Below are 72,089 nucleotides of genomic sequence, written 5' to 3'. Positions count from 1 at the left end.
TATTACCCGGGGCACTTTCTGATAGCAATTCTATACGTTCTCCATCCCCTCGTCTTGATCCCAATCGAACTGTGTTTGTAGGTGGACTTCATGGTCTGATCAATGCTGGTATGGTTATTAGTTAGATTAATAGTTGCTATGGTAATTGTATATGAATAAATAATGAGGTGCACCTGGGGTTTCTAGGAAATCCAGTTGGCTATGATAGGGTGGTTAGGTGTTGGTTTGTTGTTTCCTTTTAATAGACTCCTTGGGCACACATAATGGACGATCTGTTTGGGAGGCGTGGTCTATGCTGGCATAGACACAGACAAGTATAAATATCCTATTGGGATGGGCGTGTCACCTTTGGACATTTTCATGGGTTTTTATGAAGGCTGTTAAAGCTGGATTTGTTGAGATTAAGACACCAAACTTTTCCAAGAAAGTGAGCTACTGATTATCACATGAACTGATATAAATCATTCACATGATCAATTATACTTTTTCTTGTGACCAGTCCAAATTGATCCTTATCTTGAAGACAATCTTTGTTCAGTTTTGTGGGCGGGTCGTTGGTCCTTATTTTCTGCCGAGAATTTTCAAGTCTTCAAATATTTTTTGCCGGCGGTTGGCAATGGCAGCACAACAATGAAGGCTTCCTGTGGGTCACCGCCCACTCACTCGTACGAGCAAATCAATGCCTCGTCCACTGTGCAACCTTCTGTATTTGTCAAATCACTCAATCTACCTATTTGTTTGTTGTGTCCACACAAAAGAAAAATTTTTAGAGATGATCTGTCTAGTTTTTTGGTTTTTTTTGCTGCATGTAACGCTTGAGTTGAGACTTAAATATTTATTACAAGTTATTTTGGCATTTTTTCACCACAATCCTACGGTGTCTGTAAGTATTGGCCAACACCTTTAGGCCCCCTGGTCTTGTACATTAATCTTACACATATATGTCATGTACTATAGAGAGCTCATTATTTTGTCTCACATATTAACATAGTTATTACAGGGGTATCCTCTTTTTTTAAGGGATTATTGTTATTGGACATTGTATATTAACATTGGCACAGGTGCCATGTACGTGTAGATACTTCATTCATATTCCTCTCATAAGTGATTTTTAATAATATTATCATTTAAATATTCCTTTGCAATTTTTTTCTTAGTGTATTAATCAAGTTTTGTATCACTCTATATAGTTCTATTAACTTAATCATGTTGTTCTCAAGATAATTTTTAAAACTTATCATTAATGTTTTGGAGTTGATTCAAGCTTTTTTTCAGAACACATATACTCAATTTTTTGCACTCTATTTCATGATTTTTTTGACCAAAAATAATTCCAAAACTATGAAATGAGACACGTTAAAAATACTAACACACACATTGTAGCTAATCAATGATTCAGGCTATACAAATGATACTTGAAAACGTTATGGAGAATAGTTTTCAACATAAGCAGCGCAGGAAACATACCAATCTTTTCCCTCAAACTTCCCCACACCACCACACTGTGTCTCTTCTTGCCAATAACAGTGACAATCTCACCTTCCTTCAATGATAATTCCTAAAACAAAACGACCACACCTCTTTAAGCTCCACCCACTCACCTGCTCTCCTTGTGCATACATATCATAGACTGCTATCACAGATCAGATCCATGTGGAACACTGTAGTGAGATTCTTGCGGCATTGGTAATGTTGGAATTGTAACAGAGTAGGTACCTAAATAAGTAGTGATGTACTATTATTAATGATAATACATATTCATACTGTCAGCTTCAGGTTGTAATGGTTCATCTTCTACTGTAAAGGAGGCAATTCTTTACGGGGGGGGTGCTCCAAGTGTGGGGACACCAGGAATGGTACGGGTATTACGAGGATTATAAAAGTTTTTCGTATGGTATTGGAGCTAAGAATATATGTCCTCAAGTTATAGACTTAATGATATCTTTGTACCTGGTCTTTCTGAGCCTGTTGCTCTTTCCCTAATAACCAATCAATGTCTTCATCTACATTACAATTTTCTAGTAATTGCGAATATTTTCATTTGCCTATCAACAAAGACACAATTTAATTCAATTTTTGATGTTCTTAACCCTGTATCATTTTATATCAATTTAGTATCACACATATTACCTCATCATCATCAACATAAGTCTGAGAACAGAAATTAGTTAATGTCCACATTGTTGACGTATTAAAAGCTATACGTGTTGCCTCTAACTCTTGAATTTTTGACACAAATACTCCCATTTCTCTCTCCCAAAGAACTCGACCTTCTCCAATGTCTTGACAGCTTCTTGATACGTATATCATCGCATTGTTAGATGCTGCTTTAGTAGCACCTTCAACCTTCTTGTGTGACAAACAGGAAAGAAATTTAAGAGATCCGATGTATCTTCTTACTGCTTGTAGATCTTTTGCTTTTGTTAAAGGATTAGTCTCTAATTTATGCATTTGCTCTTGTGCCTCTGTCTGACTCTCGACATTTTGCTTATATGTTGAACGTAACTAAATGGGTTGTGGTCAGTGCTATGGTTACAATATACATACGCTGTTGTTTTTCTCAAAGCAGTTTCTCTTATGAACTTGAGCTCTTGTTTACAGTATCCTCACTCTGTATATTAATGTGATAACGTTGCTATGACAACAGCAAAGTACACTTTACTTCTTCCTAACTTCCTTTTGATTGTTCCTGAACTCTTTCACAGATTTTAAAATGTCTCCTGTAGTCTTAATGAAAGTTGCATGTGAAAGTCGACCCGTTTGGGTTTCAGTCTCTGTCTTCAAACTGTCCCAGAGCGTCTTAAAGTTCTAAAATGTTATTAGTAAACATTCAATATTAGAATATAACATAACCCTATTTCATCTTTACCAGCAGCAGTCTTGACCCAACCTAACTAAAATCCTCAGCATATTGCCTTTCAATTTTTGCCCTAGATTGAGGCATTAAGTTTTGTAGATACTCATGAGAACAAGTAAACAGTTATAAAGACAAGTTCTTTCGTTACAAAAAATTGTATACACACACACAATCTACAATACATTAAGTTAATTAGATACATAAAGTTATGATACATTAAGTTATCATAAACACAGGATAAGCGAAAGTTATGCTTTGCATAAAATGTTGCTAACAGCGGTACCTCTTTTCTAAGTATTCTTCAAAATCCATTGTCATCTGTTTTTCTTCTTTAAATCTTTTTTAACTAAACAATCAAATCCAGCAGTATTACAAAAAATCTGGCCCCTTTATAAAAGAGATATATAGTAAGGATATAAAGTAGATCACTCTCATTCTAAATAAAGGCCACTTCAAGTAGTACTGCTGTTGTGGTTAATAGAAATTGTCACAACAACCCAAAGTTTCTGGCGGAATTTCTCCAGAGTCATTTTGATGCTCAGCTCGTCAAGATACAATTCACAGTCACCGACTAAAACTCAAACGCTCAAAGTTATGATCATCACGTGATGCTACTATGACAATGAATATCATTAAAGAATTACAGTAAAACATATAAAAGTTGGATGTTAAAAAAAAAACTCTTAATCATTATGATCATTAGGTAATCTTTGGTACTTCTTGTGCCTTTACTACGTACATGCATAGGGAGAATTGTTTCATCATTTTCAGCTGAAGAAAAAACACTTGACTTGTTTCTTCCTTTGATAAAATCCAAGTAGTATCTAAAGACAAGTCCATCATTAACAAAACACAATATTATAAGTTTATATACCTGATAGCGATATTGATAAGCCACAAAAGTAATAGTCCCGTATTATTAAATAGCAAAGACAGATATCACAACTCCAAGTAATGTGTTTGCTAGACTGAGATGTCGGTGCTGTTGTGGGATCAGCATTTCTTGTGTTGAGTTCAGGTTGTGTATAGTAGTAGCATTTGTGGGATCAGTATCTGTTGTGTTGTTGGATGTAGATGGAGTTTGGAAGGTAAAGGTGTTGATATCACTGAGTTAGTACTTGCTAACTTTAACAAATTGTTATGTAAATGGGTGTGGTCATATTAGGTAGGCAAAAATTGTGCTTGTGATTAACTTTCTCCCACAAATGTTCGATTTGTATTTTCAAAAGAAAAGTAGCATTTGCAATTTTGTCTATTGATAGCATCTTCTATACCTTGAACCTTCAAATCAATGACATGTGTTAAATTGGCCACTTCTTGTTCAAGACTTGTTTAATTTAGCTCTGAGATCCATATCTGCTCTTCACAAAAATTTTCATTTCCATTACCACTTCCATTACACTTCCATTAACTCCACGGTTAGGTATTGAGTCTGTTGAACCTACTGGAACAGAATGATTCATTGTAAAAATAATAGAAAACAGAGACAATAACAACTTGATAATTTCAGCCATTTTGAAGAAAGTGTTCGGTTGAGATGAGCCACACCTACAAACCTAACTTAGCCACACCTATCTTCTGTTAGGAAAACTGCTGTTACGCTTCTCCAATCATAAATCAGTGAGTAGTGAATAAAATGTGTTTTTTTCATAAAAAATATATAATTTGCTTGTATAATCATATAAATTTCTATTGTATCATTAAATAATGATAATTGGTACAATCCATTATTAACCCTGTAATCTTATAATAATAGCTCCATAAGTATTATTGATGAAGGAGATAAACAATTACAATACCAATAATTGCAAACAACTGATTTCAAGGGGTTTACTCGTATATTATTATTGATACTTATATCCCAAATAAGGCACCAGTACCAATCCAAGTTGTTATTTTACAAATTGAACAAGGGAGAATGATTTGGGCACACAGTTGCACAAGTAGTGATGATGGTCTACGCCCATCTTTTATTACTACCTATACCCTGTGTACTCAACCCATTGTCTTCCTAGTTGAACCACTTAATCTACAACTAAATATTGTAAATGGTGTACATAAGTGGCCCGAGTGTACTACTAAGTAATGTACAAATTAAATGAAGCCCGTGTCATTTGATATACTCCTCCATCATATTTGACATATTGTTCAGAGTTAACTGCTCCACAGTGACACCAGGGCTGCTAGCTCTCCACAATGACCTATATAAAGTACACACATGGTTATTTTTTCTCCTGGTAATACAAGACAATGTTACTACATGACCAGCAATCTTCATATCTTCACGTTGAATTTTAGTCATATATAAATTTAGAGATATTTCAGCTCGGCTTTAGTCAGCTCACTGTCGGAGAGATACCTCAGTTTGTCTATACTTAAATAAATCACAGGGGACTGTATACACGACAACAGATGGTAGATATCTTTCAGGTTTGTGCTCGCAAGGTGTCCTAACACTAGTACTGTCTGAGTGTACTAATGATCAAGTCTTTACTCCAATATTATTATTATAGTCAGTTTTTTATTAGTAATAAAAAGCCAACTTGCCAAATTTAGACAATAAATGTTTTGAAAATATTACAAATTCTAATTGGGGGCGTACCTTGAACGTTCAGTGGCCGTAATCCTTCGTTTATATAACAACTATTCCTTTGTCGTACAGGCGCTCAGAATCGCAACATCTCCATTAAGCGAACGATCGATGGCTCGAGCTAAAAAAAGACCACGTCCTACGCATCTTGCAAAATAGTTGCGGTTAGCCCTGTTAGTTCGTCTTAAGTAGTAGCGGTAATGAATTACACATTCCTCACCATAGTCTGGTATGCTACCCTCTTTGCTAACAAGCACGCTATTGATTTGTTAATTTAAACTAGTCATAACTGTGTCTTTGTTTAGGTTGTTATGGCAGCCAACTCTTCTATTAAATAAAGAAACTTGTAATGTCCTTTCATCTGAAACATTATCAGTATTTGACTGACGGATTTCTCAATGTCTTCAACCAGAAGCTATTAGAGTTTTAAAAAGTTACAATAATTACCGTCAGTACCCTATAATTATCTATTTATTTATTTCCTGTCTTTCTATTTTTAGCGCTAATCAAGAGAAATGTTATCATCATACAAAAATAAGGATCTCATTTTGAAGATACCACTCGATCGGATAAATATTAATGAGTTGGTCAGTCGGATACAAACTAGTTGTGTGGTATTGTCACTGATGTAATTAGATTTGTATGTTACACCAGTGGAGTTTTCCTACAAGTCAAATGTCCATGGTCATTGAATATAACTGAATACATTCACAACCAATAAGAGATACTTCAAAACTTGTGGTATCTCATATCCGACCACAAAAAACATTATAATTATAGCAAATTACATCATCATAAAATTTCTTCTTTTTTATAGCTTTCAAGAAAAAGAAATCCAGTTTATAAACAGAAGTTGATTTCTATTCAAAAAATATTATTACTATAGAATAAAAAAAATGAAACGTCTTCATGTAAATTACTATATATTACAATAATGTTTGTTAGTCTCAATACACAGGCAAGATTAATAAACTGAAGGAGTTAAGGATATACCCGTGATCGCTTCAACCAAAAAGGAACTCTGAAAAAAGAATCAGAGTCAAGAACAATGTATTAGAGCTAAACCATCAAAATAATAAATTGATAATTTCGTGTTTCGAAGTGGTTTTTAAAATAAAACTTTTTTGGCTTACATAGCCCATACATCTTGGTGATATCTGATCATTAAATATTGGTATAAGATCAGTCTGTATGTCTCCTCTCTTGTAAAAACAGTAACCAATCCAGTAATATGAGAGATTCTAGTTGTTTGTTGACTGCATACTTGTATCCCCTGGATCCTGTATTAAAACTATTAATGTATAATTACACTCCACCGTAAAGGGTTCCAATAAGAGGAAAACAAAGGGTTAAACTTATCATGTGTCTTTAACAGCCAAAACTACGAAATGCTCTGTTTCTAAATCTATCAGAAATAAATACATACAATTATTAAAGTGCTATACCTGGTAATAATTGTGAATATATCTTTGATAAAGTCACTGCAAAATCCATCAAATGTATCAAATTTACTTTACGTAAAGATCTCCCAAATTATTGGCACAGGATGGATTGAGTTATATGAACAAACAAATGACTCAAAAATGACTATGAACACTAAATAGACACTGACCTTCCTGTAAACCACTTCAGCTATAGCTCTGTATATAAACATTCTTTGATGACGATAGGATCAGATGCACTTTGTGATACAACCTCTCTACGATATGTGATAATATCAAGAATTTGACTCATAGTATTGATACTTTTTATAAGAGTCTTGAGGCTGCTAGTCTTAATCCATATATGTAATATAGGACAACATTCCATTGGTGTGTAATATTGTCGGAGTGAGTCACTGAGAGGGAGGTTTGGTTTAAGATAGTTTATGATAACAACAAGGTACAAGGACAAGAGATTGAAAGAGTTGAGAGGAGAAGAGAAAAGATGAAGTAATGATGGAGTTAGATCTCCAAGAAATGTAGGCTGTGGACACAAATAGCCCCTAATTAATTAAGTAGTATAATTACTAGTCCTGTTTAGTCGATTAAACCTGGTAAAAGTAGTTATTAAGTTTGTCATAGATTTGCAATACATTCTGCCTGAAGTATTCTACTTTAAAAAATAAATGATTTAGGTGCTAAAGAAACATCATGAAGTTTATGAGCTCGAGTTGGGCTGTGGCCACTCTGTCCATTTTCCTTCTCATCCAACTATGGTGTAATCCATTGCTGTGTGTTAAACAGTTACCCCAAATAACCCTATATTAGTCTCCTATATGATATCTTCCTTAAAATTAGTTTACATAATTGATCCATAAAGGAGTACCCTCACCAACCTGACCCAATATCTACACCGAATGGCATTGTGATTGCATAACCAAACCTTTAAACCAGTCCAGACAATCTAAGACCTACGCATATAAACATAATAGACCACTCAAAAAAAAGAGTACTTCATGTTTCTTCTTCCTTGCTTCATTCCTCGAGCATATCTCCCAAATATCATGTCCTCAATTTTGATCCTGATACAAAATAGGACAATGATAACTCTTGACATTGACGTACAAAATGTTTTAAATGTTTGTGGCCATTGGGCCTGTCAAAAAAGGAGTACAATATTAAGTGTTTAATATGAAATGCTTACATTGACCATGATTGGAAGTTGCTGTAATGCTCAATTGTCATGGTCTTCATGTTCTCTTCCACTAGATTATGTTAACATATGTTTGTGGTATGGTCATTTACCTCTGAAGGGATATTAAAAATGAATTCTAATAAAAAGAATATATCTCCATTTTAACATCCCATATCCATTTGTATTTATCAAGAAATTGTAGCAAATTTAATATATAGTTTTATTTATGTCTATTATTCTGATGTTTGAACATATTAAGTTGCCATTCTAGTATAGAAATGATTCATTGTTTTAAAGGTGCACTCAAATAAACTTACTTCTACTTGTACAATAACATATCCTGACATCATATTCTCCGTATAGGACGCAATAAAAAAAACGAATAATAATATTCCCTGGATTTTAATAATATTCATGTGCAAAAGTTAATAATAAATAATTGTCCTTTTAGAGCATAATAAATTGTTTGTCCTCTTTAAAAAAGGCAAAGATCCATTAATTCACATATACCAAGTTGATTATTACAAAGTAACCCAATATTATAATTATAATTTAATAAAACAAGCAATAATATACAATATCACTTAATAAATTAACTTCATAAAATACTTGAAATAATTTTACTTGTCATATTGGACCCTTTTTGACCCAACCAGTGAACTATAGTTCATGTTTTTTATTAAATTTGAGATTTGGATCTGTGATATCAAATAGTTTGAAATTTTGTGGTGAAGTTAGAGTTGTAGGTCATGATAATCCCTACCTAATGCAGGCACTGTTGGCATAATAGCTATTCCTACTTAACGTGCCCATCAGTCACCATAGAAATGGTTTATATGGTTGCCCAATGGTGTTTTAAAACAAACTCCATTGGGCCCACCATAAAATTGTTTATATGGTACCTAAATGGTGTTTGAAGAAACATTTATTGGCATTTGTTACTAAGGTCATATTGCTATGGTAACCATTACCATGGTAATTTTCCTTCATGAAAGTTTTGTTGCATGGCAAATATATGCTATTATTAATGTCACATAACAAGAGACTATTATACCAGCCATTAAAGCATTCTAATGGACATCTTCAGTATCACTCTCTTCTTCTCCGTCCACCCACACTAACTCTCGTGAGCCACCATACAGTACTTTGCAATTTTGTTGCCTGCTATTTCGTCATCAGAATTATATTCAAAGTACTATAGGAGATAACAATTAATAATATTTTTTGTTATCTCCTATAGCTACTTTGAATATAATTCTGATACGAAATAGAGGCAACAAATTGGCAAAGTACTGTGAATGTGGCTCACCAAGAGAGTAGTGTGGGTGACGGAGAAGAAGAGATGTGATACTGAAGATGTCCATTAGATACCTTTATGGCTGGTATAGAGGTTATATCTTTTTATAAATTATCAATTATTAAAGGGACTATAACTATTACCGCTCATGGTATTCACAGTTCTTATTACTGACAAACACGTGGTTTGATTAGTTTACATGACATGAACGGAAACCTTATCAAATTTCCTCCTCTAAACATGGCCTCTAAATCCAAATTTGCTGGGTTTCATTAGGTAAAAGGAAAGAAGAACTAGAGCCATAGCTAAGACCAGTCTATGAAGAAAAGAGCTTTTAGAGAAGAATAGTAAGCCATTATATTACCATATTATAATTGTTTATCTCCTATAGCTACTTTGAAAATGATTCTGATGAAGAATAGAGACAAAACTGAGCCTGCTTCAGCAGTTTGTTGAAACTGCAAAGCAACTTATTGCAAAGTATCGTAATGTGGCTAACCAAGAGAAGTAGTGTTGGGTGAGGGAGAAAAAGATATGATACCGAAATGATCCATTAGATGCTTTATATGGCTGGTATAGAGGTTACAGTATCTATTTATGAAAGAGCTGGATTCTCTTGTTTAGACTGAAGTAAAAAGACAGAGCACTACAGAACCTCCTTCTGTTTAAACCGACCAAGTAAATAAGTTCATCTGTTTTTCCTCATGTGTCCCGTCATACTTATTTGTTAGTTAGGGCTAATCAGAGAATATATTGAAGATGAGGATTACCGGTTTTATAAGTTTATCCCTATCCTTTTAGCTTATACTGGACATACTCTCCTCTCTCCTCTTTCCCTTGTTTCTAGGAGGAGCTATTTCCAAGGAGGCAGTAGCTAGTTGGTCCAATTATAATATACCAGGAAGAAGCGTGATATTGAAATTGATTATGATAGTGATGGAAATCACTATTATTCCTGATTCAGCAAAAGTAAACTTTATTCTAAATTCATTTTTTAGATATGTTATCTATCAAAATTTAGGTGATTGAGTCAGTGCCTCCTGTTGACTCATTCAGCTTTGAGATAATGATGATGCAGTCCTTTTCTTTGACGTCCACCCACTTCCTTAGATTGATTTATAAATTCTTTTTCAGAAGGATTTTTTGCTGAAGATGAGAGAGTTTAAACAACTCTCCTGAAAAAGAGCTAAACGATTTCTAAAAAAATTATGATTACGCGTATGTTCAGTACATCTATCCTTTACTAATGTGTGTGTGTGTCCATAATGTATCCTGGATACACTCCCCCCTCGTCCATGTGTTTCATATTGCTCACTTTGGATTTGATGACCAGCCTTGATGTCGTTAATAATAAAGTCCGACTTTAAACCACAACCCACCTGCCAATTCAGTCACAATTACATGGATATATGTACAGTGCATGTACCGTATTTTATACTAGGCTATTTCCTGCTGGTCTCTCATGTCGAAGATGTGATTGGTATTGCAAAGACAGGCTTCAGGAAAGACAGTACTTATCTCTGGGCCATTACTATTACATTGTATTGATCAGTATATTTTAATATAAATATACTAATTGTCATGATTTGTTTTCATTTTATTAGTGCCGGAGCTAAAAGAAGTTGATTGGTCCTATTGGCAATTGATATGTGCTCCACTAGAGAACTTATGTCAGCAAGTAAAGTCATCCTTACCTAGTGACTTTTCCTTATAAGGGCAATACTATTCCTAAGATATATCTCAAGCTAAGAGTATGTGGAAAGCATATAATTTTATCAGTGTGTTGTATCTATGGAGGTGGCAATAATGGGAAACAAAGTCAAGCGTTAAAGAAGGCTGTGAAGTATTAGTAGCTACACCTTTAAGTATAACACTAATGGCTCTCCACCCCACCCCATAAAAAATAAACATGTGCTCGCCTATTTTTAGGAGTCGTTAAATCGACTTAGTAGGAAGTAATGCCTACTAATCTTTTTAACGTACCATTTTCTTGTTTTTTGCCGCAGCCAGATCGCATGTGTTGACTTAGTGATTTTTGGTATGTACATGTTAGGAACTTGTAATTTTTTTTATTTATAACATTTAGAAACCTCAGTTTAATCAATACTAACCTGTAAGGCCAGAGCGACAGAGTGATTTGACCACCTCACAAAAATTATTTATTCAACTCAGCTCTGTATTATTTAGTGCAACATTTCGTACAAAGTTGAAAGACTTGTCGTGTATTTTTTTAACTGGATCCTGTACGCATTGTTATTGGCGACGTGAGAGAGCCATACAGATCTACACAGTTAGTTTTATGTGTTTCCATGATCCAAATACAAGTGGGCCTGGTTATTACAAAAAGGACGTTAGTAGAATTTATATCAGGTATATCACATGACTGTCATGTGACTTAGTGTTTTTGATCATGTGATTAGCTGGCAAGTGTGTTATATATTTGCAACACGTAAAGTACAAGTGAAGAAGGTGAGCTACTGGTTTGAGACAAAGTGGATATCACGGCTAGAGTTTTCTTTAGAATGAGTGTGGTTATGATCATCTGATATAATAGCTGGGCTTATTACATGGTGACATAAGTCAAGGTGAACGTGATGAAGTCATTACATTATACTTCCAAAGAAAGCTTTTCCTGTACGTTGTGGCCACTGAAGGTAGCAGGTAATACATGTACTATGATATCCCATACTTTTGGAGAATATCAAATAGCTCGTGGTCCTGATATAATACCCGCTATTAAGACTGTCATTAATTATGTGTGTTGCTAAAAGATATTGACACCCACGTTAGCATCGTTATGGACAGTACAGCGTAGAGCTGGAGAGAAATGCCTCAGCTCATCAACATTAAGTCACCACAAAGAGGTTCATATTGTTTTGTTTTTGTGCCTGGGAGATCCCTGGTGCGTATTTTGGTTGTGGGTGGGGAGATAATATCAGCAAATTAGAGTTGATAAAGGACTGATTCTAGGAGGCCTGCTGATCAAATTGTACCAGATGATTACTGCAATTAGCTATGCAGGTTAGTATACCCTATTATATAGAAATTAGTGGTAAGAAATAATACTATTTTGTGTAAAACTTAAAAAATTTAGCTAAGTTTTATGGTCATAGTTTTGGTAAGGTCATATCATTCTATAATTACTCTCAATAAATAGAATATTATTCTTGTATTGTTATACTACAGAACCAAGATTTACAAGTCACGCTCATCGAAATCAGAAAGTAGGGAGTGGGATAGGAGGCGGACGGGATATTAGGAGTAGAGGAGGAGGAGGGGGGGGAGAGGAAAAGGAAATACGATTAGGTCTAGGAGCTTACAAATCAGGTACCTTGACTGCTTATTTTTTTGTTAGATTAATGCATTAATCATACAACCCCCTTCCCCACATCATTAACCAACAACCTCCCTGTCATAGACAGAGGGAGCCCAGTGCTACAGAAGCTGCAGCATTAAGAGCTTCAGTACGAGAAGTCTTTAAAATATATTTGTTATGTCCATTCCTAAGGCTCACTACAACAATGACATTTCAAGCAGCATCCATTACTCATTTTCCTACTACTATCCTCTCACTCCATCATGCAATGATAACCGGGTTCAACTACAAGGACACGTACCATCGATGGGATTAAAGACATTGGGTAATTTTCGAAATATCCTAATTTTCGAAAATTTCCACACACAAGCAAAAGATCATTACGAAATAAAAAGTGGTGACATAACTCCAACATTATTTTCACATGGGAAATATAATTAAACTAGTAAATTCAACATCTGATAAAGAGCAAGGAAGCTATCATTATCTATTTTATTCAGGTTCGTATTGTATTAGTATATTTTGTTGGCACATTTTTAACTTTTGTTTTACGATATCTGCCAACTGAACATGAGGAGTTCCAACTCTCATCTTTGCAGCAATTTTTGCTTGAGTCTTCCATCTCTTTAAGATTCTCTTACATGGCATTTCTGAGGAGCTCCCCCTCTCTAACCATTAAAATTTTGATAACCATAAACAATATTTAGGTAATCCATTGACTCATCAAATACCCTGGTATAGGAATGAGTCCATTGACTCATCAGATAAAATGAGACCCAAACTCATTAGATACAACGGACACATGTGTAATATGAGGAGATGAGTCATGTAAACATTGAACACCCTGGACTCGAATGAGTCCGATAACTATCATATACCAAGGTATTTAGAAGAGTGCATACATTCAATAGTTCCATGGAGCTCACTCATTCAAATACCCTTAGTATAGTGAATGATCCCCTGGACTATCAGGATACCATGGACTCATTCTGAGACCACAAGGTATACGACTAAGACCCACAAACGCCATTAGATACAAAGGAACACAGGGTTGAATAGGAATGACTCCAATGAAAAACATTGAACACATTGTTATCGGAATACGTCCATGAACTCATACCCTATGAGACACACCACACTCAGGACTCCAATGGAAACCACTGGTATCAGGAATGGTCACATAAAACTCATCGGATAACAGGATATAAGATGAGACCCACAACTCATTAGATTACAAGGACCAAAGGGGAATCGAAATGACTTTCGCAATGCAACATTGAACACATTTGTAAAGGAATAATTCCCATGAACTCATACCTATGCGACCCAACTCATATGATACAAAGGGTCTAGGAATGGTCTCCAAGTGTGACAGTCGCGTAATGCGAAGGGGCTCTCAATGAAACATTTGTACACCCTGGTATAGGAATGAGGTTGATGGACTTAATCAGACCGGTGAAGTGATGGGTAGGGGTATGGAGCCGATAAACTCATTATACTTTGCATGTGTGGTACGTGTTCTCACAGGCCATTCATATTTGGTGGGGGGGGGGCAAAAGGATTGTCCAGCCTTAGAATTATAATAGAGCTTTGAGCAAGCTGTCACTAATGCTTCAGTAGCCTTCTTTACACCTTGCTGTCCAGCTTGCTATATATAACAGAAACATTGAGAAGAAACATTTTTTCGTTGTCAACACTTTATGTTATTGTGTTTTTTTTGTGTGGTTTTGTTGTTCCTGGTGTTGTTGGTTGGAAGTGCGTCCTGTTGTCGGTTGTGTGCGTGGTTTGTCTCAGATGAGTATATCTTCCGTACTTGTGGCAGCATGTAAAGTTGAACATGGTAGCAGCCACTGCTTTAGCAGCTTGCAATCAGCCTTTTCTTCTTTAGCCTCACTGACCAACATCATTAGGCCGCATCACATAATTGACTGGTTGACTTCAGCACACCATTTTCATGCCTAAACCACAATGGAATAAAGATGCAATAAGGTTCTTTACTTACAGCAGATACCAGAACCATCAGACCACTGACTATCGGCAAAATGAATCACGACTATCAGTAATTTTTGCCTTGTTCCAGAGTTTCGTTGAGGTGCACGCGCTGATTGTACAAGACTCGTTGTAGCAGCAGCAATTACTCTTTGCTGCTGTCCAAAATTTGCGCAGCAAATGCAAGATTAGCATCATCAGCTTTCCTCACAAAGACTCATCATTGTTGTTATAAATCCCAGTGTTCTATACCACCTGGATGACGAATAGTCAATTCTGCAAACTTTTTAGCTGCAGCTTCAATAGATTGCAGCTGCTGCTAACAATTCTGTTTCAGCAAGTACTTCAGATTGTCATATCAATAAATCCAAGCTCCTTCCTGAGTTCTCTCTCCAGCAACTGATACAATTGCACTAACATTGCAGCCACTTCTTTTGAAAATGGTAGCATTTTGCTCTTCAGATCAGCTGATGATGGCTTCAAGATGATTTGATGGACTAACTCTAAGAGATCTTTGTATGCAACAGCACAGTCTCTAACCCTACTTATAACTCTTGTGTGTGAGAAATAACTGAGAAGAGAGGTAAGAGAGAGAGAGGAGACACCACTTAACAGTGATACCATAAATGTCTACAAGTTTACCGTTTAACTTATGTTCTTCCCGTTGGTCCACAACTCTGAGCAGTACCTTTACAAATTAACAAGAGATCATGAACAGCCTGACTAACCCTCAAATTAGCAGTGCAGATATATCAATTTGTTTTGTTGGGGGGCACCTGTTACCAGCAGCAACTGTTTTTGGTGAAAGCTAATGTAATTGCTTTAGTAGCTGTACAGAGCCTCGGGAGGAGCTTTGCTCAAATCTGTTTGTGCAGGTTTGTCAACGAGTATCCTTCTAACAATTAAGGTTCATTAAAGTATAAATAAAAACAGACCCTTTAGATCAATTTTCAATACTATCAATAGTTCTCTCCAAAGAAATGGACACTCGAGCAGCTTCATCTTCCACATTCTTAACTGGTTTTAAGTAGGCTATTATCTGACCAATCATTTGCTAGAAAAAAAACCATTATTGCTTAATTACCCTTAGACCATTTGTTTTTGTGTTCTTCTTTGTCCTTCTTACCTTAGCACGATCCTTTCAAAGTTCTCCATAGCTGGATCACTCACACTAGTTACCTGATGCTGCACGAGTGGAGTCAATAAGATTAGCAAGTACACTAGAACATCTCTCTACAGCAGACAAAAGGAGTAACTATATAGTATATCAAACCAACTGATAAGACATAAAAATACTCACTTGAGCTTCAAACATGCGTCAGAAGTTAGAGATGATGCTCCTCCTCTTCACCAAATCAGCAGACGATTGAATCGTGCTAACAGCTTAGTAGCTGCCTCAGCTAACTGTTTCTTGTGTTCCACCAGCACTATGACAAGTCGTTTGTATCATCCACCAAACTACCGAAAATCTCAAATAATTACACAATATGTATTTAAGTATAAACTTACACTCTATCTGTTTTTCTACAATTTGATGACAATATTCTGATAGATTTCCTCGGACCTTCTGTAGTCATAGCACCAGCCTGTGGCAAACATTGCAGATGTCTCTAAATCAGGTGTGTTTACTTTAATCTTGCTTGTATGGTTGTGGCTATAGCTTCAGTTACAACGCTTGAGTTACCAACAGCTCCTTTTTGGAATGTTTGGCTGACAAAGCTTCACAGTAGCAACCTATACAAGATACCGGGGGAGTAACGGCATTGTAATATTCTTTAAGCAATAAACTGACCTTGTTGTTTGTGTGATCCGGTTGGGTCTGCATGACACCTTGGTTTGTTTGCCTTTCCGGGGAAGATCCGCGACGCTCCTTGTCTCTGGGCTCTTTTGATACACAGCACCACTCTTTAACAAGTTACAATACATGCATCTCCCAATTCAGGGTAGCCTGTTGTAGGCTTACCACCACTAAGAGATAATCATTTGGAAAACCCTTTATAACTATATTTTACCTCAGCAGATTCTCTATAGGAGCTAATGCTCCCTGTGAAGCATCTGCTAACTTGCCACTAATTTAGAAGTGGACTCACACTTGATAACAACAATTGTCACTGGGATTAGAGTAGACTTTAGTTGTCATATCATGTTAATGTTCACTAGTTACGGCATGCTTCAACAGCAGCTGACTGGTATCAGTGAACGTCTTCACTTCCTCCATCAGGTAACTCGTTAATTCGAGTCCTGAGCCTTAGTATATCATCAATCATACCTACAAGTGTAATTAATAGTTATTAGACCCATATAGTTAATTAACTATTAAAGGCTCACCAATAATGAGGCCATTCTCAGCACCAGCTTTCTCCAGTAGCTCTGTCAATTTATTAGCAGCATCAACCATAAAACCTGCCGCTTGATCAACTTTAGCATGCGCTTCAGTACTCTTTTGGATTACCACCACTTTCTTAGGCATTTACGCATACATCATTTGAAGACAGGCTTCAGAGATAATGTCTTTGTTCTCCTCTAACAAACTAGTCTGCAAATTGTTGACTGTTAGTGCGTGAAGCAGCACCAATGGCTGCACCAGTCAGAGATGGAACAGATTAGCTACAGCTGTCACTTGATGACCAAGTTTCTCAGCTTCAACTTTAGCTGCTGTTGCTAAAGGGTGTAATGTTGTCTTTAATATCTCCAACACTTTGTAACATTTGCTCTTGAAATCCCTGTTTATTAAATGATAGATATATATAGTAACCATCTACTACATGAGTCACCTGTAAAGAGCTGGAAGCATTTTTGGGTAAAACCATTAGTCATAACAGCAAAGTACTGCTTGATCCAGCTGGTTAATAGAATCATTTAGCGTATCAATAGCGTCATCACATTCAGTTTGACCAGGACTGTTGTTTATTCTGATTGCAGAAAGAAGAGCCTTCATTGAATCAGTGACAGCCTAAAGTGGTGTTGATCACATCAGACATTTATTTAACAAGTTTTTCTTTAGTATGTGGACCAATAACTGCCACATATTAGAATCATTATGGATCAATGGCAAGACTTTTAGCTGAAGTAAGAGACCACTTGAGGACCTTGATGACATTTTTACCACCTACAAGATAAATCAAATAAAAAAAATTCAAATGTTATAATATAATGTTACAATAATAATAGGTTCTTGGTGCTGTCGAGCTTGTGCACTGATTTTAGCTGGGAGTACTAGCAATTTGAGGAGATGATGCGAATGTAGTGAGTTGCTTCAACTGCATCAATAAGATTTTTAGTTGTTTGAGCACATGCAGTACGATTCTCCTCATTAACATCAGCAGCCAATACCTGCATAGTATTAGATATTAATATTCTAATAATTCTATAGTGGCTACCCTGGCTCCGTCTTAGCTGCTTAATGTTCTTCACTAGGTTAGCAGTAGCACTGGCTACGTCTTTAGCGCTTGGACAAATTGTTTCTCTGGCTACTGGTTAGTTGTTCCCCCCCCCCCCCCCCCCCCCACCCCCCCCCCCCCCCCCCCCCCCCCCCCCCCCCCCCCCCCCCCCCCCCCCCCCCCCCCCCCCCCCCCCCCCCCCCCCCCCCCCCCCCCCCCCCCCCCCCCCCCCCCCCCCCCCCCCACCCCCCCCCCAGATGCCGCCGCCCCCCCCCCCCCCCCCCCCCCCCCCCCCCCCCATTGACATGCATTACATAGTGTTCCAGTGTGTTTAGCAATAACAGTAGCAGCTGCTAAAACCTATATTATACAAATAGTTCAAGTCATTTCTCATATTAACTACAACGACATCAGATACTTGTTCCTGAGTTGATGCCGATTCAAAAGACTTTCACAAGCAGACACAATAGCTTGTTGAGCTCTGCAAACGTGCTTGGTCAACAAGACCTGGTACAGCAGCTTCACTACTGGGATCAGCCACTCCCACAAGATAAGCAGCCTAATAAGGGACATAATAAACAGGAGCATCCTCGCACTTGGTCTTACTTGAGCAGCAGCTTCAGTCAATTGACAAACAGATTCAGACATAATTCAACAGCAGCTCCAATTTTTTCAAGTCTCCCTTTTTAGCTGTTGAAGTAATTTGTGCACCAGCTTCACCAAGAGTCTAAAACAATAGAAAAACGTTGTTGGACTGTTTAATTTAACCCTTTGTCACTCACTTTGATTTGTCTAAGACTAAGTCCAGACAATCAAAGTATGGGGGGGGGGGGTGGGGGGGGGGGGGGCGGGGGGGGGGGGGGGGGGGGGGGGGGGGGGGGGGGGGGGGGGGGGGGGTGGGGGGGGGGGGGGGGGGGGGGGGGGGGGGGGGGGGGGGGGGGGGGGGGGGGGGGGGGGGGGGGGGGGGTGGGGGGGGGTGGGGGGGGGGGGGGGGGGGGGGGGGGGGGGGGGGGGGGGGGGGGGGGGGGGGGGGGGGGGGGGGGGGGGGGGGGGGGGGGGGGGGGGGGGGGGGGGGGGGGGGGGGGGGGGAGAGATCACTTTGAGGGTTCATTGGGATTGTCCAGTAGCGGTGCAACAGCCTATAATAAAAATAACACATCAATAGTATCTAGTGAATGTGGAGGAGTTACACTAGTAACCACAACTGACACTCCTATTACATAATACCTCAATATTACTAGAGCATCATCACATTCTTTCTGACCAGGACCGAGATGTGGAGCAAAGATTTAAAAGAGCATTAATAGAATCATAACAGCACGAGCAGCGCAGCTAGTTGATTTTGAACATTAGGACCATTAGGATCAACGTGAAGTGCTTTAGCAGTACTAACAATTTGCTGGAAGTTATAGATGTGGTACGAAGAGTATCCTAACATATCTTCACGTCCTTCTTTCTTCTTTGAGGCTCCAGCTAATGTAAGTCCAGCCTTTAAAAGTCTTGAAAATTGTGTCGTAAAGTTCCAGTAGTAACAGCTGTTTGGTCAGGTGTACCACGAGCGATGAGACAACTTCTGAGCTAGCAACATTGAGTGCTGCAGCGGCAGCACCCAGATTTGATTGAAGAGTTTGATAAGACTGACCACCAGAATGTGGAAACTAAAAAAAGTATTATTGTTAGGAAATTCAAGAGAAGACTTACTTTTTCTTGTTGTAGAGAAGACTTAGCTTGTGCAATAGCACGTAGGCATTCTCATATTCAATAACTCCTGGTAAAGTTAACCATATGATTAAGTGCCTGAAACCTTCTTAGCAGCTTGTGCCAAACTTGTTGCTATTAGGAGCAGATGGATTCTCCAAAGTATATTTACCCCTTCAGAGATAAGGCCAACACTTTGATCATTACTTTGTTGAGCTGTCATTATAATGTATTCCTGTGTCCTGTGGGTTCTTAGTAAAAGCTGCCACACCCCGTACAGACCCAGTAAAGACTTGAAGAGCATTTGCAGTATCTCTAGCAGCTATACCAGTAATTCTCATTGCCTTGTTAGCAGCTGTAAGAAGTTGAGCCATTGAGGATCCCATGTTTTACTGGTAGCACCAAGTTCAAGGGAACTAGCTCTCAACAGTCTGGCCTGGTAATGGTAGCAGCTGACCTTGAGCAGCCTCTTTTTTGACTTCAACTAATTCTTGAGCTAAGCTTCTGATAACGTCCATAGCACTGTCTATTTCACAGAACTACCACATACTTCTTGAGCCTAAAAAGTAACAATAATATTTTTTTTTTCACTCTCTTTTACCTTAGAAGATGCAGCTCTCAGTTCCGCCAAGCAGCAGCAGTAGCTTTTGCAAAATTACCTAACTGAAGAGCAGATTGCTTGGTCTCAACTGTAGTACAGCAGCTTTAGCAGCAGCTACCATTTTAACAGCAGGCTAACAATAATAACATAACCAAGTTACTAATATCAAAATATTGAACTTACAGGAACATACTTGATGATGAATTGATAAGCCCTAACTGAGCTGAAGGAGAGTCTTGAGATTTCAATAGAAGTACGAACAGCTTGAACTAAGTTAGAAATTTGTTCAGCACTGATTTACAATGATTTCATAAGTTGAGATTTGACTAGCATCATTTCTAAACAAGAAACAATAAAAAGACACTCACCTAAAAAGTAAACTTACCTGTTTGATGCAGCAGCTCCTTGTGCAGCAGCACTCAACATTGAGTAGAGACAGCACAAGCTGTTTAGCAGCCATTTCTACCAGTTTAGTTTTTGATAGCTTCTTTTTCAGAGCAGCAGAGGCAGCCAGCATTAGTAACAGCACGAAGATGTTCGGCAGCAAGTCTCAAATCTTCTTCTGGGCTTGCTCATCCTAAATTAAAGAGAAAGTCCTTTGTAATGCATTAAAAAATTACCTAACATTAGGATTTTTAGCAGCTATTTTAGCTGCTTCAACCATTTTTGATGTAGCATCTTAAAAAATAAAAAAAAAAAACAAGAAAAAAAAAAAAACGCCTTAAAAAAAAAAAAATGCCGCATCTAGCAGTCTATGACGAGCATCAGAACAGGTTCATCTTGAGCTTCACGGTTGATAGCATTACAAGATTGATTGTGCCTCAGCTAACAAACTTAGCTTGTCTAACCTCTCTTGTGGATCTCCATACCACTACTATGGGTATTACTAATACACTATAACGTTATATTGAGATATATGTACCGAACAACATGTCAGTAGCAGCCAATATAGCCGCACAGGCGTCATCATATTGATTAACATTATCCATTTCAACGCCTTTGTTTAATTTGTTCAATTAAAGAGTTCAATGCTTGAGTCACAGCTGTAGCAGCTGCTCCGAGTCTCTCAATGCCCATCATCATCTCCACAGGAAGCTGAGCTGCAATGACTATTTTTCTCCACAGCAGCAGCGAACAAGTTTACAAAGCTTCTATAATTTGCTCTTTACAGAGATGACTGTCTATTGTTGGAGCTAGCAACTTTAGTGCATTGATATCAGTGGACTGTGTAGCTAAGGCAGTCTATAGTGGAGTGACAAGTTACATGGCTACAGATAGTTAATCAAACCTGTTTAGCAGCAACAATAAACTGATTTTTTGTAATGCAGATCATACATTTAGCAGCAACATTCGCCGAGCATTTTTTACAAAGCCTGCAGTAGCAGAGCTACGGCTTTTTGCCATAGAAACCAAAGCCTCTTGAGTTCTTAATATCCACCTCCACACCCTCGGCAAGTAACAGTAGTTGTCCCACCAGTAGTGCCCATTTCACCAGCAGCGCTAGCAAATCTTGACGGTTCTAAATGAGATAATTTTTAGTAAACATACACTCCTCTAATTAAAAATGGCTAATGAGATAATTACAATGTATATTTATCACCTCAAAGAAGTTGCACAAACCCCCCCCCAAAAAAAACCTGAAGATTTTCAGGATGAGCTGAATTTAAAAGATTAGCAGTAGCAGCTGCAAGTGCACGAGCAGCATCAGAAGATTACCTCCGTCTGTCTCAGATGGATTTAAGGCAGCTAACATTCTTACTGCTTTAGCTAGTTCACTAAGGTTAGTAGAGCTATTGACAGATAGAGAGGGTAACATACCTGAACAATATGCAAGTACAACTTACATTGTTTGTGACAGCTGATCTCTACTGCAGTATAATTATCTTTATCTTCCTCAGGTTCAGCACTAGTCTGAGTGATCACAGATGCTGCAGATGCAAACATGGCTGCCAGAGCAGCGCTAACATTTTGTCGAGAAACATCTAATGTTTTCTGTCGCCATTTCATGGATACCTACATTTTACATAGACATAGAACTATATCATCATTGACTTACTCTATCTGAATCATTTGAGGAACTTCTAAAGGAATTGACAGCTCTTGTGTGATAGCTTCTAACTGTCTCCAAACCTCGATGACACACTGTTGCAACATTCTGTTGAGCTAACATCACATGAGGAATTCTGGGCCATCTAAAAAATCACAAAATTAAATAGAAGCAGCAATCAATTGAGAAAGAAGCTGCCCCGCATTATAGAAGAAGTACCCCTTTCATTAAAGTAAATTAATGACTCACAGAAGGTGGTAAATGTTTGATACCCTCCACTTCCAACTTCCATTGCATAAGTTGTGCATGTGTTCCACTCATTTCAATACCTGGACCCACCCTCTTGAGCAAACCTAGTGTACCAGCTGAACCAAGGACTCAACACCTCCATGTTTGACAGTACTCGGATGATAGGTGATCATTGTAGCTCTGTAATAATACATAGTAAGATAAAATGGACAAATGAAAAGAAATGGACAGATGTAAAAATAAATGGACAGATTTAAATATACATGGAAGAGAGTAAGTCTAAATGGAAGATGTAAAAGATAAATGGACAGATGTAAAGACAAATGGACAGATTTTAAAATATAAATGGACAGATGTAAAGATAACTGGATTGATTCACATAAACTGGACAGTAAAATCAACGATCAGCAGATGGTTAACGAAAACAGATAAATTTTACATTTAAAACTAAAAACAACAGTATAGTGTGTCAATAGTTAACATACTTTTTGGGATCAACATCAGTTTTCAACATAACAGGGTATCATCATCTTCAGGGACATCTGGATGTATAGGCTTTTCTTTTGCATATAATATCAACTATAACATTGCAATAAGTTGAGAGATAGCCTCTCCTTCTGTTGTCTGAACTGAATAAAATACTCGGAATAGTCACCAAAAATCCTACATTATAAAAAATAAATCATTGGTGACAATGCTTACAGCAACTTACTAATGTAAAATGAATTGGGTGATGCTGCCAACGGCGCACAGTGTAAGAGGCCATGCTTTAATACTTCCTTTGTATTTTCATCCACTCGAAGGACAGATCTCGTGTAATACCAAGTAGGCGTGGCACAAACGATTACGCCCACGCATCTTTCTAAAGAAATAACAATATATTTCTTATATCAGAGATGGGGGGACATAGTTTACCTTCACAACAAAAAAAAGGTTACTCCATATGTCTTCAGTGAGCGACAATAATGTGATGTACGCGATATTTTGCATTGATCTCTGTCATTATTATGGAGTTTACACGATGCCTCCTATATCAATAAGGATATAGCAACATACCCTGTCATTAGTACAATAATTAAGTAATAAATACCTTGAAAATTTCTTTGTCAATTGCTTTGAATCTTAAATATTCTTTGGTAAAAACTCACCCAAACTAGTTTTAGGCACCAAATAATTAAAATAACAACTTTCAAGATAAACTTACTTGAGGAGCCAGTCTTGTGCTTAGCTTCATTGTTATTACCATATTGAAACTTGACATTGGTAAGCAGCAAATAGAACAGCTTCGTCTTAGTACAAGGATGTGTCCCATTAACATACTATCAGGGGACTAGAGAGAGTAAGATATAGTTACTAAATCAGTATGAGAGATAAAAACTGTACCTGGACATAAGAAGACGATTGACTTGGACGGATCATTGACGTCAACATATCGTCTGTGAAAAATAATCTCTTTCGTATGGATCAACACTTCCGTCTCCCCATCATTTCCTTGTTCTCGTAACGACTTATCTTCTGTAAACCCAATTTACTGGAGAGAAAATCAAGTTGTCATAATGCCCAAATATGGTCATCTTTAATTACATAATTACCATATTTGTGGCTAATAAATCACCTATACACAATAAACCACAATTTTAAACAGAGAGTAACATTAGTACAATTTAGGTGAGGTAATGTTGTCTACATTCATCACTCAGTATGATGGACGTCGTTTCAATTTATCCATTTCCTTCTGATTACGAGCATTGATGTTGTTGCTAAAATAGATACAAAGATAACGTTACTATAACATAAACATAGCATAATGTCAATTACACGTCGGAGAGTCATCTCAGCTGTTTCAACTCTCAGTGCATAGGAAAACTCTCTGATTTGTGATACCAATTCTATCACAAACGGTCTTTGTAATTTCTGCCACAGTTAGCACTATCATCGACTTAACATATCAATGTATATTAAAACACCACCAAGAGCAAACTTTAAAGTATACCAATATTGTCTTGATACTACCATCCAATGTTTTAATTCGAAGAGGGCGGGTTTTCTTTCGATACTCGGAGCATATCCTATCACAATGGAGACAATGATGTAGTACATAAGACAATTATTACTCCATTCTTCAAATGATAAATTCTAATGTTCTTCCTTGTTCTAGCCACGTCCTTTAGTTGGATCTTCATCAGGGCTGAATAACCCATATTCATGGCTATTATAAATAGTGAAATTAATAAAATTCCTACAGAAATTCTTTTCCCTAAACAGTACACACCCATTACTAATTAAGAGTTAACCCCTTATACACCCAAACATATAAGGAAGGATTTAAGGTCTCCACCCACTAATAGTTACTAAACAACTAAGTCATGTCAAGGAAGGTTATGCTTGTTTACAAAACATAACAAACATTAAAAGTATTAAACAACAGACAATGTCATATCTAGGGCCATAATAGGTTGCCAATCACCTATTTATCTGGTCTTTAACAATAATAATAAATCAAAATAAAGGAAGTAAATTACACAATAGTAGACTCATGTTACATTTTCAAACAAGGACTCCATTATTAGTATATAATACAATACAAGAACAATTTAAGTTATCTTACGTTCGTCCCTTGAGCAGCATCTGGTACTCGATCTCGAATCAGTCTACACACATCATAGACAATCATCTAGACTCCCAAACTAGTATAAAACAAGTTTAAAGTAAGTCACATACTTTTTGTCATCCTACCTGCATTGTCTTCACTTTGTTGCTCTTAACAATGTGAATTTTTAGTGAGATTGCAGTCATGGTGAGTCCTTGTCTTCAAGGTACTCACAATGCTCCAACCAAGAAACGTGTTCTATCAAATAACTGCTTGAAAATTCTCTCTGTTCTAAGGAAAGAGGTTAGTCTCACTTCTCCCTTTCAGTAAACAGGGCTTTCTGCGCATGCGCATTGGGTTGGTTATATCATATTATAACGATTATTAATTTGAAATAATTATAATAATTATTATTGCTATTGTTTCGATTAAAACATTATTACTATTATTTTGTTATTTTTTGTGCCATTTATAAGCTGCAACAATTATTAATAAACATACCCCCCCCCCGAAAAATTTTAATATTGCGCGCAAAATCATTATTACTAGCCCTAAAAAAATACAGGAAGCCGTTTAATACTAATTAATCGGACGTAAAAAAAAACTTTCACGTGCATTAATTACTATATATGAATTAATCTTCAGCCCTTCTTCAGTCATACTGCGATAAACGTCTAAAGAAAAACAATTTATGGCAACTAAAAAAACTTAAACACAGCCGTTAATAACACGGACAATGAGTTGAGTCCGAAGTTAACTCAAACTTATTGAGAAGAACAAAGAACCTGGTCCCTTTGGTCTGCTACTCAAATGTGTGGATGAGTGTACTACTCCGAATATCTATAGCGCATTTGCTGTGTTTTTGGTGGATGTTTTCTGGCTCCGTTTGCAAAGTGGCCCACTTTGGATCTTTCTCTTTTCATTGCCAGTGTATTAAGTGCATTTTGGTGTTACAGCTGGTCCCATCGTCTCTGGGCTCACAAAGTCTTACAAAGCCCGATTGCCAATTAAAATTTTGCATCATGTTATTAGATTGTCTTGCCTTCCAGAATGATATATTGAGTGGTGTAGAGATCATCGTCTACATCACAAATATTCTGAAAATAATGCAGATCCACACAATGCCAAACGAGGCTTCGTCTTTGCTCATATGGGATGGCTCATGATGCGAAAACATCCAGATGTTCTAATTAAATGGAAGGAATATAGACTTGTCGATTACATCGTGATCCAGTCGTTATGTTCCAACCATAAGTACTATTACGTGTTGTGTCTTTATTCTGTAGTGTATTAATTCCGACATTTATTCCTTGGTTATTTCTGGAACGACATTGTACATGTCCTTTCTAACATGTGGAACATTCAGGTATAGTTTTCGCACCATTTCTCGGCTCCATGTGACGTGGTTTTTGGCAACAGTGCTGCTCATTTGTGGGGAAAAAACCATATGATCAAAAAATTAATCCATCCGAAAATTTTGTTAGTAAGTCTGCTAGCAATAGGAGAAGGGTTTCATAATTATCATCACACATTTTACATTTCGACTATGCCACTAGTGAATGGGGACAAACTTTTAATATAACCACTTGTATTATTGATTTGTTTGGTCTTCTTGGACTAGTTTATGATAGAAAGCAAGTGTCTCTGATTCGATTGATAAAGTACGAAAACGAATTGGAGATTTGTCGGTGCAACAAGAAACTTTGATTAAGAAGTCTTTGTGGTAGAACGTCTTTGACGTTGTAGTTAAACTTAACTGATATTATTCTGTGTGTACGGTTGTGTGGGTATTTTATTATTGGTTATCTTTTTCACTATAAACCAAACTTTATGCAGTTTATAGAAGGGTCTAAACTATGCATAAGCCCGCAGATCAGTCTGACCTATGAGTATGGGTCTGAACTTGAACCACATATTTATATCCATAATGTTTGAGGTTAGGAGGCAGGGATCAGTATTAAAATATGCTGATCCCAGACTATCCACTGGGCTTCGGTGTATTAATTAAAGACCTTTAATAAACTGATGTGTCTGTAACCATGGTAAACATAATATTGTTATAATTAAATACTACAAAATAACCAACTCTTATTGTCAACAGCATTAAGACATTACAATAGAACAATATTGTAACAATGAGAACAGTAAGTGACAGACATGTCGAATAGGTTAAACCAAGTGAATGTCAATGGTACAATACTACAGGTTAGTGATATTCCCAAGAGACATACGCAACTGCTTTAACAGAAGCATATACAATGTATAGGTACAGGGGAGGGACTGTCCTGAGTCGAATCAGGCTAAAAAATAGATAAAAAACTTTTAAATATTTTTGTATAATGGACTTACTGTCATCAAGTACTGTGAATTTCTTTGAGAAACATGAACAATTTCAGAAGTTACTTGTGAGTGTCGCGTTTGTAGACACAGGGTATTCCCAGCAATGACAACATACTCTTCGCAATAACAATCTCAACACTTGTAAAAAAAACTTTTAAAACAAGTTAACATGACTAATCCAGTCATATATCGTAGCAGGCATTGTAAAAAATGTCTGTGTAGGAAAATAATTGGAAGAGTACATCCAAGGAGAGCTCCTACACTAAACCAAACAAGGACTTATATAATAACCACCACACACACCCTACAGCAACAGATACCATACTAATAGTTTCAATAAATATAATAGTAGTCGGTTGGAGGATCGGATGTAAAACATTAATACTAATACATAAGACACATTAAAAATCCAATAAATTGTTCACCATTGCATATGAGAAGCAATCCATTTGTCAACTGCAGCCATGCCACTAAAACAAAACAACGATAACTCTCACCCACAAGAATATCTGCAGGGCTATGAACACCTAAATACAATCGCGAGAACATAATACGAAAAGACATAGTGATACAGCAAAGAAAGCTAAGACAAGGCTAAAATTGACCAGTCAAAATGGATATAAATATATAGCCACACATACAGGGCACAGTAACATTAAGTATAGCATGATGACTTGGAAAAGCCAAATCATTATCACTTTTCAATAGGATATATCGGAGGGAAAGGTTGGGCCGTGGTAAAACAGAGAGAATTTTTTTAAGAAACCACTACAACAAAAACCAATAGCCATTAAAAACAGATAACAGCCGACCCATTTGAACTATCACATATCCACATAATAAAATGGTACCAGTAAAGTATAAAAAACTTCTTCACCAAGAAAGGACACCATTATCATGAGTTTATTAAGTAATGATGTACGATATTGCTGGAATCTTTAACAGGACAGTGTACCACGAAGTATTGAAAACATCAGAACATCTCTGAGCATTTACCAAGGTCCAGGTCCCTGTAAACTGTAAATGGGGAGGGGATATAGGGGGGGGGGGATGTAACAATGATGAAGACATTTTTACTAAAGAGGGTGTGTCATATGAAAAAAAAAAAAGATCTCACATGTACACCATCTGTAATGATGGAAATCAAGATGAATATAATTATTATAAGCATGGGTGACCTTTATAGCTCACCTGATTTGCACATTATACCAAACCATCTGATCAAACAGGGCACATTTTCAACTTAACCTTCTACGTCGTGGTAAGATATAAAGGTCATTGGGATCATATCAGTACTTTCTCTCGAAGTTAAGAATCAATCAAGATATTAGAGGCTCCATGGAAAATCCCTAAACAGTCAAGCAAGAAAGAAGAGAGGATTTATCTGATTTAAGTCCCAAATTGAAGAAAACTTATCGAGAGAAATAAGGAAACCTGGACCATTTGGTTTAATGACACAAGTGGTGTGGTTTAATGTTTTATAAATTTCCTTATTCATGTTCTTGGTGTTTGTGGTATGTTCCTTGCTCCATTTGCAAGTTGGGCTACATGGATTTTCTTTGTGCCTTTACTATCTTCTCAGTGGATATGGTGTTACAGCTGGTGCCCATCGTTTCTGGGCTCACAAGTCTACAAAGCTCGATGCCGTATCAAATTATGCTCATGTTATTGATTGTATCGCTTTCAGAATGATATATTGGAGTGGTGTAGAGATCATCGTCTTCATCACAAGTACACTGAAATCATGCAGATCCACACAATGCTAAAGAGGTTTCTTTTCTTTGCTCACATGGGAGGCTCATGATGCGAAAAACATCCAGATGTTTCTAATTAAAGGAAGGAATATAGACATGTCCGATTTGCAACGTGATCCAGTCGTTATGTTTAACGCAAGCACTATTTTGTGTTGTCTTTTATCTGTAGTGTATTAATTCCAACATTTATTCCTTGGTATTTCTGGGATGACCCAATGTACGTCTCTTTTCTAATATGTGGAGCATTCAGATATATCTGTACTCTCCATGTGGCATGGTTAGTGAACAGTGCTGCTCATTTGTGGGGGAAGAAACCATATGATCAAAGAATTAATCCATCTGAAAAAATTGGTTTGTAAGCCTTGCAGCAATAGGTGAAGGTTTTTCATAATTACCATCACACGTTTCCTTTCGACTTGCCACTATGAATGGGGACCGACTTTAATATAACCACTTGTATTATTGGATTTTTTTGGTCTTTTGGGCTAGTTTATGATAGAAAGCAAGTGTCTTCTGATTCGATTGATAAAGTACGGAAAACGAATGGAGACTTGTCAGTAGTACATTAATGTTTTAAATGACATTATTGACTTTTATACTATTAATTATGTCTTTTCATGCTTATATTATAAAGCCCCTTTTTTATATAACGATATTATTTTAAAAGACAATAGGAGCCAGTTGTGTTTGAATGATTTAGAGTGGTTGTTTATTTCTATGTAAACATAATTATATCGATGAATAATTCATAATAATTATATCAATTATTCATATTCAAAGTCTATATAAGGAAAAAGAACTATTAACTATGTGGTAAATAAACTATGTACAAAATAATGGACAGTAATGATAGTTCAATCACTGAAAATGAAAAACAATGAATAATACTGATATATGGACTTTATAATATGGACTGTTTCTGCATGTAACCATTTAAAAATATACTTTGTTTCCTTATTAGGTAATTGACTATTAAGAAGAGAGCATCATATATATAATAATATAAGTTGGAAATAATTAATGTCTAAATGAAACATGTCTTAATTAAAAATAATTAACTTAAATAATAGCTTCTAATATACTTTTTTGTCTTTGAGAACAAAACAACATCTTTGTCCCATAACCAAGAGATGTACATATGCTCCTCGTACTAACCATTGCCTTTGATGTCGGTGATAAAAGCTTACACGTTTGTCCGGCGATGGTAAGCGGCGCAGTGCGCTTTTTCGTTTCTTCTCTTCAGCGCAACAGCGCCGCAGCCGCACTTACTAACAAACCTTCATTCAGCGAAAGAACAAACACAGTCTTGCTGCATTTTGCAGCCTGTTAAGTCGAAACGATCGATCGCCATGATTCGTATTGCATTAATCTTGTTCTTTTGACCGTATTATTATTGTTATGTCTCTGCAATGTACTGTGGACATCGACAAAAGAACCAGAGGTATTATTATTGCTATATTTGACATTTAACGACTCATTCTTTAGGTATCCCAATGGATGTCTCACATGAAGGAAACTTTTTTTGTTTTGCCTTCATTAGAAACAAAGCAAACACAGACCTAATATTGGTAGAGAAGCTCCTAGAAGTCTAGGAATCTTTATAACTACAAAAACCCAAATCCAGTTGGTTACCGAATTCGATTGGTGATACTGACTTATGCAAGACGGTACGTCACAAGCTGAAAAAACAATTGTAAGGGAACAATATATGTCACAAAATGTACCAGAAAGTGGATGCAGCAATATCCTTCAGCTGGTATAATTGTGGAAACAAATAATTCCAGTCAAACGATTCAAGTGATGGGATTTAGTGATTCTTTTGGTTCTAGTGATGGCTTTTTAGCTGTTCCAATAATACAATATAAATCAAATTTTACAATATGACTATGCTAGTCTAACTGCATCAGCACGAAGTTTTAACAGCATGTAGCTGTAGTTGCTTGTAGTAACATAGCACAGGATGATATTACATATTCAACTGAAAATCCATTTCTTGTAGTAAGTAATTACAAAAGGCGGATTTGCACTTCAAAATCAAAAGACTTTTTCTTCAGCAACAATGAGTGAATTTAACACTCTAGGTTTGCTAAGGGCAAGCAGGAATGATATTACAGGTTTTCGAGTTAGCTCTAATAATCAACCAATTGGTTTTATGACTGGACATGAATGTGCAGAAATACAACGGGTGAAGATACCTTTGACCATATCATTGAACAGATACCTCCATCTTATACATGGGCTATAACTTTTTTTTGGCTCCATTTGAAGAAAGAGAAGATATGTATTTAAGGTCTGGCCAAGATACAATGTACTTCCTCACAGTGTACTGCTCTGATGGAACAAATTTTGACATCTCAACTTTCAATTTAATGAGTTCAATGTAGAAAACAGGCAAAGATTTGAGCTAACAGTAAATCTTATTGTTGTATTCAGTCTGATCGCACCAGTAGCTGTCATGCAGTATGGTTTTTCACATGAACATGATAATAATCTTCAATTTGGTGATCTATATGGTTTTAGTAGCTCCTATCAGTCAATATTTGAACAAACATGTCTTTACTACTAATGTAAGTATGTATACTGGACAAAAAATGATGATTTCACATTTCACTACTATCAGTGACTGTATTACCAAGGTACTTTGATCCTAAGTGCATATTACTAGATGGTACCACCATTAGAGACTAACACTACTAAATGGAGTACTATTAACTGCCAGTCAAAATGATCCATGTGGTTATGGTATTAGTAAGAGAGTTAGCATTGGTACTCAAGAGTTCGACATACAAACCCTAATGCTTCCCATTAATGTCATTGTATATGGTTGGAGAATTTGAAAAAGGCTATGCCTATCCAGCTGGATTTGGCATGAATCCTGTAGGGGTGAGTGGCACATAAAACAATAAGATTATTCATTACTCTTTAAATATATAGAGACATTCTACTCACTTGTTGCACTTAATGAATCAGAACTAGAAAACACTCGAGGACCTATGGTTGTTAGAGTATATCGATCAGGGAGATGTCAGTCAATCAGCAAATGTAACTCTAAGAACATTTACTACAAGTAAGTATAATTTACTATCTCAATAAATATTGTATTGGATGTTTAATTAACTGTCTCTTCTCTCCTCTATGTTTATCTTCAGTGGACAAAATGCAGCAACAAGTCAGTTTAAATAATATTTTATATTAAAACACAAAGTTAAATACAATAGTGTTACTTAATTCTTAATATTTTTAATATTTAAACATGTCATAAAGAGGTACATAAAATCCATTATTTTTTCTACAGTGGAAACTACTGGTGACTCCATAGACCTCCACATCACAATCATATACAGTCTCTTTTGTATCTGGTCAAACATTTGGAGATGCCTCATTTACATTCATGGATGACTCCATGCCTGAAAGTGATGAAACATTTGGTGTTGAACTTGTTCCAAGAAGTGATCTGAATTTTGGTGTACCATCTCGTGTTGTACTGACTATTATTTGATGATGACAGTGAGAAATATTGTATTTATCTCCACATTATTACTCTAAGCACATGCAGGTATTAGAATCTATTTCAATCCTATCCAATATAAACTGTTACTGAGGGAAATAATACTGATGTAACAGTTACATTGAGAGCTCAGACATCCCAACCTCTCTTCACTTCTCATCTATTAGAATAAGAGATCAGTCTTGGTAACAGCTACAGTAATAACTTTTGTAGTCAACAAAGTAGCCAATGATGATTTCATAGGTGGTGAAGGATTATGCATCTTTTAATGAAGTTGTTAATTTCAAGCCGGTGCTACTGATTTCATGTATATGTCACTATCAGGTCAAACCCAGAAGCTGAACAAATTGAAACATTTGAGCTATCATGTCTTTTGTATCAGGAGGAGCTCTGACAATTACCAAAACACAGAACAGTTCGAATATCAGATGATGATGGTAAATGAATCTTTATTATCTCCATATACTTATACTAATATATTTCAGGTATTACAATCTTTTTCAATCCTATTCCAATATAATGTTACTGAGGGAAATACTATGTAAACGTTACATTGAGAGCTCAGACATCCCAAGTCACTTCTCATGTCTTCTCGTATTAGAATAATAGATCATCCACAGTATCAGCTTACAAGTAAACATTAATAGTTTAACAGTTTGAATAAGTAGACAATTCATTTCCATAGGAAATGCACGGATTATATGGCCTTGATAGTTTTGTTGATCTTCAAGTGGAGCTACTGGGATTCATGTATAAGAGTCACTATCAGGTCAAACCCAGAAGCTGAACAAATTGAAACATTTAGAGCTATCATGTCTTTGGAATCGGGAGGAGCTCTGACAATTACTCAAAACACAGCAACAGGTTCAAATATAGATGTTGATGGTAAACGATCTTATTATCTCCATATAACTTATACTAATATATTTCCAGGTATTACAATCTTTTTCAATCCTATCCAATATAATGTTACTGAGGGAAATACTGATGTAACAGTTACATTGAGAGCTCAGACATCCAACCATCTTCTCATGTCTTCTCGTATTAGAATAAACACAGAATTAGACCACAGTCATCTACAGAGTAAAAGTAATTAGTTTTACAGTTTTGATAAATAACAATTCATTTCATAGGTGGCAAATGAAGATTATATGGCTTTTGATAGTTTTGTTGATCTTCAAGCTGGAGCTACTGGATTCATGATATATGTCACTATCAGGTCAAACCCAGAAGCTGAACAAATTGAAACATTTAGAGCTATCATGTCTTTTGTCAGGAGGAGCTCTGACTAAATTACCAAAACACCCCCAGGCAACAGTTCAAAATATCAGATGTTGAGGTTAGCTCTGCCAATTACTATAAACAGGTATTACAATCTTTTTCAATCCTATCAATATAATGTTCGAAATATGTAAACGGATACATTGATGGTTCTCAAGCGATCTTTATTATCTCCATACATTAATAACTTATAGTCAACAAATAATATATTTCCATAGGTATTACATCTTTTTTCAAGCTGGAGATAGTTCACATATCCATCATATAATTTAGTTCATGTCTTGAATGAGGAAAGCTACTGATGTACACACCTAGCAGTTCACATTGAGTTGCTGCTCAGATTATCTCCATATTACTTATACCAGGTATTACACTTCAATCCCTATCAATAATAATGTCTTCTGCGATGTAAAACAGTTACATTTCAGAATAACACTTTTATGTCTTCTCGTATTAGAATAACAGATCAATCCACAGGATCAGCTACAAGTAAACATTAATTAGTTTTTTTACAGTTTGATAAGTAGACATTTCATTTCATAGGAAATGAAGATTATATGGCCTTTGATAGTTTTGTTGATCTTCAAGTTGGAGCTACTGGGATTCATGTATAATGTCACTATCAGGTCAAACCCAGAAACCTGAACCAACGGAACATTTAATGCAATCATGTCCTTTGTATCAGGAGGAGCTCTGACAGTCACTCAAAAACAGAAACAGTTCGAATAATTGACATTGATGGTTTGTAATACAGATACATCAGTATTTGGTCATATTTCAAATAATTTTTTTCTTTCAGGTGTTACAATTGGATTCACTACAGATAACTACAGAGATAATGAGAACAAAGGTTATATTACTGTGATTTGTACAGCAAGTGGACCAGTCTTTAATGATGTCACTCTTAATATTAGAGATAGTCCTAATACAGCACAAAGTCAGTTATCTATATACTATCTTATTATTATACATGATATTATTAGAACCTGGTGATTATAGTGGATTTAATCAGAACATAGTCATCCCCTCAAGACAAACCTCAGTATCATTTAATATCACTATACTGATGATGCTAGACCAGAACCTGATGAAGACTTTTTATGCAATAATAAGTTTAGTTTCAGGAGATAAAGTTTCAGTTGATCAAACTTCTGCCACATCTACTATAACAATTGAAGATACTGACAGTGAGTAGTACTTTATATACAAATATACTATTTTTGTATATATCCTTTACAGGATCCAATATCAGGTATGCTGCTCCCAATCCCAATGTCAATGAAGAACGAGGCGATGTCACAGTATCTGTGTCAATAACTGAACCATATTTTGAGGATTTTTAATATCAGAGTATTTGACAAACAATTTAGTCACCAATAAATGGATTTGCTATCAGTAAGAAACACTTTAGTAGTAATTCATGTCCATTAACTACTTTTTTGCTTTTAGGAGGATCTGATTAACAGGATTTTGATATGAATATAACAATCAGTGCTAATCAACAGGAGTTCCAATTTAATGTGACTATAATTGATGACAATGTTCTTGAACTTTTTGAAGTATTTGGTCTTGATCTTGAAGTGATAGGTTCTCCACGTGTGTTTCGAGACCCTAGTGTTATAATGCTCAGGTTTCTATTAATGATGTAACAGTAAGTGTCACCGATATAACCAGCTATAATTCCATGTTTCTTTCTGTAGTTATAACCTTGCTTTTAATCAAAGTGTGTATACAGTTAATGAGCAGGCTACAGACACTACTGCTGGTTTTCCTGTAGTAGTTGTTAATGGTGCTACATCTATTCCAATAGTTGTTAACTTGAAACTATCAAGATGGATCTGCTACAGGTTTATATTAGTAAATATTAAACTTATATTTTATATATGCTATTATTAACTAGGTGTTTGAATAGATTACAATGAAGGTTTAGCCACTTCAATCAGATTTACACCAGGCCTTTCATCATCATTATTTCAAGCATTATTAATAGTGACAACATGGATGAAAAATACAGAGAACTTCACCATTATTTTAGAAGTACCATCTGGTCAGCCTTGGAGTAATCGTGTCATGCTCTCTAGACCACGTGGCAATAGTAGAAAAATCAGTGATTCAGTTGAGGACCGTAAGTTTGATACAATCTTTCACATTAAAGCTATAACAAATCCACATTTAGGTGTGACATTTACATTGCCATCTCCTCAAGGAATATTACTGTACAGAAGATGGAACAGCTTCAAATTTGTGTTACCAGAACTGGTCTCACAGACAAAGACTACCAACTAAACTACAAAACTGCAACAATACGAGGAGGTGCTACAGGTTGACTGTACAAACCCAATTTCTTATTCATTATACTATCATCCAATAGCACTGATGACTTCCCAGCTGACCAACAGACATTTATATTTCCTCACAATGTGAACATGGTTTGCCGTAATTTTTCAATTGTAGATGACAACTTAGCTTGGAAGGAAATGAAGGCTTAATGTTGTGTTAACTTCTAACAACACCAGGCTTAGTTGGTTCTGACAACACTGCTTTAGTTAATATTCAAGATAATGATAGTTATGGCCCCTTGCTTTGGAACATTTTCAAATATTCATTACTTTTTAGATTCTTACTGTTCATTTGGTGCTCCACAATACCCAGGAAATGAAGGATCATCACAAACAGTTGTTTACATTTATCAAACCCCATTGCCAGATCTGCTACTTGTACTTTAAGTCAAAGTCCAGTACCTGGAGTTGTTGCTGCTGAAGGTATTCAAGTTACATCTTCCCTTTAGTGTAAACACAATGTTACTAAAAATATCAAAACATTACTATATTTAGGTCTCAAACATGATCATATAATGCATTGAAACAAGGCAAATTAAAGATGTTTCTACTTTATTTTATATAGCAAATGATATTACTGGACTAGTAACACAGTGACAGTTACACCAAATAATCAAACAGAGTGTTTGTAGTCACATACTTGTGATGATAATATATGAAAACTGATGAAGGACTTCATTTAACAATCAACACTGGTAATTCTGGTCTTTTACGACTACACCATCATCAACTAACTTACCTAAATATCAGATAATAATCGGTAAGTTGATTAGTCAAATTAAATATACTCATAAGAATCTGTATATGGGATTGATGGATTGAATGGTGTTCGTCTACGGGATGGACAAACCAATTTCTATTGTATTTGACAGCTCCAACACTAATGGTAAAAACAATGTTTACTATACCTGAAAATGCTGGTGTGGTCACTGTGTGTGTGCTGAGGTAGCTGGTAAACAGTAGGCACACAAGTAAATATTCCTATACAGTTTTACTCCCAAAGTATTACCCTCCATCTGGTAGAGACACAGCTTGAAAGTGGAGTTTATCTAACTTCCTATTCCAATCTTTCAATGCACATTTCTATTCTCCTCTTCCCCCTCTCTCTCTCTCCTCTCTCTCTCCCCTCCTCTCTCTCTCTCTCTCTCTCCCTCTCTTCCCTCTCTCTCCTCTCTCTCTCTCTCTCTCCTCTCTCTCGCTCTTCTCTCTCTCTCTCTGATATATATTCTATTAATCGATCTATGTTGTTCACCACACACATAGCCAATGACTTTGATCAACACCACAAACAGTTATACTAAGACCAGGACAAACTCAAGTTTGTACAAAAACATTGTCATAAACCGAGAGGGATAACAGACAAGAAGATAACGAAACTTTCTGGTTGATCTAAGTTCTAGTAATACTGCTGTACAATTTTCAACCTGAACTTGTCAAATAAGAGTAACTATTTTAGATGAAATAAGTAAGTCAACCCATCTCTATAGTATTAACTATTGTATTCTTTTCATAATAGGATGTGTCCAATTATCTCTCCTGATATTATGCTTGTACTTGATGTATCGAGTCTTTAAGAATCTACTGAAGCAAACCAATAAAAGTTTTGCTTTGAATTTCGTAAGACAGTATCAATCCATCAGTCAAACAACTACAAACATTGGAATGATACATTTTAGTGATGAAGCAGAACTCAAGTTGATATTACACTCCGTGAATTTAATAACAAATCTCAGATTGAGCAAAAAATTAATAACATTCGACTTCCGTAGAAATAGAGGAGGCAAACGATCATTTACTTGCTATGACTTAGCTCTTCAAGAATTGGCAAAAGGTCGCCCAGAGGCAAGAGACATAATTATTTTAGTAATTGATGGAGAACCAATCCTAAAAATCAATCTGCTATTGCTATCTCAAAAGATGCTCGTGAAAATAAAATTATTACAGATATTTGGAATTTTGATTAAGCCAACTCCTGCCAGAAATTGAAGAAATTCGACAAATTTCTGGCAATGATACCTTTTTTGTAATTGGTGCTGCTAGAAACCTTTTCTAACCTACAGTTTCTGACTTACAAGAACAGACTGTGAGGTAATTATTGTTTACATAACGTGTTACATTAGTTATTATCTTTGTTTTCTTCTTCATTAAGCTGTCAATGTCAGATTTTAGAAACTGAAAATGTCACTGTTCATGAAAGTGAAAGAAGGAGAGAGTCAGGTTTGCCTGGTAAAGAGTGGTTTGGTCAATCTAGATCAGATTTTACATTTGACATTGTACAAGACAACGTGTACCATATACACCTGGACAAGATGCTACAAGTAGGCTTCTCTTATTAAACTCTTGACAATGATTTACATATACTTTAGTTGGAGAAGACTTCCCCCTATGATAGAAGGACTGGTGTAGTGTTTCCTAGAGATGCTGTTTTAGGATTCGACTTTGCTTCTACTTCAATATAACTGATGATGGATAGAAACTGGTGTGGAGAACCTAATGAAGTATTCCAAATTACAATTCAATATTACAAGCAGTCCAGATGTAGCTGTTACTGATCGTCCTATAGCAAATATTACAATACTTGATGATGATGGTAATTGTCCTATAAATTCAATAGTTTAGTATATATATCTATATATATTTATTTGTATGTAGTGGTGAAAATATCATTTACCACACAAATGATTAGTGTTTCTAAGATAATGTGAACCGTATATGTTTTGTCTGACAAAGAACATAGTTGCAGTATGAAGATGTTGTTATTGATGTGACAGCCTCATGAAAACTTTCTCTCTTTCCTTATTGGATATGCCCAGGGTCAGTTCAGTCATGCCTTGACATTTTTATGATCAGTGAATACTCATATACAGTGATATTCCAACCTCTTGTGTATTCTTTTCTGACAGATCAAAGAGATTTTGTTGCAGAAACACAAGTCTGAATCGTCATTTCTTAGAGAGCATCAATACGTTGTTGTGCAGTTTACAATATTTCATTATGACAAGTGTGTACCTTGAAAGGAATGAAACATTTGATTTGACTTTTGATATACAAAGTCGATCCACTTTGGCTATGAATGGGGAGCACCTCAGCGAGCTATTGTAACTATAAAGGATAAATACGAAGGGTAAGTATCAAATATAGTTGGTCTTTTTATACATTACAAAATAGGTAGTCCTTTTAGCGAAAATTATTACTATTCCAAAAACTGGAGACAATACAGTGCCAGAGTCAGACAAAGTTGCAGTGGACTGTTTTCTTAGTCTTAACAGATCAGTTACAATAGCTTTTTGATGTTAATGTGACATTCACATCCCTAGAAAGGACTTGGTGGATACCAGAAGTAAGACTTGCTAGTTCATCGTTGTGTCATAGGTATTTATATATATCTAGCAATGGCAATGAATATCAAAAGACTTGCATGAGGGCAGAAAACACTTGCTAGTTTCATTGTAGCTACTCTCCACAGAGATTCCTTGTCTGTTTTGTGTTACTTTCACTATCATTGATGATGATATAGTTGAAAAGATGAAATGTTTCTTGTTAAAATATAACTGTTCCCTTTCACCGACCTGATAATCCTTAGCTACGGGTAATTACTGATGAAGATGACAGTAAGTTTAGTCTCAAAAGTACATTTACTTGTTAAACTCTCTTGCTACAGCTGCAGAGTTAAACATCAAGTCCACAGATTATCGTTACCCTGAAAGTATTGGTGATGCTACTGTTTGTGTTAATACAACTAAGGCATTGAGTACTGATGTTAATATCGTCTAAACACTAGCTCTGCTACTGCTACAGGTCAGCAGAAAATAATCCAACATATTTATAATATTTATTTTGCTCTTTATCTAAAGCTAATGATGATTATACACATATCAGTGAAATTAAAGTTCTACCCAGCTGAGACATAGACATAGTGTGGTTTTTTGCCATCCATTTCCTATCACACAGGATACAGTTGATGAAGATGAGAATATTCCGTGCACACTTTGAATTGGCAAATCCAAACTGATGTTATGATGTGTTTATGGTAATCGAGTTACTGTAGGTAGCAGAGCCATTGCTAGAGTTTACATCATTGATGATGATGGATGATGGATAGTAATTTACACATGTCAATACTGAAAAATGTTATTTTTTTGTAGAACGCAATCAATCTCTGTGTCTTGTTGAAGAACCTCTTAAGTCTCTCCTTTTCTTCCCCATACTCCTGGTCAAAAGCATGCGCCCAAGTACACTTCCATGGCATCTGTGAGCATATTTTAGCCAAGCCTTGTAATGGCACCAAATTTGTTGTTGTTGCTGACTTCTTATCACGTGATCTATCAACTGGAAGAGTAGGCCTTCAAGTACCTGAAGGAACACTCATTATTGATGAAAATCTAAATCATATACCTCAAGGTCTCACTATTGTCAGCACAACATGGTCGTTAATATACTGGAGGAGTTATTGTCACCACACGAAGTTACTAAACAGTACTGTTTACCAAGGTAACAGTGGCATTACGGTCTGGAGTACGTTAGTACTTGAACGTACATCTACTTCTGTTGCTATATACGTCAGAACCAGACATTGAATTGTGTGGTCTATGTGGTAATACAAATGGAAACACTAGTCTCATCTGATGGTAATCGTTTGACTGATCTAATGAACCAAACTAAAGTAAATGCATTTGCTAACAGTTGGCAACGACAACCATATCAAACAAGTTCTCAGAGAGGACAGAAGAGAATGCGGTAAGTATTAATCATTTACATATAAAAAAATTACTTTTACTTTTAATAGCTGTCTTGAAAAATGATACTATAATTGGCGATCCACTTTATGAAGCTGCTCTTTTGGATTGGAGAGGAACTGTGCAAGTATGCTTTGTGCTACGAAATTCATGGAGAAGCTAGAAAACATTTCAATCTTCTTTCAGACAAGTGTGTATCTGTTAGTGCAGCATACAGTTCCATGTCAGATCCTACTGCTGGCAATATCATTAGTGCTATAGGCATATAGAGCTTCTGATGACACTAATTCTTGTGTAAATATTGACATTGTACAAGACTCTAATACGGGATATGTGTTACAACTGTTGGTGGACAGGCACTGTCAGTTGGAGGTGAAATAAATGTTGAATGGAATCTATGTCAACAACGTATGATGTCTCGAGTACGTGTGTCTGTGCCCAATTGTGACAAGATTCCATTGGTCATGTGGATCACCTGTCAAAACATTAACAATGAATTGATGATGAGATTTGATATTTCTCGTGGTGTTAATCTCCGCCCTTATCTCACGGGCTTTTAGGTAACAAATTAAACTGTATATTTGTATATGCACTTTAAAGTAAGTAATGTAATATGTTAGGCATTAGAAACCCAACTATGGGATCATGCAAATGTGCCTTAATTAGAAACAGAAAGTATCTATGTTTTAGACCTACTAATATTTACTCTAAAAACTGAATATTTTAATTATTACCCAGACAATAACATCACATATTTTGTCTGTCATACAGGTCAATTCTGAATATTAACTGCAAGCTAAGAAATTTGATGATCAACAAATTATTAGTCAACTAGACCCAACAATTTATAGTGTTAACGACCTTATGGTTATTACCGTGACTCCACCTCCAAGAAATGGCACAACTATACCCACAAGAGAGTTGTACTGAATTATATGTACGTGCCTGGGACAAACAGTGTTGGGCCTTGTCTTTATGCAGGCACTGGACAAGGTGGTGCTGCAGTAGAGTTTGGAACTATGTATGGGGATTCTGTGATTGAGGGAAAGTATTCTGATTACGTTTTAACCAGTCGGTTTGAAACAGACTTTGCTTACTCCATGTTGTGATAAATCAAAATGTTATATAGAAGTCAGCTGTACAATAGTAGCTAGAAACTCTGCATACACTAGTTTACCATTCACATTTGAGTGATTTCACATGATGTCTCATTAGTTGACTTAAAAATTTTGTCAATAAAAAATGCCATGAATTTAAAATTTTACCAAGATCCTTACATGTTTGGCATTGTACAAATTAATCATATGTAAATTGCCATCATATATTTACAAAGAAAACATGAGGCTGTATTTTCAGCAGAGTGAAGTATCAATTGAGAATACTTAAAGTTTGTGCCAACTAAACCATCAGTAACATCATAATCTGTATACACTCCTCAATGACACTATCTCGAGGGCCAGCAATGTCTATTGATCTCCCTCCTTGTGAACTTCCAGCATAAATACAATATTTCAAAGTACGGTCCCCCAACTTCGATGGTAGAGCTCTCCAATAAACTGCCTGATGGTGTGTCCACTGGGTGGAGTTACTTTTACCAGGTATAGCTTATCTGGGTCATAGTCATCTTTAATGTCATCACGTAGTTCAGTATGGTAATTATGAGCAGTCACTGGAATATTCCAAAATTGTCCTATTAAAAGAGATGTATTATGCTTCCATCTTATAGTCTACTTCACTGTTAAAAGTAAAAAAAATTACAACAAAAGCAACTGTTGTTGTTTACCAAATTGGCTTACCTACTAAACCATGTGAAGATGTGACTTAAGTTAATGCCTCTACTACAAACAAAGTCTATCATTTTTTGTCCATTAAATGTCTTCACATAAGACCCACATGACCAACTGCTCCACTTCCTCACAATTTGGCACTGGACAGCTTAACTCGACTCATGTGTTTTTGCCACAATATTCCTGACTGATCATAACGCAGAGCTTGCACTCCATTTATCTGTGGATTACACTGGTCCTTCGCACTCACTATAATATTAATACATTGCCCCTGATCATCAACAGCCTTGACACCAATTGATGTAATTATATTAGCATCTAAGGATTTGTTCATGGCATCATATAGAGCATTCACAGAAACACATCGATCAGAAAATAAGATTGAATGTTTTCCCAATAGCTCCATGGATTTCAAAACATAATGATACATCATGTAATGATGTGTTAAACAGATATAGAGGTATTGCAAAGAGAGGATCACCAACCTATACTGTCATTGCCCAAAAATACCTAGTAAGAGAAAACAAGCAGTACATCAAAACATTGCTCTGTCTTACCACATTCTTGTCCTATCTTCTCCAACAATATGTTCTCCTGGATTAACTAACCAAACTTTTAGCAAAAGTAGTAATTACATTTTTGTCTCTTGCTGTCACTTGAGTCTTTCCATCACTGTAGACAAGGGTGCCATCTAACATACCACAGAGACCACAAACAGTTTTGCCATTGTAATTGTTGCATTAACAAGTAACGTCTTGTTAGCAAGAACTTTGTTATATGTTATAGCTATATCTAGGCCTAAAGAATTTTATAGATACTGACACTGTTTGTGACACAGGTATCATTTGTTTGAGATACCCCTATGTCGTTCTGAGACCCTTGATTATCAACCATTACGTTTAAATCCTCGGATATAAGAACCACACTGGCTCTCACACGTATTCCAACTCGAGAAAGCATCAAATATTAGGATTGTGGTCGGCCGTGACAACAAATGAGCTGGTTAGATTGCATTTCACGAAGGACAATGCGTTCACGTTGCCATGGTAACATATGATGAAGAACTTGCTAAGGTTTAGGAAAAGGAGTGACAACCATAGAGTCTTCTACTGCACAAAGATGTCGCATAGAACGATCTGAAATATAATAATAAGTAGATTCTAACAATATATTACTTTATACCAGCAGCTGAATAGTCACTGTGATTGCTGACAATGGACAGTATTGAGTAAGACTTGTAGATGAGAGTTGAACCCGACCAGATAAGGGTTGGATCAAGGAGACCAAAAGTGCTCTTCTGTTCTTCTTCATTGTCAGGAAATACAGAAATGTTGAAACAAATTGATGGCATTCCTCTGATTAGAGTTACAAGTTGAGCAGTGTGACATTAAAATCTACTCCATCTATAGAGAAATGCCACTTACTGAATCTGTATATTTTATCAACATACCTTGTTGCTGGATCAAGTAATGGAGTTACAAACATACGGTGAAAGCTCAAACATCAAATGTATTGACAGTCAAAACCTGAAGACAAACTTGCAACATTACCCTCGTCTTCACTTGTAACCACATTATCTCCTCTTAACACTAAAACTATTAAGAATATACTGACAGCCTTATTACAGAAATCCTCTTACTATTTGATCAGTGATATTGACATGTGCTTCTTTTTGCAGAAATTACAACTCCTCTTTGGGTGTCCGGATTTGGTAGGATAACTGAATAGAAAACATTTCTACATCTTCAAAGAATAATCTCTAATGCTTCAACTACAATGAACCTCTCAGTAATTTGAGGAGAAAATTGTATTGTAGTTGAAATTTCTTTGTAATCCCCACCCTATTTGCTATAAGTGGAGATGAATAGTTGCATGGATTAGCACAAGTGACTCACAAAGGGCTTGAAGATCATGAGATGTGACCACCCACTTCAGCATTACCAATAACAGCTCCAATTTGTAGTACTTTGATTGATAGAGTCTCATTTTCCTTCCAGTTCATAAGATAATTTTTCAAGAGGCAGATAATGACAGCTATACATAATGAAACAAGTAGAAAAAGTCAGATTGTTAGAAAACTGACTAACCTTCATTCATCAAGAATAGTTACAGACAACTTTCCAAGTAATGACAGTATCCTACTATCATCAAAACTAAATTCAGCGAAAAAAAGTTTCAGCAACTTCACTTGAGTTGTCATTTATTAAAGGTACATTAAAACTATTTTGTTTTGATAGCAATATTAATTTCAAAAAGTCTTGTAATTCTGTGATAATCAAGTCAGCTATAAAATGATGTAATTTTAATTTTGAGAATAAGAGACTTATTACTTTAGCTGAACCATCATGTGTAAAGAAATTGAATGGAATTGATGCTTCCCTAACTCCAGTTACTTCAATGTAATTTGTGCTTCAAACATTCACTTTCATAAATGTCCTATCATTACTTGATAGAACAACAATAAGAGCTATAGAAAAAAGAGATAGACAAATAGAACAGGAATGGCTAGAGATTTATTGCCTGCATTTCCATCAAGAATTTGACTGTTACTCTTTCTGAGCCATTCTAATCATGATACGATTTGATGTAACATTGAAAACACATGTAAAAAATTTTCTACCTGTCTCATAGATAAAATCTCCATTAACAATAAAAGGTAGTGTCTTAGAATTAGCATCACTTTTAAGTTCAATTTCTCTGAAAATGGTTGGAATCTTCATTAGCTATTTCAAAAGAGAAATAAAAATTCTGAAAAGACAAATTGTCAATTTATACCATTAGCTGTATCTTTAATAGTCATTATTGCACACTGAGAGGAATTGCAAACTGTCCTTCCCACTTGACAGTAACTTCCCATTAGGAATATCTTCACTGATGTTATAAACAAGAGGATCAAAATAAACTTCTACAACTAAAGATATCTTAAATTGTATAGTTCAAAACAACATCTTACAGTCATCATCAAGTATGATAATTTTTTGTAGTGACTTCAGTTAGGATGTTGTAATTGGCTGTAACAAACATCACTACAAGGAAATCTTCTCTTTCATCTTCAACAATGTCATCATCAACTAACAGAAAGGAGACATTCAGGAAGGACATGTTACTTGTGATAAAGTCTGATTTTAGAACTGCAATGTAATCTGCTCCTCCTGGGAGTAGAAAAAGAACGATGAATTAAAATACAGCATTCACACAAATGTATTGTCAATAATCATTCTTTGACTTACTTTTAGCTGAAACCATCTATAGGCAAAAATGAAATAGGAATGTCAATTTCTGCTTGACCAAATTTTTCCACCATCAAAATAATTTTTTTCTCTTCTCTCTGACTAACACCTCTCTACCAGTCAATGTAAGTGTGACATCTGTCAGATAAGAATACATTTTAACTATACCATAATACATCAACAATGTTACATACTATCTTATCAAAAATATTTATTTCTGTTGTATGAGATTTTTCCTAACACAGTTTGACTTCCTTCTTCAAGGTTGAGTGTTTACCTCTGAAAGATTCGTTTTTTCAAATATATGTCTTCTTTGATATCAATGTTAATGACATATTTGCTTGTATTAACAGGCAAGACACATAACTTCATCATTATAGAATTAAAATCTGTCTCTAAATAAAGGAAAGTATAAAATAGTTTACTTGTTTTTTTTTTTCTAAAAATTAAAATAGGTGACATAATTAGGTTTATTTCAATTATTATTCATTGAAAATTTAAATAGATTGAACATGCTGTAGTGTTGGCATAAAAAAAAAATAAGTAATGATGGTTTTTATTATCCTAAGACAGGCCACTTTAGTATTAACTAGAGTACCCACTACTGTTACTATAGAAAAATTATGTTCAGATTGTAATTTTTATAATTGAGGGTAATTATATCATTCAATGTATTGAGCATGCTCAGTAGGGGATAATTTACCAAAATTAATATCCCTACTGAGCATGCTCAAATAGGGATTGTGTACTATTGAGCATGCCAGTAGAAAATTATCCCTACTGAGCATGCTCAGTAGTAAATTATCCCTACTGAGCATGCTCAATACATTCAAGAATATAATTAGTAAATGGCACCCAATTGTTTTCAAATTTAAATATAAAGCATAGATTTCTTGTTTTTAGACAAAAAGCTCTATAGCAAAGTAAACTGGTCACTAGGATAATAAAACCCATGCTCAGAGGTACAATTTACAACTGAACATGCTCAACAACAACCTGACATTAAAGCAAAATATATTCTGATCATCTTTAGTGATAGCTTCTCTAATTAATCTAAATAATCATTTAGTAATGGGGTATTACAAGTACCTCCAGCTGTTCCAGGAACAGTATTGATGATGATTGTGGTAGTATTAACATAGAGTACCCACTACTGTTACTATGACCTGAACAGATTGACCTTCACCAATTGAATAATTGGCAGCAGAAAATCCAATCACAGCAACTACAAAAAGACATGTAACAATTAGTAGCTATATTAAAGAGACTTACCATTGAGATCAAATATATGGACTGTTGCTACTTGATTGAGATCAACATTGACTGGACCACTTAGTGGATACAGTATAATTTCCAACTGTTTCTGTCACTTCTACTTCAGAATCTACTAATTTCTGAGTGGATAAAATTTCGTTGTTTCATTCCTGAGAATATGACACTTCCTGATAAAGACTCAAAGTCAGTACCTTCTGTAAGACAATTAAAAGTTATATATCATAATGGCATTATTGTCATACCAATAGCTGTTCCTCTACAGCTCCAAGTACCACAATAACAGATGTATCAGCAACACCCGTCTTAATCAACTTAATCATGGACAGGATCATCCCCTTCTCTGCCTGAATAGCTGATAGGATTCATAACCACCAACACCCTAATTAATGAGTGAATGTGAATGACAGTCAAGTGCATAAACTACTTATTTGTTTTCACCCACACTACTTATATCATCTTCGTTGATAGTGACAGTAGCCTGTTGTCTGGAATCATTCAGTTAACCAAAAATGGAGTCATTAATGAAGCAGACAAAGACACCATGTAAAACTTCAGACACCATCTCTGCTATATCATCATTTGTTATATTAATAGATACTACAATGAATGATTTGTTAGCCAGGAAAAACAAAAATCTTTGTCAATTGGAAAATAGTCTTTATCTAAATGAAATAAAGGGTCAATAAAATATAACAAAAAAATACTTGAGATAAGGACAATCCACTAGAAAGTAAATCCTTTCTCTTGTGGAACTAATGCCTGGCCTCAAGACAAAGCAAATCTTAAAATATTACCTTCTTTTGCTTGTTGTTCAAACGTTTCAAAATGTATCAAAAAGCTTCTAAAGGCATTCCACTATTCAGTTCAATTGTAATGGTGACACTTCTTTCATTTCATCCACCGTATAAGTTTCTCTTGTAAAACCCACAGTAACAGCTATTTATGTTAACAATCAAACAAAACAAATATTAGACTTACCATCATCATCCTCTCATGGTGACAACAGTATATGGAGGATTAGAGCCAAGGAGGATATGATTACTATATTCTTGAGTTGCAGTTAGGTTGAGAAAAAACATCTCATCTCCTCAAGAAAAATTATCTTGTAATATAGTTACATTTAGACTCTTGACACTTTGTCCAAATGCAAATGTTATTCTCACTTCTTTTATTGGAACATAGTCAACATATGCTGAAATAAAATAATGATAATTACAAACAATGTTCTATAAATGTCTCCAATTTAACCTAATGCTGTTATATCTGAGCTTGTCACTAGCACGTCTAATGGTATTATGTTTTCACCAGTTTTAGTAATTGTAACAATTCCTTCATTTCTTTCAGGAAAATTGAGAGAGATTGAAGAAAATTGTACAGTAATTGCTACAATAAGAGAGTAATAATTAGTGTCTATTATCAATCATATAACTGACAGTCTTGGTCTGTGATGTTGACTTGAACTCGCTCATTTCTTCTTTTAACAGGAACAGTAGCACTACTAACTTCAAACCTGACAAAGAATATTCAGTTGTTCAACATTGTTGTCATTCTGTATTTAATTTAATTTGCCATGAGGAAGTACCAGGGAGAAGACTTTCAAGATCACGATTACGTCGATCATAATCCATGTTTCTAATAAGAAATCAAAAGATGTTACTTAAATTTTGTCATGAATACCCAATGCTGTGCCATCTTCAGTTGAAATAAAGATGCTAACTCCACTGTCCTGAAGGGGTATATTAGAACGTAGTAGAAGGGTAACCTCATCTGACTCTTCCAATACAGTGTAAGATGGTTTATCAAACTCAATCACCAACTCTAAAAAAAAAGATAACTGCAAGGAAGCAAATCTCAGAAAAAATACCATCATTATCTCAATAAAACAGCTCAGCCTGCATCACAAGGAAAAACAACATCTTTATCATTGTTGGGTTTAAGAACAAGCTGAAAGTCTCCAGTGGTTCAACTCGTAGATCATCTTGTACAATAAAAAGTAACATTGGAAGTAGTTTGTCCATAATCAAAGTACACAATCTCTTCTGTTGCCAGAAAATCATTAGATGCTATTGTAAAACACTATTCAAAATATGAGATGAATGTTAAAAACTTACCAGAATCTGGTTCCAAGTGCACGTATCTCTACTTTTATTTCAACCTCCCTAAAAATATCCCCACTTCTCAAACAAGTGATGGTTACATTAACATTTGATTCAGAGCCATTAAATAGACTCTGTCCAAATGATATAGCAGGCACTAGAGAAAGAGGTATACAATGAAGTGAATAGATATATACAGGAGCCCATAAGCAAATTATTCATAAATGTCAAAGATAAAAACTTCCAAATATGGTCATTAGTTGACAAACTGTGGTTTGTCTAATGCAATACCAACTTCCAAATGGGAGTCTTCCTATTGCTATGGGTTTCTTGGTTTATTATACTAACAGACAAAAGAGATAACAAAGAGAAGGCAACTAATGGTAAAGCACAGATGGTCAGTTTGATAAACTTGGGTGAGTAAAACACCAATTTACTGTACTATATGTAATACTTACCTCCTATAGGATTCATACCAAAATCCAGCTGGGTAGGCATAGCCTTTTTCAATTTGCAACCATATACAATGACATTAATGGAAGCATTAGGGTTTGTATGTTTGAAACTATATGAGTACCAATGCTAACTCTCTTACTAATACCATAACCACAAGGACCATTTTGACTACAGTCAATAGTACTCCATTCAGTAGTATTAGTCTCTAATGGTGTACCATCTAGTAATATGGCACTAGGATCAAAGTACCTTGCTAATACAGTCACTGATATATAGTGTGTAAAGCTAATGCTAAACAACTCAGTAGAGAATGCATGTCTGCTCAAATGTTGACTAAACTGGTGCAATCCAAACCATTGTAGAATCGACAGTATATTTAAAGGGCCTTTTGCATATGGCACAACAGCTACTGGACGATCAGCTTCAAAATGAACATGCACTTTGAGCTAGAATATCAATACTAATACCTTCAACTGTTAACAAATCCGACAATGTGATAGTGGAATTATGCCACATGTCCAGTTAAGGGTAGTGTTGTCGAGTATCGAGGAAGGATTTTAATTATATAGTCAGAATTTCTTCCTTTAAAAGGAAGTGTATGAAACAAGTAACCATGTATAAGATGGAGGTATTTTTGCTCCAATAAAATGATTACAACTTTTATTATTGTTGGTAACTACACAGCTGTGTGAAGCCATGAATCCAAAGGAAGATTTGACCACGCAAATAATCCTGTCATATCAAAGGTGAATTTTCAAAATGAAAATGTCTCAAATTGCTTCATTCTAGTAATGGTGTTGGACGGTCTTCAAACTGTTTCTCTTGAATCAAGAAATAGTCGATAAATATCACGTACTGATGCTAACTTTGATAATGAAGGTGGAGCTTGAACAAATGGTACTATTCCATTCCTTTCACAAGTAAACATTACAAACATTGAAAAATCTAAACTTGATGTATCCTCTATAGAACTTGAGAATTGAGCATTTTGGTATCGTGATATACCAGGAAAGGTAGTAATAGGTAGTGCTAAAAAATACATCTGTCCACTATTACCAGTACTGATACCAATTACACTAATTGACTGAGACTCATTAATAGTATGAATACTGATTCCTTTTAATGTTGTGTCTGTCATGATATTGACAATGCAGAGTTCAGCGTTATTGCTGTTGGTTGCCCATCAATTATTGATCGCTAATGGTTTCAAAGAATTGAAGGATACATTAAATGCTACAGGAATACTTTCTGTTGTTGATATTATCAGAGACAGTAATGACTGTTCATTGTATGGAAAAGCAATACAAAATTGGCTACCATAGTGAGTATGATTCAAAGAAAGAGAAGAAGACTACATCAATTCAAAAAAATTTTATTGCATTAAAATAATAACAGTAATCTTACCTCGATATTTTAGTAAGTTGGAGGCTGTTGTAGTTGCAATTACAACGAAAAGCAAGAAAAAGTGATGCAGTGCAGCAGCCATTGTTCTCAATAGTTATGAATTTATCAGGGGGCCGGTGTCGTGATCTTTGTAGTAAACAAAAATGGCGAGTCACAGGAAAAGAGAGAATTTGATAAGTATCTAAAATTCTTCACTCAAAAGGTAGTTATCCTATTCTTACATATATTAATTGTGTATTAGGCGTCCAAGTCATTATTCAATCACGTGAGGGGAATAAAAAACTGCGTACTCGATGTAATCCCAATGAAAACAGAATGGGTATGTTCATGTATAATCTATGATAGTCAATGTTTTGTTACTTGTTTAGTTTAATCTTGTATTACCTGATAAACGAGATATTGTCAGTGAATTAAAACGAAAAACATAGACCCTCATTACCTCAACATAATCTTCCAATTAATGTTGAAATAAACAATAGAAACACCAGAGGTAAACAACAAATATCTAATTGAAATGCTAGTATTAATCTATTTCAGGGAGATAACTTTACATTAGAAGTATGGACAATTCATTTGGATACATCAAAGCGTGATGTGACTGTCTCAGTATCAACATTCTCTCTATCCTCGAATGTCCCTACTATTAAAATCGCTAATAGCAATGACAAGAGCTGTACCATCATATCAACTATCACGTAAAAATGAAGACATTAAATTTGGGTTAGAGGTGTATGAAGACAAACATAATATACGATTTCTTTCTTAGATATAGAATATCTTCTGGGATTTACTGAACATTTAATAAGTGAAGGTAAGTATTTGTCATAGTAAATATTGAGAGATATTCCTACTAGATGTGCAGAGTGCTACATTAGGTGATATATCATCACCTTATGGCTTAGTAAGCTATCTGTTGAATATACAACTCAGTTTGTTCGTCCAGAGAAGTAAAAAAATGGTATACAGTTCAATATAATGACTTTATTTATACAGAGTAACAACAGATACTAGTTTAATAGATCATGAGCATACCAGGTATATAATAATTGAAAATTATTACCAACAACTGTGTTGAGTCACAATTCTCCAGTTTAGGGTCACCAAAGTCAACAGGTTTGAGACATCCTCTGTGTTCTTCAATGGAGTCTCAAGTAAAGTTGTCCTTTTGTATACAATAATAGAACTTGTTATAGTTACAAGTCTAGAACAGCCTTCTCATCCATTTGCAGCAGTTTTACCTAGACCAATACCAAGTCCCTCCTTAGGACACCTTCAACAGAAAATGGAACACCTGTGGGAGATTATTAAAAACAATTCATTAATTATAGTTGTTTTTCAGGTTGAGGATAATAGCTTAACTGTGAGAGGAAATCTTAGGTGATATCCAGACAGTCACAGTACGGAGCAATAATGATGGGTACTTAGTATTAGACTTAAATGAAACTGTAAGAATGCAAGATAAAGAAATAAACAATATGAAAATATCTTTCTTTAAATTTAGAAGCCAGCCTTTGGTACAACCCAGACAAATGACCTTACTCAGCTATTACAATTAAGTTCAGATCCTCCTCTACTTGATATGTTTACTGAGGGAAACAGATGTTACATTAGCTTGTGTATGTAAAATACTATTACTATCATAATATATTTATGCTCTAATTAAATAGAATTATCTGGACAAGCACATCACTTTGAAACCTCAAACGTCTTGATAAACCACTCGTTCTTTTATTTAAAAAAATTACAATATATTTTTATCATCAATTCAGTATTATTATTACAATGCGTTATTGATTTTTTTAGTACACTTCAAAGTACTGATTTTTCCTGAGTTTAATAGTGGGTACTATAAAACGACAGATGGTAAGGTTTGTAGAAGTCTCTAATTCTCTTTGTGTTGTGGTAGTCGGCCGCCGCATAATTAGCCCGCTTTTAATTAACACGTAACTTTCTGTTGCTGCGTAGATAGCTGTACTCTCGGGGGTGCATACGTACAAATGCCCTCATCATATGTTTGCTGGTTCTTCTTTCACTGTTAGGTAAAGTTTTAACTTGTAAATGTTTTATTTGTATTTTTCATTTTCATCAGGAGCTCATTCCCAATTTATATGTTATGTTGTAATGTATGTTCATCTTCTACTTCTGGTTTTAACAAATGAAGAACAATGTTGTAATCAAGTTTTAGTACGTTGTACAAGTCCAGATGTTTTGTGACATTTCGTGATGGAGAAGTATCAGAACAATGCCAGCATTGCCACAGTAATTTATGTGGAGAGGATTACATATTGTTAATTCCATTTCTTTTGTAGTTATGGATTGAATCAAACACTATATCATTAAATGAATCAGATACTGAATATGAATACTCTTATAGTATCTTCATTCTCACCATTAAGCACCTTTACACTCACATCTACTGTTATCGCCTCATCAAATGCTTCTTCAGGTAAATTATATATCTGCAAATATACTTGTGACTATTCCAAATATTATAGGAGTTGATTTTGAGCATAGTGAACAGACATTTACTTACACGGCTGTTTCATTACCAATAAATCAAATTCTAAAAATAAGAATTAAAAAGGATAACATTGGTGGTGAAGGATTAGAGGAGATACATATTCGTCTCATATCAAATCCAGTAAATGTTATAGGATTACATGGTATTCATGATCTTATCATCAAAAATACAGATAATGATAGTAAGTTTCTACACTAACAACCAGACATGGGGCAAGCATTTACTGAAGTGCTTGAAGCACAACTTAAAGCATTCATAAAAGAGCTTAAGCACAAGCACAGCATTTATGCTTCTAAAAAATAAGTGCTTGAAGCACAAATTCAAGCACTTAAAAAATGCTTGAAGCACCAAGCACAAGCATTTTTTGACAAAAAATGTCCTTCAAATAAACAATTCTTTTATCTAAGTCAACTTTTAAGTACTTCTTGTTAGATCATATAAACATTAGTTATAGAATATAGTATCTACCAGTCGGCATCTCTCTGGCCTAAAGATCTTGCTTGCCACACTAAAACAGCTGCTCTACTACATAAAAAGATACAGGAACTCCCAACACAGTTGTAGTTATATTTGCTAATGATGGATAAACAGACTGATAGCAAAAGAGTATTAATAGATGTGCTAAGTCCACAAAGAACTTGCAGCCTTTGTGCTTAAAAGTATGCTTATAAAGTGCTTTAAAGCACTAATGCTATAAAGTGCTTAAGCACAAGCACAAGCATAAATGCTTTATATATAATAAATGCTTGAAAGCACCTCCAAGCATTCCAAAAAAGGTGCTTAAAGTGCTTTCAAGCACAAGCACTCAAGTGCTTGCCCCATGTCTGCTAACAACTCATAGTATCATATTCCATTGACAGAGTTAAAAATTGGACTCAATAGCTCATTCTTTGAAAATGTTGAAGGTCAGAGTGCTAGTGTGATAATTAATAAGGGATGAGTAATGTCCGTGTGTATTTGAAACTAACATCTCTTACTTATGACGTTTATAACATGAGAAGAGCCAGTGAAACAAATCTTCCTGTATTAAATGATATTACTACTGTACCTTACCCCACTGACCAGCAGAAGGTATGTCATTATATATCAAAGAAAGTCTTCATTCTTTTTATTCTAGATAAAGATTTCAATGCTACAATCATATATTTTGAAATTCCTGGAGACAATACACAATTCACAATACCACTGTTCCTTTTTGGTCAGATATGATTAATGAACACAAGAAGGATTGTCGTTATTCTGAAGAAGATGATAGTGGTAATTTCAATAATCCATTCATAGATTTCAACACCACTGTGGCTATTGTTCAGATCAATGATGATGACGGTAACTGTGTCAATATTTGGCATCAATATTATTATTATTATAATTGTCAGACTTTTTCGTTGGTTTTCAAGACAATATCTATATAGTGATGAGACTGCAAACTACTCTGTCTATATCCTATTTTAACAGCATCTGGTAATTCACTGAAAAAATGAATATTGATGTCATTTTTTTCAAGTTAATCCCAACAGCGGTATTTTAGATTTACAGACATGAATTAACAATATGTGTGATCTTTTTAGGCAATGATGTCGTGTTTTTTTCCACCACCTGATTAAATTATTTGATCAGAAAGCTTTGATAATGCATCCATCTGCCAGACTTTATACTTGAGCGAAACGAAACATTTACACTTGCATTTTACTAGTAATGATGCGCTAAATCTGTTTCCATTTGTTCTACACAAATTCTGATTATTGATAATGAAGGTAAGTCATTGTGATTTAGCAGAAGTATATCAGTACACTCACTAACTCCATTAGTGCTTGAGTTAGCATTACTTGGACACCTGCTATATTAGGGAAGGCTCTACAGTTGATATATGTGTTAATATAAGACAACCAGATAGATTCATCAGATTTGATAATTCTAGTAATAGGACTATCCAAACTGTTAAGTGCGATGCATGGTAAGAACTTTTATATAATATATTATATGTTTACATGTTAATACAGCTCCAACTGGTGTTTTGTGCATATGATCAAGTAGTGACAACCAGAGAACATATAACTTTATCCACAAATCACACTGTTGAATGTGAAACTTTTTTATCCTAAACGCCTCTTTAGAGAAAGTGATGAGACTTTTCAACTACAAATCCAAGTTCCATCTATTCACAGACTTCATCTTACATTGACAGAACAATTTACAATCCCCACAAATAGCAGTCACAATAAAAATGACTGATAGTTAGTTACTAATTTTCTAACGCTTTTATACAAACTCTTCCCTTCACATTAGTGGTGACTATTGGTTTCATTGACACTAGTTTGTATACATGAAGATAGCAACACTGTTCATATTGGGTGTAGTTCGTACTGGGGAATGCTTGGACACTCTGTTACAGTAAGAGTGGAATTTTGGATAACACTGCATAGGTAATAATACTTACTGAGGAGACCTCTCTTATTATTCTATTTGGATGTTAATAACATATGTATCTTTATAGGTGGGAGAGACTATTTAGTAACGACACACCACGACTGTGTTCTCACTAACACTAACTTTATGTACAACTGTTTCTGTTAACATTTTTGATGGACAATATAAGCTGAACCTATGCCGAAAATTTTAATATGGACTCTTTCCATAATGACAGTGGTGTGTGAATATCAATTTAATGATGCAAAATCCTCTGTATTCCATTGTGATAATAACAGTAAGTTGCAAGTTGTTTATTGTACCGTTCAACTTATTATTTTTTATTAGGAGTCATTATTGGTTACTATACAAGATATTTACAGTATCATTGGGAGAAAGGTAAGTCAGAACTGTACTGCAGCTTGATTGATGACAAGCTACAATACCTACACTATTGAACTTCTCTATAATTCTCCAAAACTGCACTTAAAGGTCCTGGTAAGCCTCCTGCATATACTAATAAACTTTAAATATTTCTTGTATTCCGGGATGAGTATACAATTACTGGAAGTCCATTTATTTAGACTTTCAGAGTTCTCAAGATCAAGGAATGTCCTAAATTAATATAAATGATGATATTTACTTTAACCCTGAAAGAATTCTTTTCTATCAAATTACAAGTTGTCATCTCGCGATTAGGTATCATAAATACCTTCGCTCTTAGTTTTTGTAAACATCACTGTATAATGATCGTAAGTGTTTATTAAACAATTTCATGTATAAGATATTACTTTAGTGACCGAATCATTTGTTTATTATAGAGCTCAAATTGATTCAGAACGTATCCACTTCAATAGAAGAGGGTTCTGTTGGCCCTGGTGATGTTGTTTGCTCAAAAGGTTCACATAAGTGTACTATACACAGTTCACTTTTAATACTTGGATACGGTCAATGCTACAAGTCCAGTGTATTGTTTTAGTATTTTTAATGAGTTTGTTTTAAAATAACCTCCAGGTGCCTGGGTTACCGAGATACTACATAAGTTGTTAGTGTTTAAATAGTGACAAAACTAATCACTCTGTGTCCTATTGAAGCATTAACTGACAGTATTTATGAATAGGAAGATACATTTTCTGGGAAAACTGACATGTTTAAATAATATATTAAGGAAGCCTGCTATTGTACCTGATAGTACTAGTCACACTCTTAGATCAAACAAGTAAATTCTTTATAGTTTTGTTTAACGATAATGACATGAAGCTCCATTACCTCTAACGGTATTAAGATTGGGTCCTCACTAAGACCAGTGGGTACAATACCTAATCACACGAGAATATAACTCCGTACTGGTTTCCTTATATTTATCAAGTGGACCATTAGCACGAGATGTAACAATTAACTATATGACTGAAGATATTACAGCTGAAAAGTTAGTTCTGTGGTCCTTATAAACAAAATAACTTATATAACTCACTATAATCACAGGTAGTAAAGAGTGAATATTGCAATTAGCAGGTCCCTTGTCTTGGATAATCACACATACTAGAGGCCAAATACCATATATTTTAAAATGATAATATTCTAGAAACATATGAACAATTCCATTGCAGTTGTCGGTAGAATCTGGAAAGAAATACAACTACAAGAAGAGAAACAGTGAAACAATAATAGATGATGATGGTAAGTGAAGTCTTATATTATTGCTTACAACTTACCATCATTCTTTTATATTCCAGCTGTCACCGTAGGAATTGTTTGTACGACCAAATGTCAGTTTCAGAGAGATCAGAGAGCGGACTTTTAATATCTCAGTCCCTTTACTGGTCAGCTTCAAGTCCTCTTTCCTCTGTTCTCCTACTCCACCCACAGCCATGGAGTGCAATGGTATTCTAACCTAAAAATATCCTTATGTCTACAATCTTTTTCAGAAGGGGTAGACTTAGACGTTGTCTTCAATAATCAGTCATATTATCTTCTTCTCAGCTCAACTCATAGTTTTCAACATTGTTATAAGACTGATGACCAAGGTTGAAAATAATGAAACATTCACAATATCCCTTAGTACCAAACACACAATTTCCAGCTGATATAGACCTCGAATCTCCTCTTCAGCTCAAAATCTTTTTTACTAACAATTACTGGAGCAGACAGTGAGTTCTTTTAATGACACTTCATGTATCATCATCACAAAAAAAGTTTCTAACAAAGAGGCTAAATAGGGCTCTATCCTCTTACATTTCACAAGCAGAGAACAACATCAATGTACCTGTCAGAATTCACTATTGGAGGAAAACTGGGAAAAGTTTTCTGTTAGTATTCAACACAACAGTTCAATGGTAACAATGGACAAATATTAGGTAAAACCAAAAATAGATAAAATATTCACAAATGATCTCTTGTATAGGTAATACTTCAGATTTGAATACCATTGTCGACTTCAATTGACATTCATACCTCTGTACGAGAGATATCATTATTTCAGTTTCTCTTGTAAATGATATGTAAGTGGAATTAAAGAAACAATTTAATATTGAGCTCAGTTTCGTCAGTTTCTGATCGTGACTTTGAGATCATACATAGTATAACAGCCATTGTCCTATCACTGATGATGACAGTGGTCTATTCTAAAAAGAATTGTAGTTTAGTTAATTTATATCACATATATTGGGATTCCTGTTTGTACTCAACTAATTCCAATTCTTAGGAAGCTGCTTTTGTTCCTGTATGCTAAGACCACCACCATTCCAAGATTAACGAGCTCTGTTGGATATTATTTTAATACAATAGAAGGAACTGACTACAAGTAGTAATTGCTATGTTATCCTGTTATTAGTACTCCTTTATTGACAGAATATATGATTATAATCCTTAATTAAAAAACATTAACTTTTACTCCTGGTGTGAGTGAAAACTGTTGTTACACATTACGTTAATGGGAGTGGATGCAGTTGAAGACAAGAAATGTTTTCTGTCAAAATGACCTCTCTGTTGCTGCTGTTAATGTAGACAGTGATTTAGTAATTACACTCCTAGATAATGATGGTATTATTACTATTATAATATAATTATTATAGTTACTATTAGCTGTTGAGATTGGAATATTTGGTCCACAAGCACCAGTTCTAGAGGTCCCTACCATCATATCATTACTGTTACAGAGATGACTGGAAACCTTGAACAGGAAGTCATTGTACTTGTTTCAACTAAAGATAACACAGCTAAGGTACATATTGTTAATTGTATGATTTAACGTCATCTTTGTGTGTAAGAGAGTGAAGACTATTTTAAGTGATGGAAAATGTGACTCTAAGTGGACTAAGGATATCACAATCTCTTAAATGTTCGTCTCAGGGAAGATGGCTTAGTTGAAATGTGAATCATTATTGTTGAACTACAGCTACCTCAAGTAACTAATCCGGTGTTTTATGCTTACACCTCAAAATGTTTCAAATCACAATCATAGATAATGATACGTAAGACGCACCATTTTTTTACAAAATTTATTAGCATAGAAGCTGCGCATGCATAGTGCTTGAAGTAGGTGTCCCCACCAATGTTATATTAATATCATTATCTTAAACGGAGGCATGCTCAAATGTTCTGAGCATGACTCAGGTGCTTAAATTTGTTTTTTCTTTCGCCATCTATTGGAATATTGTTTTTCGTAAACTGAGCATGCTCAGAAAATCTGAAGAAGGTAGTTTCAAAGAAGTGTCACAAACACATGAACAATTGACATTGGCTGTATTAATAAAACTATGTCTTAGTAACTGTGAACACACTAGATGGATTATACATTGCCTTAACTCCATAAGCTGTTTTTTACTATTGCATTATGTTTGTTAAAAAATTTAGGAGCACCTGTAGGATTCATTATACACTCTACATTGTGAATGAGGTTCACCTCCAGTGGATGTATGCTTCGGATTTAAAGAAGGCTTATTGAAGAGAGCTATAACTGTAGCTATATCTTCTACATCTACTGATGCTATTCTAGGTAATGCGATTATTACATTATATTACTATATAAACAATTCTCTAAAGGTACGGACTATATTGATCCCAGTGGTTGAGTTTACATTTAATGCTACTTTTACCATGATCATTGTGTTCGATTTCTCCAATGATGATGAAATGTTGGAGAGATGAAGTTTGTTTACCCTCCATCTCTCAACTAATGATTCTGCTGTAGGAGATATGATGGTGATCAAGTAAGTGGTTACAATTACAGATGATGACAGTAAGATAATTTGTTATTTTTCGTAAGTACATTAAATTTACTACCAATCAGGAATGTCTTTTTTGTTTGTAAGACTATCTCAATATCTGAGGAAGCTTGTGTTCCTGTATGCGTAAGCACCACACAAAGTCAAAGATTACACGCTCTGTTGATATTCATTTAAATTACAATAGAAGGAACTCTACAGGTAAGTAATTGCTATGTTTACTCCTGTTATTAGTACTACCTTTATTGACAGAATATAATGATATAATCTTTAATTAATAAAACATTAACTTTTACTCCTGGTGTGGTGAACAATGTGTTAAAATTACGTTAATGGGAGATGATGCAGTTGAAGGACAAGAATGTTTTCTGTCAAAATGACTTTCTCCTGTTGCTGCTGTTAAGTAGACAGTGAATTTAGTATAGAATTACACTCCTAAATATAATGATGGTATTAATTACGTATTATAATATATTATTATAGTTACTCTTAGCTGTTGAGGATTGGAATATTTGGATTCCACAGCACCAGTTCTAGAGTCACTACCATCAGTATCAGTTACTGTACGAAAGTGACTGGAAAACTTGAACAGGAAGTCTTGTACTTGTTTCCAACAAAAGATAACACGGCTAAAGGTATATATTGTGATTGTATGAGTTAGAGCCATCTTTGTGTTTAGAGGGTGAAGACTATTTAAAAGTGATGGAAACTGTGACTTTAAGTGGGATACGTATCACAATCTCTTAATGTTCGTCTCAGGGAAGAAACTTAGTTGAAATAGTGAATCATTTTTGGTTGAGCTCAGCTACCTCAAGCTATTGCTGGTGTTATGCTTACACTCAAATACTGATATAACAATCACAGATAAGGATAGTAAGCGCTTTGACCTATGACAGTATGTTAGTTGTTATCATTCCTTAGAGCTACTGTAGGGGTTATTATAAACTCTAAACTAGGTGTAAATGAAGGGTTAACCTCCAGGGATGTATGCTTTTTAGATTAACAAGAAGGGCTGTATTAGAGAGAGCGTAACTGTAGCTATATCTTCTACCGTCTACGATGCTATTCTAGGTAATGCCTTATTAACATTATAGTAACTATATAAACAATTCTCTACATAGGTACTTGACTATATTGATCCCAGTGGTTTATTTACTTAATGCTACTTTTAAACCAGTGATGCATTTTGTCGATTACTCCAAATGAATGATACAATGTTGAAGAGAGATGAGTGTTTTTACCCCTATCTCTCAACTAATGATTCCTGCGATAGATATTGATCGGGTGATCCAGTAGTGGTTACAATTACAGATATGACAGTAAGATAATTTGTGTATTTTCGTAAGTACATTAACCTTTACTATTACGACCATCAGGAATGGCTGTTTTTGGTTTGTAAGACTTATCTCCAATCCTCTAGGAGAGCTGCTGTGGTTTCCGGTATGCGTAGACCACAACAAAGTCAAAGATTACAACGCGTGTTGATATTATTTTAAATATACACTAGGAAACTGCTACAGACGTAATTGCTATGTTCCGTACTCCTGGTATTAGTAAACTCCTTTAATGACAAAAAGAATGATTCTAATCCTTTAAATTATAAAACATTACTTTTTACTTACTCCTGTGTGAGTGAAACAATGTGTCTAACATACTTAATGGTAGGGATGATGCAGTTGAAGGACAAGAAATGTTTTCTGTCAAAATGAACTTCTACTTTTGCTGACTGTTAATGAAGACAGTGATTTAGTGATTACACTCCTAGATCAGTGATGGTTATTATTAACTATATTATCTTAAGTATTAATTAGGTTACTACTTAGCTGGTGAAGATGGAATCATTTTCCACAAGCACCAGTTTTCTATGTAGTCACTACCATCAGTATCAGGTACTTTACGAGTGACTGAAAACTTGAACAGGCATCATTTGGACTTGTTTCAACAAAGATACACGGCTAAGGTGATTATTGAATTGTAATGAGTTAGGAGTCCATCTTTGTGTTTATAGGGTGAAGACTATTTTAAGTGATGGAAAATGTGACTCTTAATGACTAACGGTATCACAAATCTCTTAATGTTCGTCTCAGGGAAGAGTAACGTTAGTTGAAAATAGTGAATCATTTTGTTGAAGCTACAGCTACCTCAAAAGCTAATCATGGGTTATGCTTACCACCTCAAAATACTCTATAACAAGGCACAGATAAGGATAGTAAGAGCTTTGACTAGACAGTATGTTATTTGTTATCATTCCTTAGGAGCGACTGTATGATTCATTATAACCTCTACAATTGTGAAGGAGGGCTCCCCTCCAGTGGATGTGTGCTTTAGATTAAAAGAAGGTTCATTAAGGGAGAGTATAAACTGTAGCTATCTCTTCTACATCTACTGATGCTATTCTAGGTAAATGCATTATTACATTATATTACTATATAACAATTCTCTAAAGGTACTGACTATACTGATCCCTATGGCTTATTTATTTTTAATGCTACTTTTACAGTGTGATCATTGTGTTCCGATTTACTCCAAATGATGATGACAATGTTGAGGAGAGATGAAAAGTGTTACCCTCCATCTCTCAAAACAAGATTCTGCTGTAGATATTGATGGTGATCAAGTAGTGGTTATAATTACAGATGAGACAGTAATATTTTGTGCTTAATATACATATGTAATATTATTGTTTTGTAGGAGTGGTGTTCAGTTTGTAACACCTGCAGCTCTTATTCTGAAGATAATGGTTGTTGCAGTATGTGTTAGTCTTCTGTTTCCAAATGATGCTCAGTCATTAGGAGTGGCTGTTGTCTGGTATGGTGACTGCAAATAATGTCCTGCTTTAGGTAAATGGTGTACAAATAAATTGCCTGCTACATTAAATTTATCTTAGAGCATGAAGACTTTGTTTTACAGACAACAGCTATTTCATTGCTGCTAATTCCCCTCAATTGAGTACATCTTGTACAAATTAAAATAATTGACGATGATTAGTTGAAGGACCGGAACAATTTATGCTCCATTTATCTTCAGATGATCCTTCAGTTCAATGACAGTTCAGTCAATCAGCCAATGTTGAATACCATCATTGATAATGATCAAATAAATAGTGGATTTCAATGCATTGTTAACTCATCAAAGATTTTTAAGTCCAGTTCATTTATTGTTGGTAGTCCTTACACTGACTACTACTATTCCTAATTGTGAAACATAAGCGATATCTAGCTGTGATATATCATTGAATCTTGATATACGGATTGATTTTATAGATGATTTCTCTTCTGGTCATCTGTACTGCTCGACAATGGAAGTAAAACAAACTATCAGAGAAGGTCCAGTAGTTGATCTCCTTCACAAACTAGTGGAGTAATAGTTAACAGCAATGACAACTGCAGTCATTGTTTTCAATACCAAGCTATGGTTTATCCTACAACACAATGGTACTTTCATTAAAGTGACTGTCATTCACTCTTTGCATTTAACGATATAATGTGGCACTTTAAATGGCACATTAAATTTTCTCTGATTGTCAACGTCAGGCTGATCCATCTGACTCATTTTCTGTTAGTAGATTTATCAATAGTCATATTGTGGAGCCACCTCAGCAGATAGTTCGACCTCAAGAGAGGAGTGTGGTAAGTATAAAAAATGAATTCTCACAACACACATTATAAATATCACTTAGGTTCTTTTCAAGAATGATACTGTGATAGGGATCCATTGCTAACAGTCCCATCAATGCTGATGTCTCTAATGTCAATCTAACAAAGCTCTTCACCTTTGTTTTGAAATTCATGGAAAAGTGACAAATACTTAATTTGATTTCTGATGACTGCACTTAGTTGTGGCCCATTACATGGCTCCTACCAATGCCAATTTATTAAATGTAATTGATAGTGTGGGTCTATTTTAGCAGTAGACCATCAAAATCAAATGTCATGAGATCCATAATCCAGTGTAGAAACTTGTTTCTACAACATTGATGGTCTACTGTTCAAAGATAACATCTAGAAAACGAACCCATTATTCAGTCCCCATTTACTTACCAAGGTATTAACATCAGGAGCTATTCATCTCGTGTTCGTGTTATTGTTCCTAATTGTGCTGATGCCTAGCCTCATTATTGGATTATCTTCAGTCACCGAATGTCACAGATCCAAGAACACGAATCAATTGGGTACAGTGAAGATGATTAAATTTGTTGTAGCCCGAGGATTTAATTTACATGAATATTTCTCATGGATTGTTAGGTATAATAAACTCATTAACTGATTTCTTTGAGATATTTTTTTGTCACAGGTCAATTCTGGAACATTCCACTAAATATCACTAAATATAATGGGCCTATAAAAGATGGTGACCCTAATGCCAATTACTATACAATTGCAGTTGGTTCATCCTCGTGGTAGTCATTCGTCAATTTGTTGGTCGTCATTATGACTTGTCTTGGAGTAGAGATAATGAAGATTGCCTCTATGTTGGGAATCGTCAGGAGGTCCAATCAGGGAGGTAGATTTTCCAAATGATCCTGTCATTGAGGGTCATTATACTGACTATAGTTGTACCTGGGGCTTTCCAGACTATGTTTAAGTATCAGTTTCAATAGCACATACTGTTAAGTATTTGTTCCTTTTAGTTTTAGTAATTCGTTTTAGTAAATCTTTTCTTCTTTTATAAATTCATTTGTGGTGTCGTTAGACATCAACTTAGTATCATCCATAAGTGTTGTGATAATAATTAGAATCAGCATTTTATACCCTATATGTAGTGTACCAACATTTTAGCTTAAACATAATTGGTTTAGGATAACATTTCCTATGTAGTTAGAACTTAAAGACATCTTTCCGTACATATACACTAATTCAATGTTTGTTATTCTACTACCTGCACGATAGGTGGGTGTTATGTATGCACGGCTGTCATTTATTATTATAAGTTATAATTAGAAAGATTTCTCTTTACTGTTTTTTACAATTAGTCTGGAGCATAAAGGTGAATACATAGCCATTTATTGGAAAATGTTTATAAATTAAATAAGAGAAATCCAAGTAGTTTCATTTGAATTAACCGTACCTTAGCCCATTGCAAATAGTTCAACATTGTTAATTAGTTTAAGCTTTGTCTACTATACATCTCCACCTTCTCAACATCAGAGACTTTTTTCTTGTATACCTTATAGTAGTGTCTACTGTAAAATAACTGTCATGCCAAGTCTTTGCTAAATGTAGTCATGGAGCCATTCTGTATTAATTTTATTAGCTTTGGTTAAGAGACTATGAGTAGGATGATTTTCCTTGGACACCACTCCACCCTGGCAACAGTTTGTAAGAAATGGTGTGGTAAACAGTTCAGTATATAACAAGGGTGTCTAGTTTTTAATCTACACAGCCACTACTAAACTATGGGGTGGCAGGTAACGTGGTTACTGCTACTAGCATTACTAGTGCAGTAGGTAAGAGGAAATCATTATCCAAATATGGCTGATTGGGGTTATTTGCTTTATAGCTTGTCAATTGATCCAAACAATCCTAATGAGTTAGTGAAGTGCTTTCCAAGAAGAGCAGTTGTGATCATACTCCAATAAAAGGACCTAAGGGAGAGATATATGTACGAGCTGAAGACTGTTGTAATTATTTAGGAAAGACATTACTAACCTCGACCTGGTGGTGAAGCTGGAAACAGATGCATACCTTTGTCTAAGTAAGCAACTTTATATGTAGCCACCATTTATCCCGTTACTCTTTTTCTAAGGTGTTAGTTTTAAGAACTCTCAAGGTCACTATTGCTGGTCGCAGTACCAAACATATCATTGCTGTTCAAACTGAGGCAGCAGGCCTTCTCCCGCTTCCATCATGCTGTTTTGGATTGGGAGATCAATAGAACACAACAGAAATCGTGCGTAATTTTTTACATGTTTATACAATGATTCCTTTACCTTACTTTATTAGCTCTGACGGAATACGTGATCTTGAAAATACCCTCTTCCAACAGCAGTTTTTTTCACTAAGACAGATACAGTGAAGAATATAACATTTGAAAATCAAAGATTCAGAAAACAGTATAGCATTAGAAGAAAATGCCAACTATATATTGCGACTGAATCTTGTATTTCAACCTTTCTTACTGCATTTCATTTTAACCACAGAGAGCTCCATCTTTCAATTGTTGACCCAGATGTAAATTGTTCATTCACTGAGTCTAATGTTATGAATTAATATGTTCATCTTGTTAGGCTATGGACAAAACCAATTAGTGTAAGGACACAACATCCCTTACATAATGGCTCACACTAAAAACAAAATTAGTCAACATAATAATAGAGCATGATGTGTAGTGTCTTTAAGTAATGATTGGGTTTGCTTTGAATCTAACACAACAGACAAAGCAATCTGTATATGTTTATAATTATTTATCAAAATGAAGTTATGTAATGTTTATTCATTTAGTTGTTGCTATAAGTTTCAGTCAAGAGCTATATACATTCTCTGAGAATGTAGGAACTCTCATCACTTCAAATTCTACAATCTGGAACTACTGCTGATCTCTTCTTTGCTATAATATGTGTGGTATGTCAAAAAACATTAGAGTTATCTCTATTGATATCAATTTTTTGTGCGCAGAAAGACTCTTTTGATTCCAGAAAGGTTATTTTTCCTGCCTCTAATTTCTACTACTACAATATAACCAGCTCCTTCAATATTCCAAAAATTCCATTGCATTTGAAGGCTCAGCGTAGTAACTACTTTAAAAATTGAATCAGTTCTGATGCTCGTGTTTCTATTAAAGCACCAAGCACTTCAATTGTTCACGTAATTGATGATGATGGTAAGAATAATGGTTATGATATCTTGTCATGTTTACTTATTTTTGTAGTTTTATATGCGGGATTTCTACAAAAGAGGCTATCAATTTTTTGAAAGTGATGGGACTGTCACTATCAAGGTTGGTCTTTCAGCTTCCATTGGACAAGTCCTGCGATTACGAGTATTTGGAGGTTCTTAAACACCCACTTGATTTACCTATTATTTTTGTATTTGCTTATAGGTCCGGTACGTCAATCAAACACTATAGTCACATCAGGCACAACTATTGATGAAGGTTATAGTGTTTTTCCTTCCAGTGATATTGTTGCTTCAGTAACATTCAGTATAATTGATGACAATGTTGACTTGAAACATTGGAAGCTTATCCCCTCTCTGTCCATCATTGGTACCAGTGATGGTATTTTTTTAGGAACCAGCAAGCAAGAAGTTATATTCTACTACGTATTATAAGTATTACTGATGATGAAGTAGGTTCAATTATCTGTTAATCGTTAATGGCTCACATTGTCATATAGATGTTGTTGTTAAAAGCAGCAATCTGCTATTGACGTCAATGAATCAACTGGTTTAATAGATGTGTGTGCTGTATTGTCTAACTCTGTTATGAGAGACATCTTCACTGAGCTTTTCAACAACACCAGCACTGCTAAAGGTCAGCATAATGGTGTTTGTCTCCTTTATGAATTTTGTACACAGATCCAAATGATTATATTGGTGATTACACAAGGAAAAATCTTCTCTGATCATACTAGTACCTGTGAACTTATAGCATTCAACAAGACAACGATATTGAAGGAGATGAATCATTTACAGTAGATATAAGCAACTTGCACATCAAATCTGGTCAACTTACAATTAGGGAGACAAACTTCAACTACTGTTACAATTAAAGATTACCTGTAAGTGATATTTGTCAAAATGAGATTAGACAGTTTTATTTTTTTAACTTGCAGGTGTAAACCAATTGTAAGTGACTGTCCTAAAATCAAAATGTGAATATTTCTTCCCTAATCCCACAGAGCCTACTTGTAATGAAGAAATAGACGTTCTCTTTAATCCTTGATTTTCTGGTAGTGTTGGATTCAATAATTACACTATAATGACAAGTTTTGCAATCAGTTGTAGCAGATCAGTTTGAATTTGGGCTTGGGAGGGCTCAATTTGGTGCTGTCCACATTTGCTAGTTCGCTTTCTTTAGATATTCCTCTAGGTACACACTCTGATCCATCTTCTTTAGGCAAAGTATTATGAGCATTCCTTATAAGGCAACCAAAACCAACACTGCACAAGCTCTTCAAATGGGAGGAGCAGAACTAACCACTAACAACTAAAGCGCGATCTGGTGTACCACCATGTAATTATCCTATTAACTGATGGACAGTCGGATGAGCCTGAAGCTACAATGCCAAGAAGCATTACTAGCACATTCTCAGGGAATTCAGAATATTGGTAATTGGTATTGTCCTAAGATTAATCTTACAGAACTAAATGATGGTTGCTACTGACCCTGATATTGGCCATGTATTTTTAATAAGCAGTTTCTCTGGAAAGGAATTTTCAAGATTCCTTGCGCCTATTGTCAGAGAAACTTGGTTAGTGTACTGTAATTAGCAACACCAACTGCAATTGTAATAATTCCTTTATGTAGAGGTTGCTATTTGGCATTTTTCATGCCAAATATCAGGTGAATGAAGGCAGTCCTTTTGTAGAGGTATCTTTTGGAGTTCAAAACGGTACATTGAACAGAGAAATTACAGTTCATTTTTCATTTGTGTCTGGCACAGCAAAAGGTGAGTTATGGTATGAGAAAAATGTTCATTAATTATATTAAATTAGAAAACATGATTTTACTGGTACACATCAAAATTATACATTAAGTCCTTCTTCGACAAAAATTCTTTAAAGTTCAATATCATTGATGATTTGTTGCAGAAGAACAAGAATTTTCACTGCTTCTATCTCCACAAATCTGATGAATTTGTCAAAGTAATATTCCCAACAACACGAGTTTTTATCAATGATGATGATGGTAATGATAACATTGATTAATTTTTTGTTATATCCATTTTCTTTTAGTTAAAACATGTAAGGACAAAATTGATGTTATAGCTGTTATTGATTCTTCTGGGAGTATTTCGCCAGATGACTTTGAGACCATAAAAAGAAATTTGTTTTGAAAGTCACAAACAGTTTCAATTGGCCATAATAGAGCTGTTTTTGGAGTAAGTACATTTAGTAATAATGCTAGGTAAACATTAACTTAGGAGAGAATCAATACAGCCTTTGAGTTCCGAAAAGCTGTAAACCAAATTCCATTTTGAACCTGGACTTACAAATACAGCAGCAGCTATTGAATTAGCCAGGCAGCATTTAGACAAAATGGCCGACAGATGCACCTCATGTTTTATTAGTAGTAACTGATGGACGCTCCATGATCGAGATGCTACCCTTCAGGCAGCTGCTAATACAAGAGCACATGATGTTGAAATATTTATGATTGGTGTTGGGGTCTAATGTGGTACTGACGAACTTAATGCTGTAGCTAGTGATCCTGATAGTAAACATGTTTTTTTACTTGGTGATTTCTCATTTGGTTCATTACTTAACCACTAGCAAAAAGGATATGTGGTAAGTATCTGAAAGTAATTGTATGTAAGGCATAACTTAATTCATCTGTCTTTAATAGAACCTATTTGCCTGGCAGCGTCAAATTGACTTTATGTTAGTGATAGATTCCTCATCTTCAATTGGCAACAATAATTTCAACATATTGAAACAGTTTTCTAAATGACCTAGTGAAGATATGAAGTGGGTGCCAATAGTGCCCACTTTGGAGCAGTAAGATATAGCACCAGTGCAGCTGTTGTGGTTACATTAGGAAGTATTAAGAGTCTAAATGCATTACAAACAGCACTGTCTAGTATACCTTATATTAGTGGTAGTACAAAATACTGCTAAAGAATTCAGTTTAGCAAAACAAAAGTTTATTATTAATGGACGTTCAGAAGTTCCTCCTCAGTAATGATAATCCGAACAGATGGGTGAGTCAGATGACTCAGAGGCTACAAGCACAGCTGCAAGTCAAAGTCGACAAAGTGGTGTTGAAATATTTGTGGTTGGTATTGGTAAACAATGTTAATGATGATGAATTAAGAGATATAGCAACTGATACCAGTGGTACACATGTATACAGAGGGGGGGGGGGGGGGGGGGGGGGGGGGGGGGGGGGGGGGGGGGGGGGGTGACTGAGTTTAAAGTATTGTCTTTTGATGCTATTTTGAGTGATCTGAATAGAGAACCCTGTCATGGTAAGTGAATACAGCAACTTTTATCATATGTGGTTTTAACAAAGATTTCACATTAAAACACTTCCCTTTAACAGTTCCATAATGTCTAGTCCCTCCATTGGATATTGTTTTTTGCTTTGGATAGCTCCAGCAGTGTGGGATCGGGGAATTTTATAACTCTCTTAAAACTTCATAGTTGATGTCATTAGTCAATATAACATTGAAAAGAGAAGTGGAACACAAGTGGTGTGGTCACATTTTCTACTACAGCAAGAACAGCTGTCTCATTAGTTCAGTTTCAAACAGAGCAAGTCTGGTAATGCCATAATTAACATTCCGTTCTCAGGAGATGGTACTAATACACACTTAGCTATACAACATGTCAAAGTGAATTTAATAACAATGGCCGTGACAATGCAAAGTCTGTGCTGGTGATGGTGACTGATGGAAGGTCAAACAATCCTGTTGCTACAGTCACTCAGCTCAATTAGCACATGAAGAAAACATAGAAATATTTTTCAATTGGAATTGGATCTAGAACTAATCAGGAAGAATTACAAGATATTGCTTCTGACCCAAAGTCAAGTCACTTTTTACTATCAATAACTATACTGCTAATTTCGTTTGGGTACTATTTTTACAGTCTTTGACTAAAGGAATTGTAGAAGTAAGTTTTTTCTATTATTTTAATTCTATTAAAGTTGCTTTTATTTTAGAGCGACTGAAATGCAGTCATGAGGCAGAAGTGGTGTTCGTTATTGATTCCATCAGCAATCGTAGGACCTGCCAATTTTGAGAACCTTAAACTCTTTTTAATAGGGATTATATCTGATATTGACATAAGTCTAACAAAGACTCGAATAGCTGTTATCAATATAGCACTGCTCCAACCTGATCATAAGGCTGAACGATCACAGTGATGCTGCAAGCCTTATCAATGCCCTATCGTCTCTGAATTATGTTCCAGGGACAACAAACACAGCCTCTGCTCTGAATCTAGCTCATCTAGAGATCAGAATGAAGGCAGAGTAGTGTGACTAGTATTGTGTATGTGTTTCACTGGCAGTGAAGTCTAATGATCTTGATGTAACACTAACAGCAGCTGAGGGGCTCGTAAAGATGGAGTTACCATAGCATTATAGAATATCTAGCAATGTCAATGTGGATGAAGTAAAAGGCATTGCATCAAATGATAATCTTGTATTTCTTGTGAACAAATTATCAATTGTCATCACTTAATACAATTCTGGAACATTGTAATCGTGTATGTAATCAGGTAAGTTACCAACACCTAATCATCACTGGTGTATCTGTTTTTTCTAGAACCACATTGAGGTTAGATATCGTGTTTCTATTGGTTCTTCCTCAACTATTTCTTCTGTTAACTTTAAGTCC

At 35.4% G+C, this 72,089-nt stretch overlaps 1 pseudogene; it reads left to right on the top strand.

Moving 5' to 3' along the window:
- Positions 1 to 23,361: 23,361 nt before the first annotated feature.
- LOC121392735 lies at positions 23,362 to 64,218 on the top strand (annotated as a pseudogene).
- Positions 64,219 to 72,089: the final 7,871 nt, after the last annotated feature.

The sequence above is a fragment of the Gigantopelta aegis genome, unplaced genomic scaffold (genome assembly GCF_016097555.1).
Source record: "Gigantopelta aegis isolate Gae_Host unplaced genomic scaffold, Gae_host_genome ctg4396_pilon_pilon, whole genome shotgun sequence".
Lineage (NCBI taxonomy): Eukaryota > Metazoa > Mollusca > Gastropoda > Neomphalida > Peltospiridae > Gigantopelta > Gigantopelta aegis.
The sequence above is the reverse complement of the archived record's forward strand: the minus strand, read 5'-3'. Positions and strand labels throughout refer to the sequence as shown.